The sequence below is a fragment of the Lynx rufus genome, unplaced genomic scaffold (assembly GCF_022079265.1).
Source record: "Lynx rufus isolate CCGP_SWC_20201006 ecotype Redwood Valley unplaced genomic scaffold, mLynRuf1.p SCAF_5, whole genome shotgun sequence".
Taxonomy (NCBI): Eukaryota; Metazoa; Chordata; class Mammalia; order Carnivora; family Felidae; genus Lynx; species Lynx rufus.
Window position 1 is genome coordinate 41,412,866 of NW_025814867.1, and position 72,089 is coordinate 41,484,954.

The window sequence follows — 72,089 nt, forward strand, 5'->3', positions numbered from 1 at the left end:
TTTGTTTTCCACTTACAGAGTCCCCCTTAACATTTTTTGTATAGCAAGTTTAGTGGTCATGAATTCCTTTATCTTTTGTTTGTCTTAATGCCCTTCTACTCTGAATGATAGCCTTGCTGGATAGAATATTCTTGGCTTGCTATTCTTGGCAGATTTTTCCCTTTCAGCCCTTTGAATATTTCCTGCCACTCTCTTCTGGCCTACAAAGTTTCCCTTGAAAAAATTAACTGATAGCCTTATGGGGTTTCCTTTATGTAGCTTTCTTCCTTTCTCTTGCAACTTAAAAAAATTTTTTTTATTAAAAATTGTTTTTAATGCTTATTTATTTTTGAGACAGAGAGAGGATGTGATGGGGGAGAGGCAGAGAGACAGACACAGAATCTGAAGCAGGCTCCAGACTCAGAGCTGTCAGCTCAGAGCCTGACGTGGGGATCAAACCCTCAAGCCATGAGATCGTGACCTGAGCTGAAGTCGGATGCTCAACCGACTGAGCCACTCAGGCACCCCTAAAATTCTTTTTTTTAATCAATATTTTTTTTTGCCATTTTAATTACTATGTGTCTTTGTGTGGACCTCCTTGGGTTAAATTTGTTGGGGGATCTCTGTTTCCCTCTCCAGATTCAGGTTTTTCAGTTATTATTTCATCAAATATATTTTCTGCCCCCATTTCTCTCTCCTCTTCTTCTGTGATTCCTATAATGTGAATGTTATTATGTTTGATAGAATTACTGAATTCTCTACATCAGTTCTCATTATGCAGTATTTGCTTGTCTCTCACCTGTTCAGCTTATTTTCCATTACTCTATCCCTCAAGTCACTGATACATTCCTCTGCTTCCTATAGCATACTATTTATTCCATCTGTTGTTTTTTTAATACCAATTATTGAGTTCTTCATCTCTGATATGTTGTTTTTATCTCTTTGTCAAGGTCTCACTGATGTCCTCCAACTTTTTCTGAAGTCATGATTATTGCTTTAAATTCTCTATCAGGTGTATTGCTTATTTCTCTGTTTCACTTAGATCTCCTGCTGTGATTTTGTCTTGTTATTTCATGGGGGACATATTTCTCTGTCTCCTCGTTTTTTCTGCCTCTCTGGGTCTATTTCTATGTGTTAGGAAAGTCAGCTCCATCTTCTCCTCTAGAATGTAAGGCTTTATAAAGAACAGTTTCTATAAGGCTCTGCAGTACAGTGTCCCCTGGCACTTCAGGGAAGTCTCCTATGTGTGTTGTTTTCATCCCCCATCCACCAATGATGAATTAGTTAATAAATAATTATACATATAATACATAATATAATGTATAATACATGTAACATATAATACATAAACATATACAAGTATTTATTAACTAATCCACTGTGTGTATATGTGTGTAAAAGGGAATTTTTTTTCTTAAAACTATATAGATTGATAGTTATTTAGATGAAGGACAGGGGACAGGGACAGAGGATAGGGAAAGACAATGGGAAATATCTAGAATATAGTTGGTAGAGGAAAAGCAAGTTACTTTGCAAAAGTATGTTGAACTATGGTTCATTTTTATAAAAAATAGTAATTACATATATATTATGTAAGATATTCTTAAATTTAAAAACCTGGGTGACTCAGTTGGTTAAGTGTCTGACTTCGGCTTAGGTCATGATATCATGGCTTGTGAGTTGGAGCCCCAGAATTGGGCTCACTGATATTGGCATGGAGATGGCTTTGGATCCTTTGTCACCCTTGATCTTTGCCCCTCCCCCACTCATTCTTTCTCCCTCGAAAGAAAGTTTAAAAACAAAATAAGTAAAAGCCATTATTCAGATTTTCCTCATAAGAGAAAATTTGTGACATTTCTTTAAGTTATAGAACAAAAAAATTAAGGATAAAATTAAGAAAAATTAAGACTTTCTTTTCCTTTGTGACTACTCCCAATCTTTTCTTTTTGATTGTGTTCAAAATGAGTCCATCTTTTATGCATATCTGTTTCAATTTTTCATTGATTTATTTGTCATAAGGCTCAACCTGTAAACATGTATCCAGTTTCCTGGGATCAATGACACTACCCAATATATTAAATTCCAGGCTGTCAATATTCCCCTTCACATAATTCAATAGTAGTCTGATCTGAGATGACGTTGCTGATGTGAGCACTGGATATAAGAAAGAGAGAAATATCTTTCTGTCAAAATACTAAATAGGGCAAAACTTATACTCTGAAATAACTTTATATCTAATTTATCATTAATGTACATTATAATCTTTTTTTTTTACTTGTTTATTTTCCATCCACATAATGCAGTCAGAAGAGAAATTAGGAAATGAAGTTCATCGCTTACTGGATTAGTTTTGAGGTGATTATGGAACATCGAAGTGAAAAATATTGATAGGTATCTGTTAGGAGAGAGCTCTAGTTCAAAGGTGTAAGTGTGGGAACTGCAGAGGCTTAGGAAGATGACGTAGTAGAAGGACTGGACTGTAAGTTCACCTTGTCCCACGTTTATAACTAGATATCACTCACATCTGAGTAACTAAACCAGAGAGTGATCTGAAGACTGGCAGAACAGCCTCCACGACTGAATGTAGAGAAGAAGCTGCCTCAAAGCGAGGTTAGGAAGGGCAGAAACGGTGTCTGGGGGCTGCCCACAGGAGGTGGGGAGCTGCAGTTGGTCATGAAGACAGGAAAGCACGGGGAGCCCACATGGGGGAAATGAATCCTCATAACATCTAGCCTTGAAAACCAGTGGGGCTAAATTCTGTGAGATTGTGTCATCAGCCGGACTTGGAGCCTGGAGCTGTAAAAGTCAGCTGACTTACCACTGGGCGAGTGGGAAGGCAAATGCTAGTGGGAATCATTTGGGCAGTCTAAGTCCTTAGACAGTCTAGGGAGAGGCAACACAGAAGGGTGAGTAGCTTACACAACAGGAGGAGGGTCTGTTTATCCTGACTTCAGAACAGTCAGGGAATTGTCCAGGTGCAAAGGGGCTGGCAGGTGGCATTTTCCTCTCCCACCCCCAGCATAAACATAGGGCCACCTTCAGGAGGGAGTGCTAGAAGGACACTTGCTACCCGACCGGCTAGGAGTGTGCCCCACCCAGGAGTTCTCCTGAGGACTTGCCCACTCCAAGCCTACTGGCCTTTGGCCCTGGGCTCAGTCCACGTTTTGTTAACTATACCTGCATCCCTTGCACGCACCACACTTCAAGGAATCTAGCCTAGGACCAGTGGCTCAGTGCCAATTTTGCTAACGCCACCATCCCACTCAGAAGCTCTCCTGCAGTCAGTCTCCCTCACAGACAGCTTACCTAGGTCTCACTAACCTCACAGAGAGCACGCACAGCCCACAACAGGCCGAGAGACCATTTGCTTTATTGTGAGCATTAAAACAATTTTGCCACTAGGACCCTGATACATATATCTTTAAAAGCAAAACAAGGTTGCTTGCTTAAGTAATGTTGCAGGATTTTTTACCTCAGTACACGAGGTTCGTTGTCTAACTGCTTTGAACAAGGAAGAGGGGTACACAAAATAAGCAGCAGGCAAAAGTTTATTAGCATATAAGGCCAGAAAGGAAGAATGGTATGAAGGATGTCTTCATAGAGAGGGGGCATTCGAAAGGGAAAGCTCACAGCTATAGGCAAGGGTCCTTGTTTTAGAAGGTTCTGGTTGTTCCCCCCCCTTCCCTTCCCCTGTGTTCCTTCCCGTCCTACCCTTATTGGCTAGATAGCTCTAGGTGCTGGGCTGTCCATTCCTGACTGGCTCGATTTCATTGTATGAGGGGTGGTCTATGGCCATAGCATTTCTTGTGGGTCATACGTTCTATGGTCTACAACTTATTTTTAGTTAGGTCTTTTGTTGAATTCCTGAGGGAAACCTGAGAGGGAGTAGGTGGTGTCTGTTACATTCCTAACAGGAACTTTAAGCCTGAGGGGGTTTGCTGTGGTCAGGCACTCACAGCATTGGTGGAAAATCTGTGTTCTTCCCCCACCAATGGACCTCAGGTCCTAACCCTTTCCTCTCTGCCTACTGAATCTTATCTTTTCCTATCATAGTAATGTCTACACTTAAAATTTTTTATACTTAATGCCAAATATTTTCCTTCTGATTAATGTCAATTTACTCTTCCATCAAGAGTGTATAAAAAGTGTTGCTTTCTTGAGCCTTTGATAACAATATATAATTCAAACTTTTGAATCATCTGTTATCTGACCCATTTCCTTATAGAAAAAATGGAACAGTTTTATTTTTACTAGCCATTAATATTTCCTTAAAACTTTTTTTTTAATGTTTATTTATTTTTGAGACAGAGAAACACAGAGCCTGAGTAAGGGACAGGCAGAGAGAGAGGGAGACACAGAATCTGAGGCAGGCTCCAGGCTCTGAGCTGTCAGCACAGAGCCCGACGTGGGGCTCGAACTCACAGACTGTGAGATCATGACCCGAGCTGAAGTCGGATGCTCAACCGACTGAGCCACCCAGGTGCCCCTATGTCTTGTTGCAACTTTTTTCTTTCATCTTAGTTCATGTTGTGTTTTGCATAACAGAAAGTTTTTAATATTCTAGAATTTTATAATTTTATTTTTATATAGAAATCTCTGTAAGTGATCTTAAATTATACTTTAATTTTTTTACATGATTATATCAGCAGTCTTTTTAGGTTTATGTTATAGTCTACCTGAATACTCGTGGCTTAAGCTTTAAATGATTTTTTAAGCAGGTTATTTATCTCACTTAAGAATTTTGGAGATAGATTGTTCAGGATAGGTATAAAATCTCCATCATGTCATCAAAGACCCATAATCTTTCTCTTATTTGAGTTGTCATTCTTATGAGTATTGATTTGCGGACCCATTAAGATCACTGCTATATTTTCAGGCATCACATCATGTTCCATGGAGAAAGAAGTGGGCAGAAAAATAGAGCCAGCTTTTCTGCCCTTTTAAACAGAAAAGTTAATGCTTTACTGGAAGCCCTAATAGACTTCTGGTTATGTTTCATTGACAAGGTCTGAATTACAAAGGGACCTCTGGATACAAAGAAGCTGAAAAAATATATACTTTTCAAAAAGACCTAGGTCTATTCTGCATTCTGGCTGTCATGCTTTTAAGTATGTATCTAAAAACATTTGCTATTACTTTCATGATTGCATACCTGTGCTTCTGCTATAGAAAAAAAATTAACTTTTGCCCTCCTCTCTCCTATCTTTTCACACACATCCCACAGATAATTATTTTTGATTTTATAAAGTGATCAAAATTCTGTATACTTCTGCAAAGTAATTTGCTTTTTCTTCACCTATTGTAATACAGATATTTTCTATTCTATCTGTCCATATATCTATATATCCTACCATTCATCAGACTTAAAATTCAATTTTAAGAAAAGAGAATTCTATTCTTTGTGCGAACAATAATCTATTAATTCACCACTGTTGAGCACTTTATATATCTATTAATAGTCTTTTAATGTAAAATCTAGTATGGTAAAGAGATCTATGGACCTGAAGTAAAAGAAAGTCATTTAATTTTTCTACTTCTCATTTTCTTTTCTTTTTCTTTATTTTTAAATGTTTTTATTTATTTTTGAGAGAGAGAGAGAGAGAGAGAGAGCTCAAGCGGGGGGAGGGGTAGAGAGAGAGGGAGACACAGAATCCGAAGCAGGCTCCAGGCTCTGAGCTGTCAGCACAGAGCCCGACGTGGGGCTTGAACTCGTGAACTATGAGATCATGACCTGAGCCGACGTCGGATGCTTAACCAACTGAGCCACCCACGTGCCCCCTCATTTTCTATGATGTAGCAGGATCCTCACACCAAAAGCCATGACACCAAGGCTTTTTTTTCCAGGAAGCAACTTTATCTATGCGGACATGGGCTCAAATGTTTTGTACCTGAAAAACTGAGCCCCAAATGCTGGGTGGTGTAGGCTTTTACACATTTTTTACTTCTTTGTCTCCTTTATGTGGGTAATGTATAGACATACAGTCTGATTGGGTGGTCTCATGTTATAGGGTCATGAGGGATGTCACCTAGCACATAGCCAAGTTGCCTTCCCTTATCTCGAAGTCTTTTCTCAACACATTCCTTAGGGAGGGGACTCTACCACAATAATTTTAATACAAGGAAGTTGTACCCAGTCATCTCCAAAGTTATGCACAATTAAAGCCGCTTTCTCGTGAGGCCCAGCCAGCTCTGGTCATTTGTATGTGTGGAATTGCTTTGAAATACTCTAAAGAATTCTACCAATATATAGGTGATAATACTACCCTTATTGTGATTTTGCAATCACTCAGTACATTGAAAACATGAGTTTAAGACAGTAGACCAGGGACCTGGCCAGGGATCCCAGAGAAACATGGCTCGACTGCAAAGGGTTCAGACTAGTGGGAGGTTTATGTAAGTAAACCGTAGCCAGATTACTGAAAGCTTTGAATGCCACATTTGGATTTTGGACATAAAAATAAAGTTTATGCTGTTGTGTCAGCATTTAATATAAAGTTGTTTGTAACACTGGTTGCATATTCATACTACTGGGAAGATTTTTAATAAAGAATATGTGACCCAGAAGACGTGCCTATGAATTTTGGTCATATTGGTTTGGAATGAGCCCTGGGCATTGGTATTTTAAAAGCCTCTTCACACTGATGTTTTAAAAAATGTGATTTGTACATTCAGACTGGATTGAAAATCACCCTTACAGGATAAGGTTGATTTCTCTATATTTTACACTGCATTTTCCCCACTTCTGCTCCCCTTCCTCCCACCCTTCTGGATTGAATATTCGTTATGAGTTTTTTGTTCCTATCACTTTATTATCTTAAAAGCCTTTTTAAAAAAGGCTGGTGCATCCTTGATCAGACTTACTCACCCTTGCTTGATGATCCTGGAATCACCAAAGCTTGAAGAGATTTGACTCCGTGTATGGGCCACAGCTTTGCCTATACATTTCCTGTGAAGATGATCAAGATGCAACATACAAATGATCAAAGTGAAGAGATTGCCTGCATGATTGTAAATCATTCTAGATTTTCTGTAAGATTGTTTAGCTCTTTTTAAAAATTTTTTTAATGTGTATTAATTTTTGAAGGAGAGAGAGATACAGTGTGAGTGGGGGAGGGGCAGAGAGCGAGGGAGACCCAGAATCGGAAGTAAGCTCCAGGCTCTGAGCTGTCAGCACAGAGCCTGATGCGGGGCTGGAACTCAGGGAACTTACAACGGTGAGATCATGACCTGAGCTGAAGTTAGACGCTTAACCAACTGAGCCACCCAGGTTCCCCAAGACTGTTTAGCTCCTAAGTGAGGAATAGCAAATCAGATTTGGGAATCTACTTTCAGTTTCATGGTTGCCCTTATTTAACTATTTGATAAGAGAATGTTACTCAGTTTCCTTGGAAATACAGGAATATATGCATTCACGGAATCGATTGAAAATGTATTCAGGGGCTCCTGCGTGGCTCAGTTGGTTAAGCTTCCGACTTAGGCTCAGGTCATGATCTCACCCCTCGTGAGTTCGAGCCCCGCGTCAGGCTCTGTACTGACAGCTCAGCCTGGAGCCTGCTTCGGATTCCGTGTCTCCCTCTCCCTCTCTGCCCCTCCCCCACTCATGCTCTGTCTCTGTCTCTCAAAAAAAAAAAAAATGAATAAATGTTAAAAAAAAAAAAAAGAAAATGTCTTCCGTCTGTTCATCCAAAATAGTAATTACCAAACTTCTGTGTTGCACATAATGCATATATAAAAACAGCCTATTTCCTGTTTGATAAGAAAAATAACATCGAATGTCTCCCACCTGTATGTAAAATGTTTTACAGATTACGGAAAGAAAAAAGTGAATACTCAACAGAAATTTGTCTTTCCATGTGTCTGCTGGTATAGCTAAGCAGAGCCGATAATGTGAACTGCTGCTGCCATCTGCAGCGTGGAAGGCTTATTAAAAGCATGTTACCTCTGTGTATATGAAGAGGGAGTGTGGGGCAAGCTGAGGGCAAAATACAAGCTAGCACCACTCCCCCCTCCACCCCCACCCCAGGTGGGATATGTGGGATATTCCTCAGGCACTCCTGGATGCCCAAGAACAAAGGAAAGGAAAGAAAACAAATGGCTGGGGGTCTCCATCAGTTTATAACTATCTTAGTAAATTACCAGAGGAAGGCAATCTTATCACTAGCCTAATCTCCAGAAACCTATAGACTCCCATTCCCTAGAGCCCCAACATCACCCCTCCCTGGTTTTGTGGGAACAAAGGCAAGAAGGAAATGGCAGGTACAATTAAGTTTCCTTACAACCTGCAACTCATTGACAAATATTTGAGGCAGGCAGAGTAAACTGTTTCTCCAGGAAGTTCGTACTGTCTTCATGTTAATACTATGCTAGAGGGAAAAACAACTTTAGCTTGACAATTAGCAAGGCCTCAGGTATCTTTGAGTCCTCTTTAACATATCAAGTGTCCCTCTGGAGGCCTCCCTTTTGTCTTTACCTCCCCCAATTCCATAGTAAATAACCAGTCACTCTTCAAAACCCCAGGGCACAGGTTTTCCTACCTACGGGTCCTGTCCCTGTGCTTTAATAAAATCACCATTTTTGCACCAAAGAAGTCTCAAGAATTCTTTCTTGGCCGTCGGCTCCAGACCCCATGAACACATCCCCCATCACCAGAACTTCATATATAACTGGGTTTTGAACACCTTGCTTATTTAAAAGGTAAGAACTATTTAATTTCTCTATTAGTCTATGTATTTTCTACAGCTAGCTTTAAATGTATGTAGAATGTAGTATATTTTAAATTATTAAAAGCATATATGAATATGATCTGCACCAAAACGAATACTGAGATTATATTTGGTTATGCTGAAATTAATTTTGAACAAGCAATTAAATGATAGACTAAAATGGACCTTATGATTCATTGATACTAGGAAATATTTTCTAAATCATTTATGTTTACCAAAGTTTTATAAAAGTCACTAAAATACAATTTAAACGTTTTTTTCAAATAGTTTTTTTTTCAGGTTTACCCATTAGTTACTTAATCTATCATATAGATTAGTAATACAGGTATCCACAAAGATGACCCCAGACATGCACTGTCAATGGATGAAAGATTTTAAGTTGTGTATATGTTGCTTTCCTGAACAGAGATAGCACAGTGATGAAAATACTACTTACTGAGATCTTAGGGGGATGAGAAATTTTCTCTCTTAGGTTTCTGAATTCCCTATGTATTTAAAAAATTCTCCTTTTGCCATTTCTTGTCCACTCATATTCTCATCATAAAAGGTAGACAAAAAGTTAACAACACTGTGAAACTTGCAAGTTACTTAACCTTCTTGAGCATTGATTTCCCTATCTGTGCTTTTGGGTTTATAATAATCCTTTTGTTGTTGCATTGCAGTTAAATGAGAATTGTATGTGAGAAGTGTAGCACAATATCTACAACATGCTCATTAATGTTAACTTTTACATTATGAAATAAATCATTTCATCATGTTTAGTTGTGTTCAAAATAACCAAATTTTCATATTTTATTTTTTTAATTTTGAAAATTTAATATTAAAATTTTTTTTAGAGGCAGCAGGCGTGAGTTGGGGAGATAGGCAGAGAGACAGAGAGAGAGAAAGAAAGAGAGAGAATCTTAAGCAGGCTCTGTGCTCAGTAGAGCCTGAAATGGGGCTCAATCCCATCACTCTGGGATCATGACCTGAGCTGAAGTTAAGAGTTGCATGCTTGACCGATCGAGCCACCCAGGTGCCCACAAATTTTCATATTTAAAATCTCTTACATTTCTATTGTAATAGATTGTTAAAAACTTGACATTTATAATTAAATGCAAAATTCCAAGAAATGCATTTTCAATTTTTTTTATAATAATATTTGGCAAATAAGATACTGGCTCATTCAACAAAATCTAGTATGATTATCTCCTTTTCTTTAACAAAATTTTAGTTACTTCATTTTTTATCTTTTTTTTTTTTAATTTTTTTTTTCAACGTTTATTTATTTTTGGGACAGAGAGAGACAGAGCATGAACGGGGGAGGGGCAGAGAGAGAGGGAGACACAGAATTGGAAACAGGCTTTCATTTTTTATCTTTAAAATAGATCATAGATTTCTTAAATTATATAACTTAAATTTGTGATGCCTCATCGAACACCTACACAGTTGGATAAACTACAACACAGGTCACTAGATACAATGCTCACGTGTTTTTATGACAAAAAATGTTGTAGCATAAGAAATAAACAAAATCCATTTGCATTTAGAGAATTTTTATTAAAAAGGCTTTTTCTTCTTGAGATAGTTCCAAACCAAAATGTTGGAAGAAAAAAATAAAAGTTTAAATGAAGGAAAAATTGCTGAACTTGATAACTCAAAATCTCAAAATATTGTCAACAATAGTTTCTTTTCCCCATAACTTTAACAATTAAAGAGACTATGTCAGAACTGTTAAAATAAGAGTAAGTTGTGAAGTATTAATATTTTATATTATTTCCTATGTTCACATTTGGATAGCAAACAACAAATCTAAAAGAAATGTATATAAGCCTCAATGAATTAGAATTTTAGTGAACTGCTACATATGCTGCTGGGCTAGACTCCGATTCTTCAGATCATCCATCAAAACCCCTCTTTTGTAGGGAAATTTGGGTGACTTGTCTAATGAGTGTTAATTCCTTTCCTCCAGGATATTATGGATAAGGAAGGATATTAAAAAGTGTGTGTGTGTGTGTGTGTGCGCGCGTGTGTATTGTTTTCTTCAGTACCTGTTGTTTCACCCAGACTCCTTTTGAGTTCAGTCTAGTTTGTAAATAATTTTCAAAGCCATTAGAGGATGCTTTGGTCCAGTATAGACAAAATGCATCCAGGAGAAGCTATTTTTTGAATCATGATGTAGCACTACTACTGGAGGAACACCTGTGGTGCAGCTGAGGGGAGAAGGGTGGCCTCATCGCTCAGGAAGAGTCTAAATTCATTAGGTGCATCCTGAACTCATGGGGCCTCTTCATTCTTGGTGATAATTACAGTGTTTCTCACTTCTATGTCTTGTGCTGTGCTCTTGGCTTGGCATTTTTTTTTTCCTTTTTTAAGTAGACTCCACACCCGGTGTGGGGCTCAAACTCACAACCCCGAGATCAAGAGTTACATACATGCTCCTCCCACTGAGCCAGCCAGGCAGTTTGCTCTTGGCTTGGAATGTTCTCCTAGGTGTACACTTCTGCCTTTGACCCCACCTGGCAGGGAGGACACACATACACTCATCTCATGATTTGTTATCCTCTCTCTAAGGGCTCTAATCTGTCACGCTAAATGTATTGAATGTCTCCTCTTTTTGTGCCTGGACGTACGTTCTTTAATGTTCTTTAACACTGTAGTATTGTATGGGTTATGGTGAGTGGTATGGGACTGGGGCTGGACAGAAACGGGCTTTTCCTTGAGTTCTTGATATCCCTTACATCTCTTATCCAATCAAGTGCCCAGTTTTGTTAATTCCTCTTAACATATTTAATTCCTCTTCCATACCTTATCTTGGAAGACTCTATATGATCTAGCCCTGACCACTTTTCTTACTGCAACTCATGCCTCCCTCTCTCTTGTTTATTATACCTCATTTGCACAGGCTTCCTGTGTTTCTCAAGCTTGCCAGCAGGCTCTTGAGTTGGAGAGTCAGGTGAGCCTGGAACTCACTTTTCCATCAACTACGAACTCTGTTTTTCCATATATTCTAATGAATTGCTGCTGCCTTTTCCCCTTTCTCTGCTCAAATGCAAAGGAACAGCAGCTCCATTTTTCTCGATTTATTTATTCTCAAGTACTTTTCTTCATGAAAAGAAAAATGATTGTTCATCATAGCAATGGGTAACAATCAAAACCAGTATTAAACTTGTTTAATCAGTGATTGATTACAAAAGTGCACACATGTATGAAAGAAATTCAGTAACATTCCCTGCAATCTACTTTTGAAAAATCAGTAATCAGCCGTAGCTTTACTCCAGTGAACATTTCTGACAGTCAGCCAGTCAGAAACCGTCTTACTTTGGTAAGTTAGTTTCCATAGCTAAAGTCAACACTCTAGCTTCTACACTTCTCACTTTTCCAAAAACCCTGTGCAAGCTTTCTCCTTTGCTTATAAACTATGTCTTACAAACTCAGCTCTCCCTTGCCTGAGTAAGCAATAAATTCAACTTATTGTTTTAGATATTGAGGGATGGACTCTTGATCAGTATTTATGATCACCTATGATAACGTGATATTTTTTGTTACCTGTTGGTTAATGTCCATCTGTATTAAAATACAAGTTCCAAGAGGGCAAGCACCCTGTTGCTTTGTTCACTGCTGGAACATCATACTAACAGAGATGCCTTGTACATAATACCAATGTCCTAAATATTTGGTGAATGTATCTTTAGAGTAGGAATTGTTGCCACTTAGCATAATGTCTCCACTGCCTAATATAGTGCCTAGTACATAGAAGGAATTCCAGAAGATACTAGTTAAATAAATTAATGAATAAACTCATGGACAGTACATGTTTTAGAATATTTTTTAGACATGTCCTTGAAGTGAACCAATATGATTATTTAGATCTCTGTGTGTCCATATAGGTCTTTTGTACTCATCTCTCTCTTCAGAAATATACTAGATGAAAAGATGCCCACTTGCCTCTTTGACATCTTCTTCTGGAAAACTTAAAGGAATTATAAAATCAGTATGTTTGAAACTGAACCCATGCTCTTTATCCCTAAACCAGATCGTCCTCTAATTTTCTATCAGTACATTTACTGATAGGCTGGGAATTCCCTTTCTCCCTCAAATCTTGATTTTCAGTCCAGCATCAAGTAATGGTGATTTTATTCCTTAATGGATCTCGAATCTGCTCACTTCTCTTCCTTTGCATGAGTGCCACATGTCCAAGCTACCATTAACTGCACCTAAGCTACTAATTGGTCAATGAACATCCTTTCCTATACTCTTACCAATCTAAACTTTAATTAGTTAACTCTCTTCTTATGAACTTTTATCAGATGCTTTGCTGATGAGACAAAGTCTAGAATCTTTAACATGGCCATAGGCCCTATTCATCCCATCTCATACCATATTCCACCTCATGTCTGAACTCTAGTCACTGGCCTTCTTTATGTCACATGAGATTGTCATGTCTTCATCCTCCCCCATCACAGAGCTCAGCCAAACACATTCCTCCTTCTGCTCCATTTATTGTTCATATATTAAATCTACAATTACTCCCTCACAACCTGACCAAGTCAAATACCTCTGCCGAACTTGTCACCTTGTCCATCTCCTAAAAACACTTGTAGTTAAAATCTAACCTTTATGTGTGTTGTTATTGGATTAATAAGGATCTCTTGGAACTCTAAGCTCCACCAAAGTGGGGGATACAGTATTTTTGGCATACTGGAGAGAGCCAATAAATATTTATTAACTTAAGGAAAGAATGAATGAATAAATGGGAGGCATTTGAATTTGGTCAAATCTTTCCTAGTACATCTCAGAATAAACAGGGCTGGAGCCTGTGTTCTGAGAGTGTAGTGGGGCCAAGAAGAGTCAGTAAACCAGAAAACTGTAATGTACAGGGGATCTTACTCATTCTAGAGCTATATGCTTTTTACTGAATATTTTACTGAAAAGTGAGAGTCTCGCTCACCTCTCGTGGACTCCTGTTTGGTGGGAAAGAAAAAAGAAAAGTAGATCACAGAAGACATGTAAAGATTAATTTCACCTGTAGTAAGGAAGAGGAGAAAGGATGGATCTTAATTTGTTGTAGTGTGCAATTCAGGAGCAAAGTACTACAGGTTTTTGTTTAATATAGCCAACTTTAAAATAAGTGCTGTATTCTAAGAAGGAGTTTTATCTTTTGGGAGTGTCCATTAGAAGTAGGTGTTTTACCAGTCAGAGCGGCGAAAATTAACCACTTAGGAAATGTAGAGAACCCTCTTGCACTGTTGGTGGGAATGCAAACTGGTGCAGCCACTCTGGAAAACAGTGTGGAGTTTCCTTAGAAAATTAAAAATAGAACTATCCTATGACCCAGCAATAGCACTACTAGGAATTTATCCAAAGGATACAGCAGTGTTGATTCATAGGGGCACATGTTTATAGCATGTTAAAGCTCAAGGTTTATAGCAGCGCTTTCAACAACAGCCAAATTATGGAAAGAGCCTAAATGTCCATCCACTGATGAATGGATAAAGAAGATGTGGTTTATACATACAATGGAATACTACTTGGCAATGAGAAAGAATGAAATCTGGCCATTTGCAGCAATGTGGATGGAACTGGAAGGTATTATGCTAAGTGAAATAAGTCAGTCAGAGAAAGACAGATATCAATGTTTTCACTCATATGTGGAACTTGAGAAACTTAACAGAAGACTTTGGGGGAAGGGAAGGGGAAAAAATAGTTACAAACTGAGGGAGAGAGGCAAACCATAGAGAATCTTAAATACAGAAAACAAACTGAGGGTTGATGGGGGATGAGGGAGAGGGAAATGGCTAATGGGCATTGAGGAGGGTACTTGTTGGGATGAGCTCTGGGTGTTGTATGTAAGTGATGAATCATGGGAATCTACCCCCAAAACCTAGAGCACACTGTATACACTGTATGTTAGCCAACTTAACAATAAATTAGATTAAAAAAAAGAGCAAATATAATGCACAGCCACCGGCCCATAAAAAAAAAGTAGGTGTTTTAAACTTTTTACTAGTTTTAGGGTTCATTTAAATAATTTTTTAAATCCAAATGTTGGTCATATTAAAATGTAGTATTTTTAAGTAGTATTTTTCTCCCATTTTTCCCACCATGAGAATCTCAAATGCTGCTGTTGTGACACCAAGTTAGAAAGTATTCCACTTTAGAAATCAAAAGTACAAGAAATACAAGAAGAAAATATGAAGCAGGTACACCTTGAGGGAGGAAATTTGGGACATGGAGCAGAACGGGGAGAGGAAAAGATAGAATCACAGGCAGTCTTCCACATACTGCCTCATATTCCTGTGTTTTTACTTCCTTTTGTTCCTCGACCAGGAATTCATAGGAAGCACATGTCTAATATGTGATAAGCCCTCAGAAAATGCTAACAACTTTTCTACATTTTATTAGTTAATAAGCATCTGCTTTAAAAATGCCACTTCCTGGGGCTCCTGGGTATCTCTGTCAGTTAAGCGTCTGACTTCAGTTCAGGTCATGATCTCACAGTTCCTGAGTTCAGGCCCCACGTAGAGCTCTGTGCTAACAGCTCAGCCTGGAGCCTGCTTCAGATTTTGTGTCTACCCTGCTCTCTCTGCCCCTTCCCTGCTCGCACCCTGTCACTCAAAAAATAAATAATAAAAAAAAATTAAAATGCCACTTCCTTTAGCTGGTTATGAATGACTGACCATAAGTCACACACACGTCAGTTAGAATAGACAAAGGGGAAAAGGAGGAAACACTGAGTTCCCCCTAACTGTCACCGTAGCTCTGCAAAGTGGCAAATGGGAAAGTGAGAAGGTTCAGAAAGACTACAGGACAGATGTGAAGATACATAGCTACCACACAGCAGAGCTAGACTGAAGACAATGTCTCACACACAGGACTGTTGTTTGCTTCTGTGACTGTACTGTTCCCAACATGCAGATCACACCCATTACACTGAAAGAATGGATGGGGCCACTGGGAGAAAGATTGGGTGTGATGTGGAAGCACGGTTCTATTTTTGGTGGTCAATGCTTAAACTATTCTGCCCCACTAATCCATTTTTTATGGTTTGCTGAGGCATGCCAACAGAGAGGGCACTCAAAAAGGTGATTCTTTTCCTTTTCATCTTAATACAACCTAGAACCCTTACCCCAGAACCTAGCACTAAATTGCTATTTGTGGGCTATCTTGGGAATTTAACTAACACATACAACAGTATTTCTAGATGATAGATTCTTAATCCCAAGTAATTAACTTAGTTACAGATGCTTGGAACATAGTTCCTCTACCAAGTAGAGGATTGCTTGGAGTTGGTCTAAACACCTTTGTCAGTAGTTAAAAATTTGGGTAGTATTTGTATAATTCTAAAGTATTTGTATAATTTGGGTAGTCTTTGTATAATTTCAGATGGCTACATGGTGCTTTGCTTAAAACAAGCTTGTTTCCTCATTTTGAAAAGGGAGGAACTCTCGTCATTCCTAAAAAAAGATTCTAAAAGCTTCTTGTGTGGGCTTTGGGAAAGAGTGGGTAACTAGATGTAGTTACCTAGAGGACTCCGAAATGTTAAAATAGAAGGCATTAATTAATTGAATTAACTGTGTGCCCTGACTTCTGCATTTGCCTCATGTATTAAGGTTTTATTTATTTATTTATTTTTCTTTGCTTATTTTTAAGTAAGTCCTGGAATTGTGCTTTTTTTTCAGAGCCCTGGATTCCTTTTCTGACTGAACTTTCACTGTAATAGATAAATTTCCTGCTCTACACTACTGCTTTTACTAACTTAGAAGTCTGTCTATATGCTTGTTTAAATCTCTGGTGTGGGTATGTGTTTACACCATGCTTTGGTTTGTAAATTTTAGCTTCCTTCTGGAAATATTAGCTTCTTACCACTAGAACAAATTGATTTCATCTATCTTCCTCCTCATCTTTAAACATATTATTTATCCAGCTTTTAGCCTTTCTGATATAAGGTAAAAATATCTCACTACAATAAGGTTAATAAACAAAGTCAAAAGACTACTTAATGAAAAAATATTTTGGAAAGCCAGTCCTTTTGATTAGTAACCAGCCTTAGTACCAGAAAAACTTCAAAGTGCTCTCTAAACATTGAATTTTCATCAGTGATGCTGCAAGCCTTAGTTCTCATCTTTCATGCTTACCCATGCAACAACTTCAAAAGGATTAAAAAGAAAGAATGACAATCTCTCAAAGCAACCCTGCTCTCAGTCCAGTAAGGCCAGTAATCTTTTCTTTAGCTAACATGCATTTACAACCAGATAATTGCTTCATTACATTATGCTTTAATAAATGTAATAATTAACATTTGTTACAAAAAAAGCAAATATTGCAAACCATTGAGAAATGAAATCCAGAGCCCAAGGGATTTCTAGAAGAAAATGAAAAAGAGTTAGACAGCGTCAAATATAGACATCTTCAAAGGGAAAGAGATCATTTAAACTTTACTTACTGAAACATGTTCTTGCATACTTGATCGTTTTTGTCCTCTCGCTTGTTACAATCCAGCTAGTGAATGTTCAAAGAACATAAAATCCTACAAATAAATAAACTGAGTATGAGTGAATTTACAAAAAGGTGACAATTGAGATCAGGAGTCTCACAGGTAAGCTTTGATTATATAAAGCAATTATGTTTCCCAGTGGTGTTTTAGCAACATGAGATTCATCAGTAAGAGGAAAGTCAAAACGTTTTAAGCTTCATGACACTTACATGTCTAGTTTTCAGAGTACAAGTTACTTGGAAATCTTATTGGAATCAGCAGGGTATCATCAGTCAAAATCTTAGGTGATCAAGACAGTGCAGACTTCGACTGCAGGACGTTCTCTGTCAGTGCGGGATGTTGTAATAGACACTGACCTTTGAACAAGTATTAGATACATCCTCATGGACTGTGTGGTTAGCAAGCAGGTAGTCATCTGAGGAAGTACTGAAAACTATACCAGAGGGAACTCAGAAATGGTAATTAGGTCTGTGGGTTGTGGAGTGGTAGCCTCAAACCAGAGAAGACCGAAAATTAGATAGTACTTGCGAATTTTGCTGTTTGGATCAGGGAGTTCTCATACCAGCTACTTTCTGATGGTCTCTCTCTCAACACAAGGTAATGAAATGGACACAGTATTTAAAAATTAAAAACATGGGATGCCTGGGTGGCTCAGTTGGTTAAGCATCCGACTTCAGCTCAGGTCATGATCTCATAGTTCGTGAGTTTGAGCCCCACATCTGGCTCTGTGCTGACAGCTCAGAGCCTAGAGCCTGGTTCAGATTCTAGTCTCCTTCTCTCTTTGCCCCTCCCCTGCTTGCACTCTGTCTCTTTCACTCTCTCAAAAATAAATAAAAATATTTTTAAAAATGTTAAAAATTAAAAACACAATTCTTCCTGTCCAATTATATGTAGAAGTAAGTAATTTATCTTGTATCTATGTAATTATCTAATACATGGCAGAAATTGTTTTAAAAGCTATATTGGCTAAAAAAAAGTGCAAATGTTTTATATTATGGTAAAAAGAAAAAGAAAGAACCAGATGGGGCCATTAGATATTCTCAGTAAGTAGGTTTTTCCCTGAGACAATGGAGTTAAAAAGTTATCTTTTCAGATGATTGGGGTGTCATCTGGATCAGAGCTTCTCCAATTCGTAGCGCATAGTGAATTGTTGACAGTACATTTTACTGTTTGTCTGTTAAATGATATAAGTGGGTAGGGCAGATTAAAGATGATCTGGTTTTTATTTTTTAAATGTGCACTTTTTTTTAAATTTTTTTTCAACGTTTTTTATTTATTTTTGGGACAGAGAGAGACAGAGCATGAATGGGGGAGGGGCAGAGAGAGAGGGAGACACAGAATTGGAAACAGGCTCCAGGCTCCGAGCCATCAGCTCAGAGCCCGACGCGGGGCTCGAACTCACGGAGCGCGAGATCGTGACCTGGCTGAAGTCGGACGCTCAACCGACTGCGCCACCCAGGCGCCCCTAAATGTGCATTTTTATTTTGAAAGAGAGAAAGAGCATGAGCAGGGGAGGGGCAGAGACAGAAGACAGAGAATCCCAAGGAGACTCCACGTCGTCAGCACAGAGCCTGATGCAGGGCTTGAACTCAGGAATCGTGAGATCATGACCTGAGCTGAAATCAGGAGTCAGATGCTTAACTGACTGAGCCACCCAGGCACCCTAAAATGATCTTTTTTTTAATATAAACATTAAGTGTGGAGCTTAATCAGAAAGGCCAAATTAAGGTTTTGGGGAAAGGGTGTGTATGTGTGTGTCTTCCGTGTGTGTCTTTGGAAAAAACTGAGTAGATAGAGCCATTTTTCCCCCACAGCAGCCCATATTAAAATATCCATAAGATTTAGGATCCTAAAACCCTGAAGGACAACAAAATATGAAATGAAGAATGTAGGTTTATTTTAAAATTCCATGGGTTTTTGTGAGAGCATTGACAATGGTAAGCAGTGAGGGAGATATCAGAGGAAAAATTGGGACAGGAGATGGGCAACCATCTGGCGTAGGTGTTACTTGACTTCTGTTTTCTATCACCAATCTCCACACCAGGAAGAAAATATTTTTGATAAAATTATAAGTTGGAAAGAAAGGACAAAGATGTAATACCTTTGTAATAATGGAAGCTGATAAATATTAACCCCTCCCTCTGAATTCATGTATCCATGTTCATGTTCGAAGGGAAGAAAACTACTTTTCACATTCTGAGTGTCACTTAGTTCATTGTTAAACAATGAAACGGTCCTGAACTTTACCCAGGATCAATAATGTGATATTTACATATTTTTTCAGTGAAAATGAAAATGAGCCAAAAATCTAAATTGAAATGGAAAGAGAATGGGTAACTAAGTTTTTGAAGAAATGCTGAGTAGCACATGACAGGGCACTGCTTCTTGTTTTTTTTTTTCATCTTTTTAATGTTTATTTATTTTTGGGAGAGAAAGAACATGAGCAGACAAGGGGCAGAGACAGGGAGATAGAGAATCCGAAGCAGGCTCCACGCTCTGAGCTGTCAGCACAGAGCCCTACGTGGGGCTCGAACTCAGGAACAGCAAGATCATGACCTGAGCCAAAGTTGGAAGTTTAACCAACTGAGCCACCCAGGTGCCCCGACAGGGCACCAATTCTTGACAAAGACCGTGTATGAGGGTCAGCGGAGAAAGGCTGTCTATTAGAAATGCAGGCTCCTAAATTCTGACTTCTGAAGAGTTGGTCCCAACCTAGCCTTCTATGCATAAACCTCTGTGGGATAAATGTGGTGCTGTGTAAAATGAGATTGGCTCTGTAGTGATTAATGAGGAAAGGGTGAGAAATAAATCACTCCTATGCTTTTAAGACCATACTTACAGGGGCGCCTGGGTGGCTCAGTTGGTCGAGTGTCAGACTCTTGATTTTGGCTCAGGTCATGATCCCAGGGTTGTGGGATCGAGTCCTGTGTTGGGCTCTGCACTGAGCATGGAGCCTGCTTAAGATTCTCTCTCTGTCTCTCTCTCTCTCTCTCTCTGCCCTTCTCCCTTGCTTGTACACACTGTCTCTGTCTAAAATAAAAAATAAATTAAAAAAAGACCATACTTACAAAGAGAAAACAAGCACCAATCATTGCTGCTTTGACTGTCACATCTAGATCTGCGGGAACATGAATTCCGAAGTTGTCAGCATTGGTAAAGACATCATTTACAAATCCTGACCAGTACTTTGAAATCTTCCCAATTGTAAGTTTTTCATTAATGGTCTTCACCTTTGAAAAGAAAATAAGAGATGTTAAACCTGAAGGTGAAATGGATGGCTTTACATATCTTAGTATGTTTGCTTCGAGAGAGATGCGAATTATTTTATTAGTCATCTGTAAATGACAGTTCCATGTCATTCATTCTGTTATATAAGCATAAGTTTGGAGATTTAACTTTCCAGTTTACTCTTCAGGAATTTTGCCTTTTTGACAGTTTTTTGATTCATCATAATTCCTTTATTTTTTCTTGCTTTTCGTATGCAGATTGAGAAAATAATAGCAATAAATAATTAAGGCCAGGCTACCACAAGATGGCAGCAGGTACATAGTCTCAATTACATGGTCTAACCTTGAAGGTAATTCCATTACCTGAAGTCTAGATTTTAAACCTGAATTCTTCAATAACAACAACAACAACAACAAAAGGAAGAAAAAGAAAAAGAAAATATTTTTGAGAAATATTGGAGAAACAATTTTTAGAAGAAATTCATTTCTAAGTACAAATTGTAAACTTTAAATTTTTATTGTTAAGAATATAGAATTACTAACATATTTAAACATTATCAGCCATTGCTTAATCTCATTTTTATATTATACTCCAAAATTTACTAGGTCTTTCCTTTATAACTAAACCTAAGTCCTATTTTCACTTAAAAAAAAAATCCTCTGGGCAAATGTAGCACAGGAAATTCAGATTAATTTGACATCAAAAATCTATAGTCCTTCACAGCTAGAAGAAATGTACAGTTAAACTTTATCAACTATTCATTTGCTTGCCCCGTTTCTCATTCAAAGGCTGAAAGGATTCAATATAAATTGTTACTTTATGTATAGTGGGAAAAGATAGAAATAGAGAAGGTTACTTAGGACATCGATATACCTTTACTAAAACTTTTTATTTCTCAATCATAGGACATATTTTTGTCTTTTAGTCTTAGGAAAGCATGCCAAGTCTTTTTGGAGTGGGGTAGAGTTACAACAGTTCGCTTTGTAAAATTTCCATCACATTTTCGGTAAATAGTGTTCGCTAAAGTTCCTCAAACTGAATGTCCCAGGTGGGCTATATATGAATGTATGAATGAAGGAAGGGATGAATAATAAATAGACACTTTAAATGAGCTCTCCTTTGCCTAAAAGATATTTACAGGAATAGTAGTTAACATAGTTCTTATAGTTACAATTGAATGTACAACTACCTATTGTTTTTTAACATTGAGTTAAAATGTTAAACATTTAACTGTTTATGTTTATGTAAGTGTAGATTGTTTTGTAAAATGAACTTAGCAAGTCTTATGATCATAGCTTTTAAATTAGTGATGTTTTCTCAAATGTGGATCTTGAGAAACTTAACAGTAGACCATGGGGGAAGAGTAGGGGGAAAAAGTTACACAGAGGGAGGGAGGCAAATCATAAAAGACTCTTAAATACACACTGAGGGTTGATGGGAGGTGGGGGAGAGGGGAAAGTGGGTGATGGGCATTGAGGAAGGCACTTGTTGGAATGAGCACTGGATGTTGTATGGAAGCCAATTTGACAAAAAATTATATTAAAAAAATAAATTAGTGATTTTTAATGGAGTGTACTTCTTAGATGAGATCTGAAGTAGGATATGTTACCACCAGAGCTAGAGGAAAAGATGATCTAATTTAAGGTGATTCTAAGCTAATATATATTTACTTTATACCATGGGTGCTGTAATTCCACATAAATCAAAAAAGTTTTAGTGTGTTCTTTATTTTTATTTTATTATTATTTTTAAGTTTATTTATTTATTTTTGAGAGAAAGAGACAGTACGAGCTGAGGAAGGGCAGAGAGAGAGAGGGGCTCAAACTCGGGAACTGTGAGATTCTGACCTGATTCTTAACCAACTGAGCCCCCCAGGTGCTCCTTAGTATGCTTTAAAAACAAAAACAAAAAACCTTGAACTTAGTATATCTGAAATTATGAGTTCTTACTGGCACTCACAATATGGGCTTATTACGTTATTTCACAAATATATTATTTTCTACATTTATTTCAGAGATATCCCATGACTTGAATATTTTAACATTGAATTCTGTTGCAAACCATGAGGACCTAAGTGAAAACCTCCTTCACTATGTCAACCGTACCTCAAAATCCACATCGCCAAAACAGCCACATGTTGCACAAGGACCAACAATTTTCAAAATATCTTCTTTGTTTGCATTTTGGATTGTGAATTTAGGCAGAAAGGGGTCCCACTTCTGTGCAACATAACCAACTATAGTACCAGGAGGGGCTTGGATTTCTAACTGCAAGAAGAGATAATAATAAAATAAGATTTTCCTACAGTTATTGTATTTTAATTTTACAAGTCGCTTTCCTTCTTTTTTTTTTTTTTTTTAATTTTTTTTTTCAACGTTTATTTATTTTTGGGACAGAGAGAGACAGAGCATGAACGGGGGAGGGGCAGAGAGAGAGGGAGACACAGAATCGGAAACAGGCTCCAGGCTCTGAGCCATCAGCCCAGAGCCCGAGACGCGGGGCTCGAACTCACGGAGCGCGAGATCGTGACCTGGCTGAAGTCGGACGCTTAACCGACTGCGCCACCCAGGCGCCCCTCGCTTTCCTTCTAAACAGTAACTTTTATGAAATTATTTTTGTATTCTACAAAGTATTCTAAATATCTGCTTCTAAGGAAGCACGGCAGTGGATTTTTTTCATATTTTATAGAAACAAAGATATTCACTAGACAGGTATTTGCTTGGCATTCCTCACTAAAAATTCATGTCTTTCTTTGATCTTACTTCCCTGAAGAGAACCTCTCCCAGAACGGTCTTCTGACCCTAGGACACTGTCTTCTTTGGCATTTTGTTCCGGGTGTGGCGGTTGGCCAGGCACTGTTTCCTGTGTCTTCCACTGCCTCTAATGTGTTGCCACAACACACATCTATTTGTAACCCTCACTTACCAGTTGTTAACTATTCATGATTGTTCGCCCTTCAGGCTGTCAGCTTCCAGCTTCTCTGGGTTCAATTAAAAACAAATGCTTCTTGTGAAGTTACAGTTTTACACACCAATTTGATTGCTGTTTCACTTTTTCCAAAGTGTGAGAGACTTGTAATTGCATTTTTAGGCTTTACTTTAGTGCTGTACCCCATTACTTTCATTTCCTTAATTTCCTTACTTTTCATCATGTTGTATTTCAACATGTTTATATGGTCAAACCAAGTCAGACAAAGTTGTGAAATAAGTCAGAGGTGGGTGAAAATAGTGACAATTGTTTGCTTTTAAATCCAATCCACTCCTTATAATCTGTTTTCCTTTTGTCTTTTTTTTTATTATTTATTAAGTTCATAGTCATACGTGTGTATCTGTAGTGCTCTTGGATCAACAAAGGTGGTTTCAATAAGAGTGCCTAGAATTACAGGGATTCGACTTGTCAAATCGCTAAATTGTACACCTGAAAAAAATGTAACATTGTATGTCAACTACACTTAAATTAAAAACAAACAAAAAAAAACACTGAAAAGGCAGAATTATATAGATTTGTTCTGGGATCACTTTCAAAATAATTGGCTTGATTCTGAGCAAATCTTTAAAAAATTGTTAAGCGGTATCAGATACATCTTATTTTTAATTTATGTGACATTGGACTACTATGAAATAAAACATCAATTATCAGAAACATTCATCAGAAACATCAGAAACATTCAAATGGATATATTATATTATACTGACTATACCATCTTAAAGCATATTAGATCTTAAATATCCTTAGTAGGAGGATGAAAATTCTTGGACACCAAATGAGTACCTTAGCCACTTTATCACTTAGTCAAGTAATTGCCTATAACAATTGGAGGATTAGCTTCAATATATATTCCAGAAACTCCCCTACTTAACCCCAATTCATATTAATATTTTTTTTTCATCTTGCTAAGTAGAGTACTTATACATAGGTGCACAGTAGAGAAACTTGGGCTTGAATAAGTATATCTGGATCAAGCCCCATTCCTGATATTTCCTGGATGTGTGATCGTAGGTAAGTTAACTCCACTCTCTAAGCCCTAGTTACCTCAATTGCTAAATATGGAGAGTAAAATCTATTCTTTCTAGCTCATAGAGATGTTATGATATCAAAGACATTAGAATAAGTAAAGGTTCCTTATCAACTTAACTGCATTATGTCAGTGAAAGTTATTATAGATCTACTAGATAATGATGAAAATCTATTACATATTAAAATAAAATAATGAAATGATTCCCTTCAGAACAATAGCATAGTCTTGCCAAGGTTTAAAGTTTGTCATAAATGGTTGAATGGAATGTGAGATTCTGTACTAAAACTGATACCTAACCAAGAGAACACCTTGGAAGATTTTAGTATTACTTAGTACTTCCCGAACTTTGCTCCAGTTAGAGAAGACAAAGGGTAGATTTACTTAATGGTGGAACTCATAGGTATTCCAGTTATGTGGTTAACACAGAGATTCAGGAGGATGTGTCCCATTTACATGATGCATGAGCTGTCTGCCAATTAACAAAACGAAAGCCGCTACAGTTTTTGGTTGGGAAAAAAACAAAAACAAAAGAAAACAAAAAACTAGTGAATCACCATCCTTAAGCTGTTTGGATCCTAAAGGAGCAACTGATAGGGGAATTGCCTTATAGCTCCAGATGAATGCCATTTGTTAAATAAATAATTGCCAACCTTTTCAAACGTAGAAAAATAAAAGTACACCCAGAGCCAATGACTAACCTCTTGCAGGTAGCAAGGGCACCAGCAGCTATTACACCTCAAGGGCCTGTTTACTGTAATCACCTCCCGACCTGAGTTATCCATGACCTTCAGAGTGCAAGCTCGAAGTGTGGAACAGAAAGTACGATTGAAGCAGATGCTTTCTTCCACTGCAAAGTAAATTCTTTGTCCCAAACTGTTTTTAATCTCATATTTGTTGGAGGTCTCAGTGCCAAGTATCACTAAGGAAGCAAAAAAACCAAAAAACCAAAAAAAACAATCATCAAAACAGTGCTATTGCCTAGTATCAAATCTTTCAATAAGTAAAAGGGGTAGTGTTATTAAAAGAAAACAGTAGCTAATTATTAAGTATGGGGTATCTTCTTCACCCAAATCTACTTCCATGCTGTAAAATTTGAGGACTTAGCTATGGAAATCAAAGTAAACTCAGAGCAAAGCTGTGTGATGATTACATTTTGATTCCAGATATAGGACCTACTGGGCACATGTAGTTCCACATTTCAACTAAGGAAGCAAGGCTGTAAAGAATGGAATCCTCAAATAATTCTAACACTGCTGTGGAATTTACGGGATGACTCACAGCATAGTAATGATTTTGTTTAAAATCTATTTGACAGTGTATCTATGGCCGCGGGCTATCCTGCTACCTATATATTACGATTTTGACATATTTTAGATGTTAAGGACAAAAAATAATTAATTGGAATTGAGTCAGTCATCGAAAATCTATGTACTGTTGAATAACATGCCATTTGATGAATCACCGGTGAAATGATAAAACATCAAATTTTGTTTGATGGGTTTTTGTTATTTACTCACTTACCATTTTCAAGTTTTTATTTAAATTCCAATTAGTTAACATATAGTGTAATATTAGTTTCAAGAGTAGAATGGGTTTTTGTTATTTAGTCTCAAACTTGATTTCCATTTATGAAATTATTAAGTAAATATAAATTATTACCAAACATGGAAATGATAAAATCTTTTATTTTAAGATAAAAATTGTTAGATTCCTGATAAAATATTATCAAAGACTCGGAGAGTTCATGCTTTTAGGTGTACCTATATCAGACTAACAATTTACTTCAAATGTTTATTTTAAAAGACCTACTGATCTTTTTTTAAACAAATTTAATGTTTATTAATTTTTGAGAGACTGAGAGGGGGAGGAGCAGAGACAGAGGAAGACACAGAATCTGAAACAGACTCCAGGCAACAAGCTGTCAGTACAGAGCCTGACCCGGGGCTCCAACTCACAAACTGTGACATCATGAAGTTGGAAGCTTAACCAACTGAGCCACCCAGGCACCCTGACCTACTGATCTTTTTGATCTACCTTTATCCTCAATTTAACATTATTGTTTAGAAGATATTTAAATATAACAAAATTTCTGAAGCCTAAAATATTTTTAACCGTTTTAATAAGTATAGAATATAATATACTTACTTCCAAGAAGCTCCACCTGCTGGTGTATAATTATCAGGTCTAACTGTTAAAGAATGACATAAAGGAAATAAAAGGTATTACATCACACTTTGAAAACCTTTGGAGATATTACTATTAACTTGCTTATCACATGACATTCATTAATTTCCATGTTCTTTACTGGGGAAATGGTTGAAAACAGCTCACATTTTATAATGAAAAAGAAGATACATTTTTTAATTCAAGTAAAAATTTTTAAAAAAATACAAGAACCCTGAAAATTCCAAGGCAGAAATGCCAAGAATCAGAATAAGAACTGTGGTTAACTCTGTGTTCTCCTGTGATAAAGTGATAATAGAGTAACTCTTGGAAACAATACTCAGAGAAGATTTTAAAACAGTCTCTGAACAATGATGTCTAAAAGGTTTCAAAACTCATTTTTTTAAAGGAAATGAAACAAAACATCAATGACCCCCGAACGCCTGGCCTTTACTCTCCACCCTGCCTAACTTCTCTTTCACTCTCAACTCATTCCTCATAGCGATAAAATGTCTTTGTTAAAGCTGAGAGAGGTTATTTTATAAATTATTCTCACTCACACCTTCCTTTGGATTAGAAAACACGAACAAATCCTGCTGATGCCAACAAAATACCCACTTAAGCAGAATAAGTTATGCCACTAACAGCTAATATAAGGAAAGTTGCTTTATGTAATTAAAAATGAAGTTAACTTACAGAGATAAAATAGCCACAGATAGTTGAGAATGACTATATTAAAAAGTATACAATGCAGATTTTTAAAGGAAATATTCAAATATGTTGTGAGAATGAATTTTCACTAAGGTAGACTTGTGAACCCTGAAGACCATTGTCTTTTCTAACACTTTCTTTTCTATTTCACCTCTAAATTATCTTCACTTTATTTTCCCTTCACATTAATAAACTCACTGGTAATGCTTGAGCTGAAATAGTCATTAGTAACATCGGGTATTGATTGGGCATCACAAGTCCGGAAAATTTGACGTTACATTATTTCCTTCATTCTCCTTGTATATCCTGAGGTACAGGCAAAACTAAATATCCTCTATTTAAATTTTATTATTGGTAAAAGAGTGCATGGGTCCTCTTTTTTAAGGTTCACAAAAAATCTTTTCCATAAACAATTTATGATTTAAGATATTATAAAACCTATTTTCAGAATTATGGCAATTTTTAAATATTAGAATCAGTCTTTCATAGTGTACTATTGTTAGTTCTGTTCTCTTCTTTTGAGAAAAATGGAGGGTTGAAAGAAAAGTCACAAAGGATATCCACAGTTATTTAGCGGTGGATCCATTAGAGGTAAGTTAGGGATAAAGAAAATTATGGGGGCAAGACTAAGATTTGAATTTAGGAACTTTAATGTTGGTGCCATGGATCAAGTTTTAGTCTTGAAATTTAGAGACTATCAATTGAGATCCATTCCACATTGGAAAGGTAAATTGTACCTCTCTGCTTTCTAATAGTAGCAGTTGTTTATTTAATGGCTACCGTGAGGTAGTCCTTGTGGTAGATATTTTGACATAGTGTATGATGTAATCCTCACAAAAACTTAGAGACATAGGCATCATTACATTTATCTTGTGAAGAAGCAATCCCAGAGAGATTAAGCAGTTTGCCCAGGATCACAGAGCTTGTAAATGGTTGGGCTAGGACTTGAACCTAGATTGATTGTACTGCCACCAGTTTTGACATGCTTTCTACTCTGTTGTATTGGCATCACTAAACAAGTGTTAGGAACTGGGATAAACAATTAAGTGATACTGTGGAACTTCTGAATACCTTTCCTTCCTATTTTCTCTACCCTTACACTCACCCCAGCCTCTGTAATAACATTTGATTTGATCTATCTCTGTGGGCAATACCCCTGGATTTGAGGGTCTTGTTTTGTTCTTGCAGTTTCCTTCAAGTAGTGCTAGGCCACTTACACACTGTGCTCCAAATGAGCCCTTACCACTCTTTGCTATTATTTGATGGACCAGGAATCTTGGAAACTTTAAACAGATTGCATCACGTATTTAGGTGTCAGGGCCAGTAAAGCACTCAAGTAGGAAAGCCATAGGATAGAAATCGAATGACAGACTTGCATATATAGCTTAAGAATAAATTCTTATGTATAACTTATCAGGTTTACAAGTATTCCATTTAGTATACATACTTCCAAATAAATAGGATCTATACATGTGTCTTTGTAGACTTAACTCACTACTCTTACCTATAGGTGACTAAATTATAATAATTATCCTTTGACACTAATAGTATAAAATGATATTACCTATTAGAACGTGTTAATCCAGAGAGATAATCTATTTGTTTTATATTTAGGTTTAACTCTACATGAGCAACATAAATGCATACACATACATCCATACATGTATACACATGTGTACATGTGTATATATGCATTATATATTTACATACATACCTGAAAATTTATTTTCAAACTGTTAATGGAAAAAAGATTTTCATTAGTCATTGGATGGACTTGATTAAAGAATAGATGTGTTTTTAAATTTTTACTGTGATTTTTTTTAAATTTAGAAGGATTTTGTGTATTTTCCTGTTTATTGAAGAATGTACTATTTTCAAATGTTCATGATTTTATTCAATTCTTACAGTTCTCAGATAAAATTTAACACACAAAAATTCATTTTATATATATCTCTTGCAGACTTGTGGTATAAAACATTTAAAATGCTCATTTACCCTGTTTAAGCACACTGCTTTAAAGCGAGTAAGTGTTCTTTTAGTGTAAAGTGAATAACTTATATTTCCCTTTGAAGTAAGATATTTGCCAATTTGTGGCATATTTTTATTTTCTGACATAGATCACCAAAGGTATAGGTATGGAAAATCGACTTCATTTTAGAACTGAAGCCAATGGGCTCATATCTCTATTTATGGAATGTAAAAAAAAATGTATTCATGTCAAGCATCTGGCTCCGGGTGTGTCATCATTCATGGATGGAAGAAGAATATGTGATGACCATATGTGATCATCAAACCTCAGCCCTCTGGCACTGGTATATCACTTTTATACTTGGCAAAACCTTGTCTGACAACATTCCCAAACAGCTTGCAGCAGTTAATCAACTCTAGTCAGCTATTACAGCTGATCCTTTCTGCAGATGGAAGATGGTAGGTTAGCTTTTCCAGCTCTTTTCCACATCTCCCTGAGCTCTCCAGTCTCTGTAGTACATTTGTCTGCCAGTGGGTTTCTGGAGAAGGCATCTGCAATTATAAACATTTTCCCAGGAACATATGCTGCATGCAGCTTAAACCCTATCAGGCATAACAGAAATCTCTTGTACCTTAAGGGAATTAACACAGAGATTTGATTTTGATAAAGGAGATAGACTTTATGGTTTGAAAGAATGCCAAACAAGCTGAAAATTGCAGCAGATGTGCTGACATCTCAATATCAGTGTATTTCCGATCTTCTGTGGGATAAAGTACAAAAGCAACAATAATATATAAAAGTATAATTGTCCTTTGTGTGCCACATAATTCAGAGGATGGTATTTCTTGATTGATTTATTATAGGGCTTTAATCACCGCTTACCCTCCAATGACTATATCTAATAGTAATATGATCTTGTAAGCACACCGGCCTAAAGATGCAACAGTATCAAAGACAATGATGTTAACTTGGTAACTTGCTTTCCCTTGGATTTATAGTCATCTTTTGAGATTCAGTTGAGGACCCTGAATTCTTAGATCATTATGGAAGTCTCTCCTGAGTACTTAGATCCTTAACAGCTTTCTCTGCTCTATGCACCTGTACACATTACAACTGTGTGCTTATATGGCTTTAGTACATCACCTTGCACTTCTTGTCAACACTTCTTGCATGCCAATTAGGTTACAGAGTGTTTGGGTGAGAGGGACTAGGTTTTATGCTTTTTACATGTCTCGATTATAGCAAGTACTCAATAAATATTCTTTAATTAAATAGCTGTAGGTGACTAGACGTGTTAGGCAATTCCTTGAAGATACATTTGCTTATACCTTGAGCAATGAGCAGAAGGAGGATAAATGTGCTAAACAGCTCCATCAAAAATGTTTAGTGTCATCACTCTGCCAAATAAATAAGAAAAATAGAAGTGGAAATAAAAGAGAATGAATTTCTTTCCAAATAATAGAAACAATTTTTTTCCATAATTTCATGATTTATAATGCTTTTCTCACTTCAACACGTCATTTGTTGAAGTCCTTCAACCTTGGTTGATGATGAGGGAGCATAAGGCAAGCTGAGAGCAAAGTACAAGCTAGCACCCCCACTCCCCTGTGGAATATGTGTGATACTCCTCGGACACTCCTGGCTGCCCAAGAACAAAGGAAAGGGCTTTAAGTGCTTGCCGTGGTGATGTGAGAAACCAAGGCAAATGAAAAATTAAATTCCCTTACTGCCTACAGCCCATTGGCAAGTCCTTGAAACCGGCAGAGTGACCTAGGAGCTCAGCTGCCTCGATGATGACACTTTGCTGGGGGCAAAAGGGAATCTTGACTTAACATTATCCTGCCCCCCCCCATCCTGTAAATCTACTTTAACATCTAAAAATCCCTTTGGAAACTTCCTTTGTCTCAGCTTCCCCAAGATGTATGCTGGCAATCATATTCCAAGCTTATGGCCCCCTGATATACGCCTGAAGGGTCTCATGACTGAGGTTTTACTAAATGGTAATAAACGGTGTTTTCCCAATAGGGGCCTGGAAACCTGGCTTCCAAAATTCCTTAGTGATTTACTCTATCCCTAACCCCCTCCCAACTGGAAGGTATATAATTAGTTACCCATCACAACCCCAGTGCAGCTCTTTCTGCCCATGGGTCCTGTCCCCGTGCTTTAATAAGATCGCTTTTTTGCACCAAAGAAGTCTTCAAGAATTCTTTCTTGGCCGTCAGCTCCGAACCCCCATCACCCCAAAACCCCATCAGTTGAAAAGCAAGAAACCAAGTTGGTATTCATTTTAAGGGGCAAACATGTGTAGAAATAGAAAAAACACCTGGCTTAAATATTCTAGCCCAGGAGGAAGACCGCCTGGCCGAGGGAGAGCTGGCTGCCACACTTGGTTCTCTGGGTGGGGATATGAGAGGTGAAAGCTGCGGTCAGGGGCTGGAGCTCCAGGAAGAAAGCCAGGCAGACCTCTACTTCTTTGGTTCTGTGCATCTGCAAGAGAATGAAAATCTCAGCCCATATTTAAATTTAGGCCATTTCTTTCATTTTTCTCATAGTATCTGTGACTTCTGAATTCAGAGGACCAATGATCTCCTGCCTCCTCTACTGCCTTTCCTGCATTTTCCCTATTCACCGTTGCCGTAACTTACCCCCTAAACCAGAGGAAAAGGAGTGCAGAAGATTGCTAGTAGGGGTTGTGAGAAAAATGGTGGATAATTTGGGCAAAATAAATGATTTCCATATATATATATATATTTAATGTTTACTTATTTTTGAGACAGAGAGAGACATAGCATGAACGGGGGAGGGTCAGAGAGAGAGGAAGACACAGAATCTGAAGCAGACTACAGGCTCCAAGCTGTCAGCACAGAGCCCGAGGCGCCTCGAACTCAAGGACCGTGAGATCGTGACCTGAGCCGAAATAGGACACTTAACAGACTGAGGCACCCAGGCGCCCCTAAAAATATATTTTTTGGAGGCACATGAAACGTCTGCTCAAAGAGCTGCAAAATTATAAACTCCAAAGTGAAACGGTAAAAGGAACTAGATATTCTCTACTCCTAAAAGGATAAACTTAGACATAAGTTTTGAATCATAATTCTGAGTTTCAAGGCATAGTCTCCCTTCCCTAAATATTATGAGGGTACCTTGTAATTGCTGAGGCTGTTTTATCGCTTTTTATCAATCCTACTGCTATTGCAAAGTTTGCTTCAGGTGCTTATTCTTTCCGCTGTACCAGAACCACGTGGAGGGCTTGTTCAAACACAAATTCCTGGCCCCCTTTCTGGAGTTTCTGATTTCAGGAGTTGGGGGTGGGGCTGAGGCTTGAATTTGCATTTCTATTTCCAGATGAACTAATGCTGCCCCCTGACCATATACTTTGAGAACTAGTGGTTTAATTCTATATACTATGAGAACACACAAATCTAATTGATGAGCTTAAGGGTAGTATAATATCTAATGGAGCTTTGGTTTCTCAGTACTTTGTAATAAAGCACCCCAAAATTTTTGATAGTGTGAATGCCTTTGTAAGCTTACCCGGTATTACAAAAGATAAAATACGGAATTCTTTAATGTTTGGCTTTGATTTTTTTAGACAATCACCTGTTTTCTATATTATTGCCAGGTGAAAATGTTACTATTTCACTTATCTGTTAGCTTCAAATTTAGAGATTTGCTGCATTAGTCAGGAGCCTGTGTATTATTATGTATAAGCCCTAATGCATGAAAAAGTCTTCTTTTTAAAAAAATATAAATTACAGCTTTTCTAGTATCATTTTTCCTTTTTCTCTTCACATGACTGCCATTTATATTACTCCCTAATTAGATACCATTTTTTTTCCAAAGATTATCATAGTTTTTACTCCTCATCTTTACGAATCCATAAATTATTGGAGTTCTCACACCTGCATTCATTTAGTCCGACAACACTATGCTGTCTTAGATTGAACATAGGTGTGGATCAAGATTCATGATAGTTATTTTCAAAAATTAGAGGGACCATTATGAAAACAAATTATTGTCACTATTCTAAAGACATATGAATGGGAAGGACAAAGGAAAATTGTTCTGGTTTACTGTAAGGAAGAAATTTATAACAGCTGCACGCAGATTTGGATAAGTACCCTCACTATACATATACTAAAGTTGGAGTGACATCTATATAATTCTCAGATTAGAAAGACCTTCCTTCAGCACTGATACCAAATTCATGCAAGTTGTATGTATGTGGGGGTATAGTTTTCAGAATCCTTTAAGTTTCTAAAAAATAAATTTGAAGAAAGGACTAAGTTTCCTTTGGAGAAAGTAAGTTCTCCACTATTAAGAGAACTCAAGTATAGCGTGAATGAGTTCTTGGAGAGGGATTAAAAACAAACAAACAAAAACTGGTGAAGGAACATGGACATCCAGTGGATGGTCCTTTAAACATTTACATAAACTTTGTAGTAATGATAGGCTCATTAAGGTTGTGTATACATGTGGTGTTAATGTTAATGTAACTGTTAATGAGGAACAGTTGCCAGGTGATTCATGTATTTATTTAACCTTCAGGTTGGAAGAATGGATCAAGATAGGTATTTAAGTTTGTACATTGAGAATTTGGACATTTAGAATTTGGGCATGTTTAGGGTTAGGATCATGTGGAAACAAACTTGTCATTTGGCCTCATTAAACTAGAGGTCCATACCAATGATATATAGCAGTTTGCTTCCCACGGGATTCAACCTGAACTTCTCCCCTCTGGGCATACAAAAAACATACAGGCAAAAGTATTCCTTTTGCTCTTGAGAAGGTGGTGTAAGTGGGACCTCAAGCAGTAAAGTGGGAGGAACACCGTGTAACACCATGTCAGATTTGGGAGAGGAGAGAATGGCCAATCAATAGCAACCGGAAATAGTAACACGGAACAAACAATCCTTTCTTGGGTTTAGCGCCAAAAGCACTGTTGTCATTGGCTTTCAGAGAAAAGTAGAGGCAAAACTGTGATGTGGGGAAAACTAGTTCGTAATGATAAAATTGCAGAGAGAAGTTCAACCTGGATGTGGAGGTGTAGGACTATGGCTAGAAAGGGAACTTTATGAAGTGCCAGAAATGTTCTATATCCTAATTTTGTTGGTGGTTACAAGTGCTCTTTAGTTAAAAAATCATGAACCTGGGGCACCTGGGTGGCTCAGTCGGGTGAGCTTCTGACTCTGGATCTCAGCTCAGGTCTTGATCTCGAAGTCGGGAGTTTAACCCATAAGACTCCATACATAAGGCTCTACTACTTAATAGTGGAGAACTTTTAAGTACATAAAAAAATAATGTACTTCAGTTTGGTGCTCTTTATGCACATATGTAAGGATCAATTTTTTAAGTGTGTTTAATGTTTACTTATTTTTGAGAGAGAGAGAGGGAGAGCCAGGGATGGGGCAGAGAGAGAAGGAAACAGAAGATGTGAGTGCTGATCCATGCTGTCAGCGCAAAGCCCGATGCAGGGCTCGAACTCACAAACCGTGAGATCATGACCTGAGCCAAAGTGGGACGTTTAACCGATTGAGCCACCCAGGCGTTCCTGTCTACCAAAATGTTTTAAGTAAAGAAGGATGATAATCTGTCTTGCCCTCTCAAACCAGATTTCTGATTCAAAAGGAAGCTTCCTTTTCATTTCTTTTAAATAGAATAGAGTCTCTGACAGATGTTTTGCCCACTTCATGTGCTATTTGAAATAGGTTGCAGGAGTATTGGGTTTCCATCTGAAAATCTGCCTCTAAGTTTAGTGGTGAGTCTTTATCATTACTGAACATCCCTGCTTTTTTGGTAGATTAATCATATTTTGATCTTACTATTGCTTTCCAGTCACAAGTTTCTTCAAAGTCTCAGACCACCAGATAAAGAAGGAACTCCTTTGAATTTCTATCTGGCTTTGAATTTCTATCTACTCTTTTAAAAATGTATAACTAGCTTATAAATATTTCACGTACTCTGCAACTCTTTACCTTACAGGCTACTGTTGTTGCTGTAACTCTTATAAAGTGATGAAGTGTTTTGGATTAAGTGTTTGTGTCAGTCTTCGGTGAAAGAAAAGACTTGTCAAGATTTTTTTTTTAGTTCGTCTTCAAGTATAAAAATGAGGCACACATATTAAAATTCATGATTTTGTTGTTTCATGTCTATATTTTACAATTTGTTTGAGCTTTCCTTGTGATACTCAGGGACTGGTGTACATTAAATGTTGAAGAAAAATGAAAAGATTATCTCCTCTGTTCCATATTAAATAGCATCCAAAAGTGTATTTTGGTGAAGAAAGCAAATAAGCAATACATGTTTCTTTGAATGCTTCATTAATTTAATTTCGGATATTTTAAATTGGTGTACTCTCTTATCCTATTTGTGATTAGGTTAAAAGGTTTCTGCCAATTATACTAATTTAGCTTCATGCTAAAACTTTTTATTATAGGCTAGAGTTTAATGGTTTGTTCTGATAATGGAATGAAAACACATCATAATTTCAATTTTTATATAACTTCACAAGTGTTTTCAGTGAGACTGAAACTCATTACTTACAACAAATCCCTCTCTCTTGTCTTTTGAGAAGGTATTTAAAGTAAAACAGCACTTATGATATTTATGCACTTTTAGGAACTTGAGAAAATTCCCAGCTCCCCCTACAAAATCCTTAATTAATCTGCTTATTTAAATCAGTTATTTTCTGTTTGCTTTTTTATATATAACTTACTATCAAAGAAGTTTTGAAAGATTTTTGCTCAGAAATGATTACTTTTAGTCCATTAAATTTATTAGAATTTACCACTACACATATTGAATTCTTTAAAATAAATGGGTATATCACACATTTTAAACAGCAAATAGGAAATTTAAAAATATTGAACTGTACTTTAACACTTCTTAACTTCTGTGTGAAAAGTTTTCTTCAAATCCCTTTAAACTTGGAATATCAGCCTGTCTTTGTGTTTGGCATTAAATACTGCCCTTCTGAATTCTGCTATGCAGCTTTTCTTATTAATTCACTATGTTTATATTCATGATAACTAAAACATTGTTTATATCTTAACTTTTACATTCAATCAGGTAGTTTTTATTATTTTTTTTATTTTTAATGGAACATGCTCCTTGAAGTTAAAAATTCCAGTGTTCAAAAGGGATAAGTGACAGGTTTTAAAGTATCAATCTCACTGATTGTAACATCCCTGCAACTGCATATTTTTAGTCATAAATAAGGAAAAATTATTAACTGGCTGTATTTACTCTTACCTTTACAGGCCATGAGGATGTCTGAGTCACTTCTTCAAAGGCAGCCAGGTTAAAAGAAAGGCTTTTCCTGTTGCAGCAAGAAGAAAAAACACAGCATGCATAAAACTTCAGAAGGTGTCTGTCTACTTCACGTCAGCTTACAAATAACAGAGAAAGGGAGTGTCTTAGTTTCCAGAGTGATGTATTGAATCACTTCGGACAACAGGGGGAGACGAAGATATCACCAAAGGCAAACACTACTCAGAAACCATCATATCTCTTGGTGGCTGAAGGAACAATTTAAACAGTAAAAACCGTAAAGGAAGACTCATTTTAAGAGTCTTGTTTTCAAGACTCTTTCAAGTTTCTTTCCTTTTTTTTTAAATTTCTTGGAATATATACCTTTGCATTCACTATTATGTCAGAAACATTCTATGTTTCTAGTTTCTAGAAATCGTCTGTGCCAGAGTTTATGATTCATTTTTCTATCCTGTGTTAACTTCCTAAGAGTTCTAAACATAATATTTCATATTTTGGAAATGTTTGAACTTCAATATTATTTTTCTCTTGGGATTTTTTTCACACTCTCTCCCCCCAAAAGCAAATAAGCAGGAAGTAGATTATTCCTTACTATTTATGTAATAAATAAATCTGTATTTTCATTTCTAATTGAATTTGACGAATCAGAGGTATTTGAAAATGCAAGCCCTCAATAACCTTGCAAAGTTAATGGGAACACACAGGTGATATTTAACAGTATTGCATACTGAGGGGGAAAAGAAAGCACTGTAACCTTGCATAGACAGCTCATCTTTCTAAATGCAGGTGACCAAGTGACCATGGAGATTTTGCTCCCCAAGCTAAATCCCCTGGATGGCATGAATTGCAAAGGTTGAACTTGCAAGATATACTGCATTATAAGTAACACTGTCTACTTCTAAAAATAGTTAAGTGGCCTGATAAACCATAGCCTGTGATGAGAAATTATAAAGTCATTCTCACAGGTTGTTGGCAGCCAAAAGTTTATGTTCTTATTTGACAAAGAGATATTTCTTTTTATTATTGTTGTTGTTTTGAAGTATTTGGGGTTGAAGAGCTGCTGTTATCTGACCTGTCATTTTGCAGAAGAGGTGAAAAAAGATGATTAGTATCTTAACGAAATTATATATTTCCTAGATTTCTTACTGCTTGTCCTGGTCATTTGAAAGAAAAACTTCATTCCAAAGAAACTAAGTTGTTATTAACACTAGCAAACCTGGTAACTTTAAATTATGGTCGTAATTGACCAGTTAATTTTGACTTGCTACAGAGCACCAAGTTTGAAATAAAAATCTAAGCCAATTAAACATATATTGTGGCTGTATAAGGCCATCCATCCATGTTATTTGGATATGGCCGTATGACTGAGGAAGGCTTTCAGTCATTTAACCTGCAAGGGAGAACTTCCAGGCCACCTAACTTGGTGTGGTGTAGGAAGTGCCCGTTTCTTTCTCTCTCTGTCCTGCTGGGGACAGCATCCATATTGCTCTTTCTTTGCAAAGGCCCAGCAGATACCAACCTGAGGTTTCCCCTTCTCTCCATTCCTTTCTATTTCCCAGCTCTTCTAGAAGAGAGGCTCACAAACCCTTCTGATGGACCTTTCGGACGTTGAAGTGTCCTATTACCAAGTGCTTGTCCTGCCAGGTAGTGTTGCCCCAAGGGCGGGCCTGGCCACCTCTCCCGCTGCAGTTGCTGCGGTCATTCAACTCCACCTGCATGGTGCCCTCAATTCCCTTCTCCTCACACCTGCTGCCTCCACAGAAACACCAGGACCGCCCTGCCCTTCAGCACGGCGCTCAGAACCCTCACTCTGACCTCTCTGCTTTGTGCTCTGAAGCCCTTGACTGTTTCAAGCAGCATCAATACCAATTTCCCTTTGCCATCAGGCTGCAGTTTTCTCATTGGCTGGCTTGATTCCACGAAATATAGCCAATACAAGGTGGGCGTGTCTAACAGACATAAACCAGGGGATAGCAGTGCAAAAAAGGAGACTTAAAAATGAATTCTCAGGAAACAAGACAACGGGTCTGCCCCTTTGCAGGAAACTGCCCTCTCCCGAGCCTTGCTCTGCTGCTCTGCTCCTTGGGCATGCTCATTTTCTGAGGATGTTCTGCCTTGCCTGTCCTTGTCCCTTCTAAAAGAAGGGTCTCTATTTCCACCCCCAACTTCAGCCTTAGCCAAGAGGAAATGGAAAAAAATTGCATCATAATTTCACTGCAATCACCCCCCCTACTCATGGCCTTTCTGCTGGACACATTGCAGCTGTTCTGAAGAGCTGTTTATTCAACATTACGTAATTGTTTAGAACTTTCCCCATTATTTAATCACTTCATGGTTAGACACTTGACTCAAATTTTCATGTCTGAAAAGGCTCACCAAAGCAGTCTGCCTCAGTATGAAGGAAGAAGCTGCACATTATTTAAATCCATAGAGTGACAGATAAGCTCCCTGCTATGACAAAAACTGCATTATGCTTCAGACCGCCTCCTTTGAGGAAAGGATGGCGAATGGAGTAAGGTGTAAGCCTACAGGCCTGAGGCAGGACCAAAGACCAAGGAAGGGAAGAGCCAGTTGTAGGAATATTTCATGATTATGTTTGTTTTATTATAAAATTATGGGTTCTTAAAAATTAAATATATACATATACAAACATACATATGTGCATATATAATTGAATATATATACATACATAAATACATATATATATGGAATGAGAAGGAATTATTTTGTTTTCCTGATTTATATTGAGGTATAGTTCCAAAGCACATTTTATTTAGTTGAAACTATGTCTTCTAAAATTCATGACAATGCAGGGCTCCTGGCTCAGTCGGTTAAACATCTGACTTTGGTTCAGGTCATGATCTCACAGTTCATGGGTTTGAGCCCCGTGTCAGGCTCTGTGCTGACAGCTCAGAGCCTGGAGCCTGCTTGGATTCTGTGTCTCCCTCTCTCTCTGCCTCTTCCCTGCTCACTGAGTCACTTCTTCAAAGGCAGCTCATGCTCATGCTCTCTTTGTCTCTCTCTCTCTAAAATGAGTAAACATTAAAAAAATTAAAGAAAAATAAAATGCATTATGATGCATAAAGTTACACTTGTTTTTAGCCACTGCCTGTTACTACATTTAATGGATGTTGTCTTTCCGTGGTAATTTAGATTGTTTCCAGTATATAAGGCAGTATGATTTTTATGCCCATGCGTAGCAGTCTTTTGAAGGTGGTGTACATCCAGAAATGAAAATGCTGGCTATGGAGTATGAAGATCCTCATTTTTGCTAAGTATTATTGCAGGATGTACTAAGTACTAGTAAATATTAAGAAATTACTAAGTATCACTGGAGATCATCGGAGACTTGATCTCAAATGTGTTTGTATCAATTTACATTCTCAACAGTGATGGGTAAGTATTCCTATTCCACATATCCCTTTCAACACTGGCATGGTCAGTAGGGTGTGGAATTAACTAGGGACTTCCAAATATTGATTTATAAGAAGGCAACATCCAGTCTTCTTTACACTATACCTAAGTAATGTAAACGTTTTGTGTCTTTATGTTTTCAGCTATTCCTATCATACTGTATCATATAAGCATCATTAATAGCAAATTTTATGAATAACTGGCCATTAAAGTAATTGCTGTAGGTGGGGAATGGTTTGTAAGTGGACCATGATTTAGTGATAAAATAGCTTCTTTCATTCAGTGAGTCTTGTGGCATAATCAGTTAAAATGTGAATCCACTTTTAGCAACTGTGCAGCACGAGAGGCATGCATTTCTATGCATAAATCTTATCCCTCGATTTGTAAGTCCCCATACTGAAACTTGTTGTGGAACAAGACAAGGTGTGTATAAATAAATTAATAAAGAAAATAAACAAATATGTGGTGAAATAGCATTATTATAATCTTTTTCCAGAGTTATTTGATTTATAACCTCACTATTAAATATGAAATATACAATCTCTTAATGTAAACTTGGATGTTTCTTTCCTGGAAATGCACACCTCCTATTTCATTAGTCACTTACGTACACTTTGCAGACCTATCAAAGTGCGTATCTCTACTAACTTATTCAAATCTGTCCTTTTGAGACAAGGCTTTATTCATTCATTCACTAAACATGTATTCACTTTTTACCATGTGCATACCATTATAGAGTATACTCAGATGTAATGATATGGCCCCCACTCTGGGGGATACTCTAGTGAAGTATCATAATATAGGATTGTAATATTCTTTTTATTTTTTAAAACTAAGAGTAAGTTTACAACCTCCTGAAAATACAATGCTGTAACTCATCCTGTATTTGAAGAGCAAAGCTAACTGGAATCAGTAATGCATCATTCAAAAGATCAATTCTTCATTTCACACATACATGTCTGATTTTCCTTACCTCTGTTCTTATCAGACAGGAAAATAATAATAATTATTAAGATTTTTTTCCTTAAAGAATGAAAGGATAGTAAACTGGATTATGCTTCTTAGCTGTTAATAAAAGATGGATGTCTTACCCCCTCTGCATACTTAAAAAGATATCGATCCAAAGGATAAGAAAAAAAGGAAAAGAATTTGGATACAGAGAAGAATCTGTAAAACTAAGAGAAAGCCGGTTCTAGAGCGAATCTAGAGGGAGGGTCCCCATTCACCAAGATGGCATGGAAAGGACTCTAATAATTTAAAGTCTGGTGCATAGACTCCATGGGACAAAAGGTATCCCATAATCAGACTGTAAAGCCTAAGGAAGAAGCAATAGTTTAGTTTGTGTATAGAAGTTCTTTTTAAATTTTCAGCCTTATGCATTTTCTTTACATAGGACTACGTAGAACCGAATGGAGTTTTTTGAAGTATTCTGTCTTCATTGTGTTTTGTCTTCTGGCATTTGCCTGATCTGTTATGTATATTGCAACTTTGAAGAGTTCGTAATTGTACTTTCCTTTAAAGAGTCTAAAAGTAGAGGGAATATTCTGAGAGGTTCTGGCTCATTCCAGGGTATATTACTAGAAAAAGAAATGGAAATTATAAGCAGAAGATGTGGACAGACATCTGACATATCAACAACTGTTTATTTATATGTCCTTCAGGTGGTATGTTTATGTGTGTATCAGAGAGAGAGAGAGGAAGATATATAGAGAAAAATAGAGAGAGAGAGAGAGCGAGCGACTGAAGCTACTAACTAGATTGAGAAGGAGAATTAAGATGTCAAAAATCTTCAGAGACTTCAATGCTCCCCACCAAGAACTGCTTTACCATTTTGACAACCTCTTTATTTCTACCATTATTTTACATATACTTACCTTGTGCCTTGGTGCTTTGCCTGGCTCGGTGTGGTCACTGTGTCCTCCCAACATTTGCCTGCATGTGAGACATCATCAAAATCCTGCACCAAGCCCTTCGGTCGCTGCTGCTGACAGCCCAGCAGTGCTCTGCATACAACCGCCTTCATTGGCAGCAGCCGTATCACGCACGGCCGGTGCAGCTGCGATTCAGGGCCAGCTAGAGTACACCAATTGTTTCCCGCAGCACATCTTTGCATTTCCAGCATTGAAAATAAGCCTCTGCGAGCTTGGAACCCCCAAGAGCCCAGTTCCCAAGAGCCTGAGATAACGGTTACAACAAATCTACATTAAACATATAGGCAAAGTGCATTAATGTATGCTTAATAGTGCATGTTTAGTGTTTTCTTGCGCTGCTGTTTATAGACTGGATCAGCCAGGAAACGTTACCACATTTAAATGCATGCTTTGCTCAGCGGTGGCTAAAAGAGTGGGAGGTGTCCTATATGCCGCGGAGAATGTGGTTTCACTGAACGGGAGCGGAGAGCGAAGGTCTGCTCTCGCGATTTGTGTATGTTCTTTTCGGTGGTGGTGGTCGTGGCGTCCAGTGCGGGTCCCGCCTCGTTGGGCGTATTCGTGAAATAACTGAAAGAATGACGGATCGACGTAACCAGCAGCCCTGTTTCTCGTTCGGACCTTCTTCCTTTCCTTATTTCGTCTACAAGCAAGTGCATGAATTGTGACACATGGACAAGAATTAGGATCATGCTCCTGACTTCAAATCATAGTCAGTTGTGATTTGAATGAAATTTATACACAAATGCTACTGTGTTTTGGGCATATCTAGGAATGGCTGTGTTTGCCTAAAGTGAAGTGTATTTATGTTTGCCTAGTTGTATTTTTTCCTTTTGAAGTCTCCCTAGCTGTGTTTTTCTCAAGTTACTAAGTATATTTTCTGCAACAGAAGTGTATTTTGTCGATAGAAATGACTTTTGAGCCACATGTGTAATTCAAACTTTTCTAGAAGCTGCGTTACAATAGACAAAGAAACAGGTGAAGTTAATTTACTCTTGATCTTAGCCAAAAGGCCGAGAAGCGATTGAATTTAATTTAAATAACATTTTATTTAACCAGCTCTTTCAAACATATAATTTCAACATGTGGCACTCACCAATTTTCAAGGGCTCAGTATCCACATGTGGCTAGTGACTACTGTATTGGATATGGAAATCCCTGTGTATTTATCCAGCGAAAGACTTGGCTGGTGACAGATCAAAGGTGGCTTATTAATCTTATGTGTTTGTTTAAATAAGCATGTGCTTTAAAATAATTTTGAACTTCAATTTTTAATTTATATGAAAGCTACTCTATAAAAGTAGACATTGATACGAAAACAAGTGGAAATTATACTGAAAAAAATAAATATAAAATAAAAGGATATCTTCTTTCCCTCACCAGTTTGTTCCTCCAAAATCATAACTATGAACGCTCGTGTGTGTATTTTCAGGTAAAAAAATATGCTTATAATCTGGGAATATTTTTGTATTTAGAAGACGACAATATATTTAGAATTTCTACCCGTATGAAATCTTACACGAACAGACCTGTCCCGTGCTCAATGGTAAACAGAAAAATTAAATGAGATAGCCTTACATCCTTCTTAGAATGGCAAAAATTGAAAGGACTGACAATACCAAGTGTTGTGAGACAGGTAGCAAGGTTAGCTCTTTTATGCTGCTAGTGAGTGCGTGTTTTGCTACAATATGTTGAAAACAGTTCGGCATTATTTAGCAGGTTTGAAGAGACACATACTCAATGCCGTAGCGATTCCATTTCTAGGTACATACCCTAAAGAAATATTTGCACATCTATACCATAAGAAATATGCAAGAATATTCCTAGAGGCATCCATCATTATCACCCCCAATTAGGCAAACGATGCAAACTGGCACCTGTACTGCAGAGGGCAAGGAAAGAGGTAGATCACTCCAAACTGGGCGGTGGTAGTTGTAATAAGCAATGAAATTTACTTACAAGGCTTGTCTTGGGCTCCTGCAAGACAACCTCTGCACCTTCCTGCCAGATTCTTAGGTTTATATAGAGGCCTTAAGTGGGTTTAGTCATGTACTACATCCAGATGGTCTTAACATCTTTCTCTCTCAAGGCCACAGGCTTGAGGAGCCTCTGTCAGGGACTAGCTTGAGGGTTACCCAGAGATTATGTCCTCTTGACCTCCTTTAACACAACCAAAAAGTTCATTCACAAAAAATTTGTGGTGAATAGTGTGTATATATATATATATATATATATATGTATGTATATATGTATATATATATATGTATATATGTATATATATATATGTGTGTGTGTGTGTGTATATAGTATGCATATATATATGTGTGTGTGTGTGTATATACATAGTATGCATATATATATATATATCTATATATAGTATGCATATATAGTGAATAGTATGCACATATATGTCAAGAGCCAGACAACTAACTGAGCCACCCAGGCACCCTAAGTCACATATAAATGATGAAATACTACACAAAACTCAAAGTGAATAAACTACAGCTGCATGCATGTAATATTGGTCTTTCTTTCAATTATGATATTGAATGAAAGAAGCAGGTCACAGAAAAATGCTTGTATAGAGTGGTTCAATTTCTACAATGCTTGAAGTAGGCTAAACCAAAGGCATACATAGATACTAAAACTGTACTTTTAAAAAAATGCAGCAAATATCAGATGTGTAGTTACCTTTAGGAAGGAAAGAAAAATGTGTGACTAGGCAGAGACCTATGAGAGTACACATAAATGATCCCAACAATGCTGTGTCCTTTTACCTTCCTCCAGTGACCTTGTTTCCTATTCTACCTCAGCCTACCTTAAAAATTGATATATGCTTGGGGCGTGTGGGTGGCTCAGTCGGTTAAGCGTCTGACTTCAGCTCAGGTCATGATCTCCTAGTCTGTGAAATTGAATCCTGCACTGGGCTCTGTGCTGATGGCTCAGAGCCTGGAGCCTGCTTCGGATTCTGTGTCTCCCTCTCTCTGCCCTTCCCCTGCTCGTGCTCTGTCTCTGTCTCTCCTTCTCAAAATAAATAAAGATTAAAAAAATGATATATATTTTATAGGTATATCTTAGAAATTTTTGTAACCAGTAAATGCAGTCTTTCTATCGTATCAAATTCATGTATCCTGTTCTCTATTTCCTTCCTCTATTCCTGGCTCATTCTCTCTGGTCTTCCACCCAAACGAACTTTTGATGCCCCAGTACCTTCAATCCTACCCATCAATGGCCCCCTTTGATGGCCTCATTCTCTGGTTCATCCAGTCTAAATTCCATGGAGAATTGTTATCATCACACCCTTGCGTATATACATTTCTTATTTCATAGTACTTAACTGAAAAATAAAATCCTGATCAATCCAACTCTTCTGCTCTTGGCCTGCACCTACACATGTACAAAGCAAACAATACAATACTTACTAGTTTCACCTTTACACTTACGATCTCAAAATCGAGCAGCCCTCCATGCTGCCAGATTATCTTCTCATTGACTCTCGTGGATGACTATTTCACACCTTCTCTCTAAACAAACATCAGTACCTTCTATCCTATCTTTCTTTCAGCTTGTGATTTTGCATCCTACTTCACAGAAAATGGGGGCAGTCAAGATGACTTTCAAAAATTCCCACCACTGTATGCAGTCACATGCCAACAACGCACATGCACGTAGACGTGTTCCTCCATGTATTCGTGCATGATTTACCCACGCTACTCCCTTCACATATGCATCTGAGCCTCTCTTGCAAACTGCAGGACACTGAACCAGTAAGTCCCTCCTTTCTTTGATATCAAGTTTTCATTCTTCACATTAGTGTACCAGCTGCCATGATGACTTCCATATTAAACTCTTCTTGACCCACTCCTCAACCAGCGATAGCTCATTTCTTTGCTCCTTTTCATAGCAAAACTCGTCAGAAAAGATTTCTGCATTTGCAGCCTCTGATTTCTTACCTTCCGTGTTCTCCTAACCCACTCCACTCAGGCTTTTGCCTTAACCATTCTGCAGATAGTGACCTTTGTTAAGGTTAAAGATAATTTCTGTGCTCTTAAATCCATTGGTTAAGTTTTGGTACTCCTTTTGCTTGATCTACTGACGACACTTGACCCAAGTTGATCATGCCTTCCTCCTTGACACGCTTTCCTCCAGAGGCCTTTAGCTTTATCTTTTTTTTTTTTTTTTAACTGATCACTCCTTTTCAGTCTATTTTGCTGGTGATACCTCTTTTTTCAAATGTCTGTTTTGGAGCACCCCAACTCTGAATCCTTAGTCATTTTTTTCCATACATCCACTTCCTTGCTGATCTTGTCTAGTCTTAGGGCTTTAAAACTTTTATACATGTTGATTACCCCAAAATATATTTCTAGCTCAGGCTATGTTGAGCTGTCTACTTGTAAAATAACATCTCAAAATCAGGATCAAACTGAACTCCTAATCCCTCTAGGCCATGATTTGCCTATCTTTCTAGTTAAGCCAAATCTTGGGGGTCATTCTTGATTCCTCTCTCTATCACATACCTTGTATTTCATAAAGGAAATCCTTTGGCACTTGTCTTCAAAATACATCAAGAATCCAACCAGTTCTTACCAACACTGCTTCCATCTTAGTCCGGCCATGATAATCTTATGACTGGATTATTGCAGTAGTCTCATAAAGAGACTCCCTGTTTCTACCTTGTCTCCTACAGTTAATTCTTAATGCAACAGTGAGAATGAGCCTTTGAAAATGTAAGATCAGACCAGTCCTCTCCTCCAAGCTTGGAGTGAGCTAGATAGACCTTGTACCATCTGATCTCCATTGTCACGTCTGATCCTCTGCCCCTTATCCACTCTATTTTAGTCACACTGGCCTCCTTGTTATTCCTGGAGCATACCTGGGATTCTTTCACTTTAGGGTTGTGTTTGAAATATTCCCTCTATCTAGCATATTCTTCTGAAAGACATTTGCAAGTTAGTGCCCTCATGTCATTTACATTTTTGCCTAAATATCACCTTTTAAATGAAGTCTACTAATCCCCACATTTAACATTCCTATACAACCTCTCCGTTAAGAGTTTCTTTTCCCTTCTTGGCTTGAAAATTATAGATTCCGTTTCTATTCTTTAAAGCCTAACTTTACATATTGAGCATTTGTATGCACTAAAGTGTAAAGTAGTTTTCTATGACTGTGTCTTAATGATATTTGGTCTTCATTCTATATATAAAATTTTCAATGCTTTACCCTTTATCATAGCTTCACCATATCACGGGTGGCTACATTTGTCATGATGTTGTGTTTTCAAGAAGGGCTCATGGGATTATGTTTTCTGAATTCATGCATTTTTGAAAATTTCTTTCTGTTGTCTTTACACTTGCTTGACAGATTGGCTGGGTATAACATTCATGAGTTTTGCTTCATTTCCCCTTAGATCTTTATAGAGTCTGTTTCCATTGTTATTTTAATATTTATGTGGTTGTCTGAAGACAATAGGCATTTCCCACTCCCTGTATGCCTTGCTTTCCTCGCCTACATGACTGAAGAATTATTTCTTTCTCCTCACAGTTCAAGAAGTTGACTGTCACATGTTAGACCATTGTTTGTTTTGTAATGCTTCTTTGAGAAGCACAGTCTTTTGATCCAAAGATGCACATATTCTTTTATATAAGGAAATTTTCTTTAAAAAATATATATTTTTTTCTGTCCCATTAATTGTGCTCACTACTTCAGATACAAGAATTATCCTAGGTTTCTTCATTGTCACCTGCTCTGTATCTATTACCTTCTTTATGTTCTTTTTCTCTGCATTCCCACTATTATCTGAAGACTCTGTTATCTTTCCTATTATCCATTTTGCTATGTTACTTCTTTAAGTCTAGTTATTGCCTAAGTTGCCTGTTAGTTTCACATTATATCTTACTTCTGTAATGCTGTTTCTGCTCCCTCAATTTGGTCCTTAGCTCCGCGTTTTCATTTCATTAAGCTGTTTTACCATTGTAAACTTAGTAGTCAATACCTTGGATCTATGTTTTCTTTAAATTCCTCTTTGGCGAGAAGCGGTTAGAAATTTTTTCTTTATTTTCATAGCTAACATTTTCTTTAAGAGTTCATTCAAATATTTTTTAAAGCTTATTTATTTTTGAGGGAGAGAGAGAGAGTGAGAGCGTGAGCAGGGCGGAGGCAGAGACATAGGGAAACACAGAATCGGAAGTGGGCTCCAGGCTCTGAGCTGTCAACACAGAGCCCGAGGTGGGGCTTGAACTCATGAGCTGTGAGATCATGACCTGAGCTGGAGTCAGACGCTTAACCGACTGAGCCACCCAGGCTCCCTTTAAGAGTTCATTTTTTAATTTCATTTCACTTATGCCATAATTTCTCCTTATCTCTCTTTCTGCCAGTGTCTTCTTTTTTGTTCTTTCTTTTATCTCTCTCTCTTTTCCCTTTATTCCTTTTTCTTCCCTTTCAGTAGCATTTTTGCAGTGCTAACATGCTTCTCTCTTTCATTCATCTGTCAAGGCCTTCTAATTCCTTTGATGTAGGGTGGATAAATCGTCCATGATTTTCCTTTCCAACCTGATATGAAATTCAGAGCTTCAGCTTAACATCTTAGTATTTTGTAATCTATTACTTTTAGGTAGTATATCACCATGAAGGTCAAGAGGGGAATTCAACCTAGAGTCTGTGATATCTTATTTAGAAGATTTGGTCTCTGGGCTCCTTTCTCCATTTTTGTGTCAATTGCCAATTTTCTAAATTACTGTGCGTCCTCTTTCTGTTCTGTGGTAGATACCCTTGCATCCCTACAGCCCTCCTTCGCTTCCCAGAAGATAAGCCAGGTTAGTTCTCTTGCCACTTCTTCCAGCAGCCATTGCCATATGCCTCCCCACCCTAAGCAGTGGACAGAAATAATGTTGGAAACTTGCTTTGGCTCACAGATTTCCAGAATGACGAGTCTACTGTCTGTGGGCATTAGAGTTTGAGGGATTGGGGCACTGCACGGGCAAGGCAACGAAGAGACTGCTCTTCAAGTGTGTAGACCCAAGGCCTCTGGTGCTCACATTTCACTAGGCTTCACTCCCCTCTCTCAGGCCATCTGCCTTGCTTTTTAGTTCTTTGTCTTGGACGGCTTTGCCTCCTGGCTGGACACCACTCTGGAAAAGAGGATTTATTTAATTTTCCCTTTCAACATCCTTTCTGCTGGGGAAATCTACATGAAGAGTCTCAGACCTTTTTCCTGTTTCTTATGAGACTTTGACATGGGAGGGAGGAGCTAAGTATCTAGACCTTTTGTTTCCTTTTTTTCCTGCCTGCCTATGCATCTCTTCAACTTGCTCTTCATGTTGGGAGAGCATATTTTAAAATCATTTAATTCAAGGAACAGAAGATCTTAATTTTTTTTTAAGAAACTGCTTTTTCGTTTCTTTTCTTTTTTAACATTTATTTATTTATTTATTTTTTAATTTTTTTTTTTTAACATTTATTTATTTTTGAGACAGAGAGAGACAGAGCATGAACGGGGGAGGGGCAGGGAGAGAGGGAGACACAGAATCGGAAGCAGGCTCCAGGCTCTGAGCCATCAGCCCAGAGCCCGACGCGGGGCTCAAACTCACGGACCGTGAGATCGTGACCTGAGCCGAAGTCGGACGCTCAACTGACTGAGCCACCCAGGCGCCCCTAACATTTATTTTTGAAAGACAGGGAGACAGAGCGTGAGCAGGGGAGGGGCAGAGAGAGGGAGACACAGAATCCGAAGCAGGCTGCAGGCTCTGAGCTGTCAGCACAGAGCCTGACGCGGGGCTGGAACTCACAAACGGCAAGATCATGACCTGAGCCGAAGCTGGTCGCTGAACCAACTGAGCCATTTAGGCACCCCCAGAAAGAGATCTTAAAATCATGGTTTCTTAACCAGTAACTTTGGAAGTTTTTCAATTTCTGTGCTGCTTTCGATGGTAATGATTGTTATTTGGCAAGAAAAAAAGCAAATTGAAAATAAAATGATATGGCTAAGTGCATGCACCTAGTTACAGAGATATTCTCGGACTCTGTATCTCTTAGTGCCCTTATAACTATATTTCTATTATACTGTTATTTCCTGCTAAACCCCACAAAACAATACAGAGATGTCAAAAATGTTGATTTTAGTCTTTGTGTCATTCACAATTTGAGTCAGCTGGTAATTTTGTATGCTAATTTTAAAAGTTCTTTATAAACAATTTAACATATTTTGGCTAGTTAATCAGGAGCAGGGATTTTGATTTACAGTGTCCTGCTGTTATAAATTGAGATATTCTGTCCATTTTTTTTATGAAGGAGCAAAGGGATGTTTCATTAAATTTCAAAGGCCTGTCTCGTGTCTGACCATCAGTGTGCTATTATTACACTTAATGTCTTGTTCCTCATGAGGGAAATCTTTTTCTTTTTTAATCCCCTGTCACTTTCCAAATCATCGTTTTTGAGAATCTACCAATCAAAGGAAATTGTGATTCTTTGAGCCTCTCCGCTGTACTCTTTGTAACCATGGAAACCAAGCCAAACTGTTACCATGGTAACCTTCCCGAAGCCATGATTTCTCTCATTATCAGTTTTTCATGAGATTAATAAATTCATTGGAAGTTTAATATAAATAATGCTGTATTTGTGTGTAATTTATGGCTTATTTTTAATTTACTCTCATTTAAAATTTTATGTAACTGAATTTATGATTCATGATGGAAGAACAAGCACACTCAAGTGGCAATATTTTGAGCAATTGACTGAGTGTCTGAAATGAGAATTAATTTGATCTTGATGCTGAGAATCGTGGCACATATTTAGTAGCTTCAGGTTACTTTCCACCCCCTCCCTCCCCTCCCCCCCCCCACAACTTGGTTCTGCAGTATTATATGCCATTATATTATATATGCTATTTTTGGTGTTCAGTTTGTATAATCAACCTATGGATAAACACAGAGGACATAGTTGTGGATAAATAACAGAAAGTAAATTATATATACCTTGAGAACATAAAAGCAATTGTATCTTTATGTATATAATGTGTGGTGAAAGAGAGTATGATTTTATTAAGGAGCTAATTTGATATTCTTGGGAGTCGGTTGCTACTGTTTAAATTGGTAAATCAGGAATTAAAGCATAATCATATTTCAGAATAATTTGATAAATATATTCAGATATTTATAATATTTTAGAATATTTTTAGAATATCTTCTGATATGCATCCAAAGAGGGAAAAAAGTAAATTGTTAAAAAGAAAAGGGGATTGGGGCACCTGGGTGGCTAAGCGTCCGACTTCAGCCAGGTCACGATCTCACGGTCCGTGAGTTCGAGCCCCGTGTCGGGCTCTGGGCTGATGGCTCAGAGCCTGGAGCCTGTTTCCGATTCTGTGTCTCCCTCTCTCTCTGCCCCTCCCCCGTTCATGCTCTCTCTCTGTCCCAAAAATAAATAATAAACGTTGAAAAAAAAAAAAAAAGAAAAGGGGATCAAGATGGAAATTAGGATGTAAGAATCGTTATTTTAAACCCTATGTGGTTTGATGTTTATGTTTTAAACAGTAAGCATTATTTTTTTAATATAACAACTGTTTTCATTTGCTTATATCTTTCTAATCTAAATACACACATATTTTCACATAGTGGTAATCATAAGTAACATATAGATTTAAATTTTTCACTTAATATTACATCTTAAACAAGGAGCCTGGGTGGCTCAGTCGGTTAAGCATCATGATCTCATGGTTTGTCAGTTGGAGCCCCACATCAGGCTCTGTGCTGAGAGCTCAGAGCCTGATGCCTGCTTTGGATTCTGTCTCTTTCTCTGCCCCTCCCCCGCTTGCACTAATTCTCTCTGTCTCTTTCTCTCTCTCAAAAATAAATAAACATTAAAAACATTTAAAAAATGTTATATCTTAAACAAAGTCCATTTAAACAATAATTAAAAATTTTTTTAATTTATTTAAATTCAAGTTAGTTAACGTACAGCATAGTATTGTTTTCGGAAGTAGAACCCAGTGATTCATCACTTACATATAACGCCCAGTGCTCATCCCAACAAAAGCCCTCCTTCATGCCCATTCCCCCCACCCACCTCCCCTCCAGCAACCCTCAGTTTGTTCTCTGTATTTAAGAGCCTGTTATGGTTTGTCTCCCTCTCTGTTTTTATCTTATTTTTCCTTCCCTTCCTCGGTGTTCATCCGTTTTCTTTTTTAAGTTCCACAAATCAGTGATATCTTGGGATATTTGTCTTTCTCTGACTGACTTATTTTGCTTACCATAATATGCTCTAGTTCCATCCACGTTGTGGCAAATGACAAGATTTCATTCTTTTGTAGTCTTCCATTGTATACATATACCCACATCTCATCTTCTGTATCCATTCATCAGTTGATGGACATTTGGGCTCTTCCCAGAATCTGGCTATTGCTGACAGTGCTGCTATAGACACTGAGGTGCATGTGCACCTCCGAGGCAGCATTTTTTAATCCGTTGGGTAAATATCTAGTGGTGCAATTGGTGGGTCATAGGGTAATTATATTTTTAATTTTTTGAGGTACTTCCATACTGTTTTCCAGAGTGGCTGCACCAGTTTGCATTGCCAACATAAACACTAAGCACTTTAAATGAACATCAAATCAAGATTTTTGTTGTTCTGTAGTTTACAGTGGTGTTTTCGCAGTAGAAAGGAATGTTTAAGAATTTTTACTTCTCTCTAAATTGAGTACAATCATAAGCATATATTCTAGATCTTTTAGGAGGGTCCTATTCCCCATAATTACTTCATTCCAGATTGTCCTTTGTGTCCTTTATTTCTATTAGGGACAGAATATAGGGTTAGGTAATCAGTAGAACTAAGGCCTTGAGTTTGGAGCATGAACACATCAGAAGGGTTAGCACGTGCACTGACCATGTGTGATTGATGGTAGAACTCCCCGCCCCCACCTCCAGCAGTCTAAGTACCAACAGGAAACAGATGGCACCTTCAAAATAGAACAAGATGGGGGTGCCTGGGTGGCTCAGTCAGTTAAGTGCCCAACTCTTGATTTCAGTTCAGGTCATGATCTCACAGTTTGTGAGTTTGAGCCCTGCATCAGGCTCTGTGGTGATGGTGTAGAGCCTGCTGGGGATTCTCTCTCTTCCTCTCTCTTTGCCTCTCCCCTGCTCATTCTCTCTCTCTCTCTCTCTCTCTCTCTCTCTCTCTCAAAGGTAAATAAATAAACTTAAAAAAAAAGTAGAACAAGATCAGGAAGCTTATTTACAAAGACATTGTTTCTTTTTTTTTCAATGTTTTATTTCGTTTTGAGAGAGAGAGAGAGAGAGAGAGAGCAAGCTGGGGAGAGCAGAGAGAGGAGGACAGAAGATCTGAAAGTGATCCTGATGTGGGGCTTGAACTCATGAACCTTGAGATCATGACCCGAGCTGAAGTCAGAGGCTTAACCGACTGAACTGCCCAGGCACCCTCCAAAGACTTATTTCTAAATTTGTGGGTGCTGGGACCCAAGATGAATACCGCTCAGTCTACTGGTCAGCGCCCAAAGGTCAAGAAAGGGACAGGACAGGGAGATCGCTAGTCTGACCTCACTCTCCCTCACCTTCCCTTGACCTCCTCATGCCCCGCTCTTCACTTGTTAAACTCCAACAAGATGCCAGAAGACATCAAAGTTCTGTTTTGTAGAGCAATTAAGTCTGTTTCTCTGGGCAGAAAACAGAATAGGGTTAAGTGGAGATGGGCAGAGAATCATTTTTAGGAGCAAAAGGAAGATATCTGTCATGAAACTCCCATCTTGAGACCTTTTGTGATTTTGTTAGAACTGGGATTTTATTGGGGCGCCTGGGTGACTCAGTCGGTTGGGCGTCCGACTTCGGCTCAGGTCATGATCTCACGGTCTGTGAGTTTGAGCCCCGCGTTGGGCTCTGTGCTGACAGCTTGGAGCCTGGAGCCTGTTTCAGATTCTGTGTCTCCCTCTCTGTCTGCCCCTCCACCGTTCATGCTTTCTCTCTCTCTCTCTCTCTCTCTCTCTCTCTCTCTGTCTGTCTCAGAAATAAATAGACATTAAAAAAAAAAGAACTGGGATATTATTCTTGTCTGACAGAACAATTGCTGTAATTAATATACAACCTGCCCCGTCTGTAACAGGAGTGGCCTCCTCTTAGGTATGGCAACATTGTACATTGTACCGCCTGCAAAGCCATGAGTTGCTGCCTTATGTTTGGGTAAACCTTTAGAATGAGGAACCTGACCGGACTCTATGCATGGTGTCTTTTATTTATAATGTCATAATAATAAAAAGAGCTACTATGAATTCAAATTTCATTGCATCACCAGGGTCATATAGATGGAGTCCAGAAAGCGGGAGCTGCAGGTCCCCAAGATCCACCATCAGAGAATTCTTTTAAATACCATTTTTTTTACAAGACCTTATTCAGAATATTTATACCCCTAGTTGGGGAAACACAACAAATGAATTTTACTGTAGAAACAATGACCTTAGAGATCTCTTCTTGAAAAAAAAAAAAATTGGCCGGTTTCCTGGGTGGCTCAGTAGGTTAAGTGTCTGACTCTTGCTCAGCTCAGGTCATGATCTCATGGTTCGTGAGTTTGAGCCCCGCATCGGGCTCTGCGCTGACAGCTCAGAGCCTGCTTGGGATTCTCTCTCTCCTCTCTCCCTTACCCTCCCCTCCCAATAAATAAACATTCAAAGAAATAAATAAATAAAAAGCAAATATTTGGGGCATCAGTAGAGTCCTGTTTCACTTGAGAAAGGGAATACTTGAAAGAAGAAAAAGGGAAGGAATAAAATTCATGTGTCCTTAACATCTTTTGCATCAGACGCTATGGGAGAGAATTAAATATATATATTTAATTTAGGTTAATCACAGCAAATTGATAATGCAGGTAATTTTTCCTTTATTTTATTTATTGAAAAAATTTTTTTAATGTTTATTTATTTTTGCAATACAGAGAGAGACGGAGTGCAAACAGGGGCGGGGGCAGAGAGAGGGAGACACAGAATCCGAAGCGGCCTCCAGGCTCTGAGCTGTCAGCACAGAGGCCCACGCAGGCTCAAACTCACAAACTGCAAGATCATGACCTGAGCTGAAGTCAGACGCTTAACCAACTGAACCACCCAGGTGCCCCCAATTTTTCCTTTATTTTAAAACTGCTGTGTATGTTTTCTACAAAATTTGGTTCCAATCATGTTCTTTGATTGCTATTCAGTTCAAGGCGATGATGAGGTACAAAATAACTGAAGTTAGGAGTGGAAAGGAAGGTGAGAAGGTAACAGACTAGATGAGAGAATTTCAAAATGTGTGTTGGGAACTCTTCATGTTCCAGGAGCAGTCCTCTGGGGCTTCTGAGGTGTGAGGGGCAGAGCAGGATTTGGGGGTCTGAGTGAGGTTGGGTCGGGAGATTTTAATCTCCTTTTCTTTCAAACAGAGAAATTTGATTTGAACTGCTTCCAAAATTTTCTTTAAAAAAACCGGTCTAGAAATTCTAAAAACTGCATGATCAGCTTCTTAATATTCTCTCAAAATCGCCTCTAACATGTCAGTGGCATAAAGCTTTCAGACTATATTAGTTAAGTAGAAATGAGGCAATAATCAGCTTGCTATTCACATAAAAAGCAGTATTGCTTATTTTGCTCCACAAACAAAGGTTCATTAACTCATTTTCAGCCAGACACTTCATTAAACAAACATGTGATCAGCCACAAGCAGTTCTTTCAGAGAGAGAAAGTGAGACACCCTGAGTAGAATGTGACCTCCCAGGGTAAAGATTCTTTTCACTTTCCTTCTTAAAACCTGGCATTTGTCTACTCTTTTGAGGCTCTCTTTTTGATTGCTTTCTTACATTTATCACGGGAACAATTTTAAGGAACTTACTGAATTAATAAGCAACGATAATCTGTCCAGTTATTGTATGAGTTCTGCGTTTTGATGGCAGTGCTGGGTCCAGAAGGGAAAAAATAATTTGAAGCACATTTTTCTCATATGACCGTCTTTATTACATGTGTTTTTAATTGAAATATAATTGGCATGTAACATCGTATTAGCTTAAAATGTAAAAAGTGTTGATTTAGTACAATTATAGATTGCAGTATGATTACCACCATAGCTTTAAGGTAACATGTCTACGACATCACACAATCGTTTCTTTTTTTGTGGTGGGGACCATTACGATCTAATCTCGTAGCAACTTTGAAGATAATAATACAGTGTTGTTGACTGTATTCACCATGCAGTACATTAGCTCTCCAGGACCTGCTTATCTACCCGTTCCACATTTGCACCTTAACATCTGTTCAATTGTCTCACCCCCTAGCCTTTGGTAACTATCATTCCACTTTCTGTGTTTGTGAGTTCAACTTTTTTAGCTTCCACATGGAAGTGAAATCATGCAGTATTTGTCTTCCTCTAATTTATTCCACTTAACGTAATGGCCTCAAGGTCCATCCAGCTTGTCCCAAATAGCAGGCTTTTCAATTTTCTTTCTTGTTTATAAATAAAATTGGTTTACCAAAGCAGGAGACCCTAGGGACTCTCACAGAAGCCTACCATGTTCCTTTTGTTAGGTGCCAGAGGAAAGGAGACAGTCTCCTACTAGTTTAAGCAAAGGAGGAAAAAGCTACATTTGAAAGTTTTTAGTTTTAAACATTGTTATGTTTAGCAAAAAAAACCCCAAAAAATGAAAAAAAAAAAAGGAGGGGGGATTATACAAGTTTTCACCTAATTTATTCTTTGGCTGATTTAATTCATTTAATTCATTTGCATATATTAGCATACAAGAGAACTCATGGAATAAAACCAATTATTTAAGTTGAAGCAAACAAATAATGGTGAGAAAGGAATGTGGAAATTGTAGTAGAATTTAACTATGAGTACTAGTGTATAAGGAACTTGAGGTAAAGGCTTATATATCATTCGTGTTTAATTTTTCCCTTCATATTGTATATTCTTTATAACCAGGAAGAATCAGAGATATTACACTGGCTTTTCTAAGTTGTTCTTCAGAAGGCTAATTAAAGTAAAAAAAAAAAAAAAGAAAGAAACGATAATGTTCAGAGTTGTAAGGGGTCTCTCGGGTTTAAGTACTTCATTCCTTACCCTAAGGCACATTTTACAAGTAATTTGGACAGATAAACCTAGAGAAAAGGTGATTCCACAAACCATTTCTGGTAATTCATTGTAATGTTTAATTGACCTCCCCTTACTGGCAAAAAGTTCTTAAATTCATATGAAATGCTTTGTGCAGGAACTTAAATATCACATGAAAGAAAATCTGAAGCAGTGATTCTCTCATTTGTGTCCAGTCAATTACAACCAGAGACTTTGTTTTCTTTATTTGAATAGAAACTTCCTGAAATATATCAATACTTGCCTTCTCCACTTCCTCCCCCACCCATAACCGCCATTCTCTTCTTAGACAAGGGCAATCTGGCTTCTGCTTCCTAATTCAAAGGTCTGTCCCTTCTCTGCAATAACTGTTTCCAAGGTAACACATGTCCTTGAAATTCTTACTCATTTGACCTCTCTTGGCACTTGACTGGGATGAAAACTCCCTTTTTCGGAAACACTTTCCTTCTTTGACTTACTTGACATTATTTCCTCCTGGTTTTGCTTTTACATTTCCGCGAGTTTTCTATTTTACCTAACTTTTAATTTTGTGTTACCTATGTCCCATCCTTCGTCCTCTCCTTTTTTTTTCCCCCCTCACCCTATACTCTCTCTGAACAATCTTATTCATGTGTTGGTTTTCCAGTCTATCAAATCCATATTAGTTCATACCTCTCTTCTGGTCTTTAGGTTTGTGTAACAAATTTTATAAAAGCATAGTGATTCCTCAAAGAGCTCTGATGTTCCATAAATTATACACATACACCATTACCACACCTCAATGATATATCAGATTTTCGACACAAAATCTCTATTATATGCTTTTCTATTCATCTCTTAAGGGCTACTGTGCCATCTTGTCCTTCCTCATCATGGCTTATACCACGGTGTGTTGTTTCCTCATGTATATTTCTCCCACACAGTGTCAAAAGGACAGAGACTCCTTCTATGCTGTTTATGTCTCTTTCTAACTTAATATGGATTTGTTGACTTACATGAATGAATTTTCCATATACCCACTTAAGTATATAAATTTGATGTAAAAAGAAAATTCTTATTTGCTTTCCAGAGTTTCATTTCTGTACTTGTGTAATTATTTTTCTAGCAGGCCAAGAACATTCTGTTTATTCTTTTGTCAACCTTACAAATAAAATAGTCACTTACTTTACTAGTAAAAGTTGTTTACTTAGAACAGCAGTAGAATTGCAATTTGGGACAAGCAAGCTATGCCAAACCATAGTCAAGTTCAAAGAAACAAAGGCAAGGACAGTTTTTATTAGGTCTTAGGAGGAAATGGTGAGAGATGTTTTGAAAGAAAATTCCCTGGAGAAGAACAAGAGTTTGAGGTTGTGGAGGTTGCTCATGGCTGCAAGCAGTGGTTAAGGTGTTGCTGAATGCCTTGTTGCTGGGGCTGGGAGAGATCTTTCTTCTTAAAAGCATGAGATAAAATTACTGTGTGGAAAGTGTCCTTCCTTGTGAAGATAAGAATTATCTTCCTTCTTGCTGCTGGTTAATGTAGGCTGCAACTAGTGGCTTGTGCATGAGAACACCCCCTTCAGGGCTTCTCGGGTCCATTATTCATGAGGTTTCCTTTACCTATTTTCTCACTTCCCAATATGCATTTGATATTTATGAATGAAATAGAAAGACTCATGTAAAATCCAGGTGACTTTAAGTGAATATATGGCCTCTGGGACCAAAAAAAATATTTATAGAAATATAGCCTCAGATATTAAAGAACTACCAACTTAAGTAAGCATCTAGAATTTAGTTTCTTGTACCATTCCAGCTAGGTTATGAAAGAAGTCACAATTTTGACACTTAAAAAATTCTTACCATGTATTTTTATTGGGCTGTTTTTGTAATGAAAAACAAAGCTTGTTTATTGATATTAGCGTTTGTATTACAGTGACAAATTTTGATAATAATTTCTAAGATCCTTTACTTGTATTAGGGCAATGGTATTCTGTAAAGTCTTTGACTTTGTATACAAATGTTGGTATGTGTACATAATTTAATTATATGGGGTAGGCTCTGTAGCTTTTATCAGAGTCTCAGAGGGGTCTGTTTTTCCCAAGATGTTAAGAACTACAATGACATACTCTTTGTTCTATATTACATCTGGAAATTATTAGTAAGAAAGAAGAATTTTTCAGAGAAATTGTCAAATGAATACCTTAAGCCAAAAAAAGAATATCTTTTTAGTTTTGAAATTTACACTACACAGAAATGCAAGCTCTCTTGATGCTGACCCTACAAGGGCATTTCTATTTGTATCTGAATAGATTCATTTCCAAAATTGGAGAGTAGCCCATGTTCCATTACCATGTAGCCCACAACATGCATGAGATTGCTAATTAGGGTGCAAATCGTGGTGGTATTTCTGGTGACCTGGACATGTGTTCAATAGAAACAGAAATGAGCCCCTCAACTCATTTCACATAGGCCAGAAAACATCTGCCAGATGGTTATAGCTTTCAGTAACTATTAAACTCGATCACATTTGAACAAATGACTTAGATATATAGTGTTTGAAAGCTTATTCTGAAATTTCTAACATATCCATGGAGATTAGTCTTAATGAAAAACTACATTAATCTACCTCATGCATTGTGATTAGCCTACAATGGATAATTCCCTCTCACTTTTGCCAAAGTCAGCCTAAAAATGCCTTTATCCACTTTTATATAATGTTAACAAAACATCTGGGAGATTTATTGAGATAAGGGTATCTATTAGGACATCAAAATTAATTTCGATTCCCTGAGGTATCTTATTTTAATTAACAAAAACCATGATCCTGTTCTATTAATTAGCATGCTAAAGGAATAAGTTTGAGATAAATTTAATTCTAGGAAAGCATTTATCTTCTAAAATAAACAAAAGAGCATTAACCATCTCAATCTAATTTGTTTTATACTTTTAATAACAGTCTTGAAATTCCATCCAGAAGAATAATATAACTAATATTCATTATTTTTAATTTAAAGCTTCATTTTTGTGTGCATATTTCTTATAAGCCTCATTATTAGTGGTACCATAGTTCTAACATCGTATCTTTTAAAGATTATGAATGTGAGCACAAGTTCATTTAGTATATTATATTATTAAACTTTCGGTTGAGTGTAAACCTCATATTTATCTCCCTCCCAGTGTTTTTTTTCCACTGACTTATGAAAGTATCTGAGCATGCCAAGATACAACCAGGAAGCAATTCACATAGAATTTGTAAATAAATCCCTGTTATTTGTTCTGCCCAAACATATAACTCCTGTATAATCATGTATTTTACCCTAGACTGCTATTATTGATATATCCTTATATTTTAAATACAGCCAAAACATTTTAGGCAAAATTAAATTAACAGATCAGATTAATAGTGCATCTGATACCATTTTCAGATTACTACTATAATGGAACATGTTGAACAATTTCAAATAACTTTGTCTTATGTCAAGCCACCGATGATGGCTTCAGATGGTATAAGAATATGGGAACGGGATTGTAAAACCCTAAATGGCATCCTTCTGAAACTCCTCATAGAACTTTTTCACTTACATATCCATTTTGTTGCAAACAGGCTTGTATTTGAAGGCATCATAGAACTGTTCTCAAATAGAACACTGGAGAATGAGTATATTCAATTAATATCAAAATACAAGAAAAAACAGCATTTTGTATACAGTTGGTGTTTTTCAACTTTTCATACTTCTAACTGAAACTATAAAGAGGCAGACAACGAATATTTTAGGCTTTGTGGGACAAGAAGCAAAATTGAGAATATCATGGAAGTTGGGATAGAGCAAGTGATAAAACATGATTACACAGATCTTGTTGATGACATTTGACACATAATAATTGAAGACAATTTTTGATAATACAAGTCTACTAATGAGAAGAATGGAGTTCTTCAGAAATAATATTTCACTTAATTGGGATTCTAATTAGTGTTTCCTATCATAAAAATTAATTACAAGTGTTTATCTGTCAATGCTGATCCATAATGAGATTTTATGTATTTCGTCTTTGAAAATGTTTTTTCACAGAGATAGTTCTTCCAGATACTGACATTAGTGCATGAGCATATGGAAGGCACTTAGTGAATCCTCTTAGAGTCTTCTCTACGTGTTTGCCTCTTAGCATGTCACTGCATTTCAGACTATTTGCTTCCAATTGAGGGCTGGGGGGAAGCTCCTCACTTACACAATTAAATGAACTTTGAGATATAGAAATTTCCTTTGAACTTGGAACTCTTGGAACTTAGTTTGAGCTGGAAATGTTTATCTCGTAATAAAGGTATTCATTTTCATCTTAACTTCTGGCAGTCTAAGAAGCGTATAAAGCAGCTTGACGTTACTTACGATTCAAACAATATTTGTTGTCATCAAAATGACTTTCCTGCAGTATAAATACTGTTTTTTGCATATAAGTACTGTTGTTAGTACTTATAATTTTGCCTTGTAATTTTAGGTCAAATTAATGAAGAAATATTATCAAGTCTGTAGCAAAAGTTATTTGCAACTCCATTCAGCATGCAAAAGTAGTGGTTGAGGGGCACCTGGGTAGTTTAGTTGGTTAGGCATCAGATTTTGGCTCAGGTCATGATCTCATGGTTTGTGAGTTCGAGCCCCATGTCGGGCTCTCTGATGTCAGTGAGGAGCTGGCTTCAGTTCCTCTGTCCCCCCACTCTCTGCCCCTCCCCTGCTCATGTTCTCTCAAAAATAAATAAACATTTTTTTTAAAAAAAGGTAGTGGTAGAAGGTTGTTCTTGGTCAGAAAAGTTTTGATCTTAGCTCTAAGCTCAAGAAAATCACAGTAAGATATCACTGCCACTCTATATAATTGCCATGTGGTAGAGCTAGTTGGGTAGTCACCTTCTCTTTTTGACACACATTCACAGAATCAATGGTGACCACATCCATGGAAGCCATTGGAGATCACTGTTGATACTACTGGTAGTGCCTTACCTAATATAAAGTCTTTTATTCTCTACCTACTTCTTAACAATGTTACTGTGTTAGTTTGGGTCCTCTAAGGGGCAGACAACCAGGTGGGATTAGATGTGCAAGAAATGTAGTGGAGAACACATCTGAAAGGCACAGAGAGGAAGGGGCTGGAGAAGGTGGGGAGAGCCTTCAGATTCTAATGCAGTTCTGACTTCTATCATTGAGAAAAGGAGGGAAGGGGAGTTTTGCCCTGCAGTTTGAAGAAAGTTTCAGCTAGCCAATCAGGACTTCTTGAGCCAAAGTCATCCATTAGAGGAGTTTCTTCTGTGTTCCATCTTGGTCTAGAAGCATCCCACCACAGTCTACCACTTGTTTCACACAGATTTCTTTCTTCATACTTATTTGGGGGAGAATCTCCCCCATGGGTCCTATGGGTCTTCCTGAGGGGAAACTTGAAAGAGCGAAATTTTTGTGATGACCTACAGCCCCAGGCACTGCAGTTGACCTCAGGGTGCAACTGGACCTCACTCACCCCTTTTCTCCTACACAATCCATTCTAAATCTCCCTGCCCTCCCCTATCACCTTAGCATGTTTTGATTACTTATCAGGTGGCGGATCACACCACATCCACCCTCATCCTGAGGGTCTGAATGCTTAATGACCATACTTTCCTTAGAACTGAGTTGCTACGGATATCTGGTCAATGGGCCAAGGGAGTACCGGGAACCAGTACCAACTGGAAAATGTGGGTTCCATGTGTTCCTCCCTCCCTCATTGTGTAAAAGCAGTCCTACCTTCTCCTGCCATTAAGAGCTACTGACTCCTGTTAGTATGGTAGCTTCCCTTCTTGTCTGCTAGTCATCTACTCATAAGGGGTCGTGGTGGACAAGGCGCCTTGGTGGCAGCTGCAGCGTATGATATAATGGTATTCTTGCCAATTCCCTTGGTAAGAATATATTAGTTTTTGAGTTTCGGGACTTCCACTCCTGCACAGCTCAGTTGTGGGAATGGAAAGTACAAAATTCCCATTGGATCACTGGAAGTAATGGTCCATAGGATCGCTCTTGCTTCTGCCTTTTGGTACTTGAGTTTGTTTTTACTATTGGAAACACAATGCCATGTTGAGATCTCTAATTTAATGCATATAATATGCAAAAGGATGGGATTCCATTTTCTCAAGAGAATTACCTCTAAACTGGTGCTGAAACTAAACCTTTAAACCTGTTTCAGCATTCTTTGAGTTTGGCTGCTTTTAAATGGTTTGGTATGTGATACAATTATTGGATTCCATGGTAATGGGTTCATTCCCATACCTCTTTACTGCAAAGGAGGTCCCTTGGTCCGATGTCATGTCATATGAAATCCATAAATCTCAAGATAGTGGTGCTAACGGAAACATTCAGTTAAGAATGGCAAACCCATACCCAGAACAGGTACCTATCTCTCTGAGAGGCATGGACTGCTGGCCTTTCGAGCATGGAAGAACCAATGTAGTCAACATGCCTCAAGTGGTCCATCGGTCTCTTCACGTAGTAGAGTCATATTGTTGTCAAGAACTGTGAAGAATCTGAGATTTTACTCTACTTGCAAGATAAGTTAGTGTGCCATAGTTTCATAGACATGAAACTCTTGGATCAGAGACAATGGACACTTTAATACATACAGCAATGGGCTGCCTGGGTGGCTCAGTCAGTTAAGCATCTGACTTAGACTCAGGTCATTATCTCACAGCTTGTGGGTTCGAGCCCCATGTCGGGCTCTGTGCTGACAGCTCAGAGCCTGGAGCCTGCTTTGGATTCTGTGTCTCCCTCTCTGTCTCTGCCCTTCCCCCGCTCACACTCTGTCTCTCTCTCCCCCAAAAAATAAACATTAAAAAAAAATTAATACGTACAACAATAACGGTAGTCCGAGTATTAACATTTTTGTGTTGGCTTTCCCAGTCCTAATTCCAAAAGGGCTTTGAAAGAAGAATACACACACAGTGAGTTGAACTACGGGATAGGAATTTCAACATTAGGGAGCTCAAATATTTTATAATGAGAAGCAAATGATAGATATATCACAGTTATTTTAAGGATAAAATATGATTATTAAGAACTTTTTGTGCGGCACCTGGGTGACTCCGTCGGTTGGACATCCTAGTCTTGATTTCGGCTCAGGTCATGATCTCATGGTGTGTGGGTTTGAGGCTTGTCTTGAGCTCCGTGGCGACAGTGCAGAGCCTGTTTGGGATTCTCCCTCCCTTCATTTCTCTCTGCCTCTCTTGTGCTCTCTCTCTCTCTTTCTCAAAATAAATTAATTAATTAAAAAAGTTTTTTTGTACAGTGACTTAACACAGCACCCAGAATATGATTAGGGCTCAAAATAGATAACCTATTATCATTAGTAGTAGTAGTTTAAAGGTTTACTTCATATACCAAGAATCCCTGTAAGATTTATAATTTGTAGTTGGAATATTAAAACGTAGGTACATTTGTTAGAGAAAGTGAACTTACACATTGTGAACCAAAAGAGAGAGAGAGAGAGCGCGAGCGCCTGAGTTTTTGTCTACAAACAGTACATATTTTCTTTTAAAATATGTTAGAGCTTTTATGAAGTTCAGTATTTGGTAATTGATGGTAAATCTGGCTTTTGCTAAGAGAACTTATATCGATAATTTTACTTTGGATGCTGCAATGTAATCCATACAATTGCACACTGAGGATGACTAGATAAGTCTATAAAGAAGCACTTCTGAGGAAACAAGCAGTATTACTGTGGAATTACATCAGTTATAATTGCATTATTTGTTCTAGTGGGTAGTGTCATCAGAGAGCAAATGACATGGTTTTGAAACAGCTTTACAGATTCTGAAGAAGTGAAATGGCCTTCAGGATGCTCATTGACCACAAAACTGTTTCAGATCTCGGCCTTTGCATACATATAGAAATTCCTCGGCATTTTTCTTAATTTATAATCGACATGGGATATTTTAATATACTCTAAATATGTTAAATAAATATAAGCCCTGGGACCAGGCAATATAATGTCAAAGTTTTATTCTTAGAAGCCTATTTCAAAGTATCTTGCAAAATTTAGTGCCATATCAATCTGCTTTCCTAGGATATTATCTCAAATTGTAGGCTTGGGTAAACAAAGGCCATACTTCATAAATAGAAATGATTTTCCTAACAGAGAACTGCTTTTGCAACTCATGCAATAGTCATCTTAATGGGCCCTTCTTCTTCAATTCACACAGTCTTAGATAAAACAAAACTCATTTCGTGCCAGTTCTCTGCTTGAAAGTTTTCAATGGCTTATGGACACCCTTAGAATAAAGTACAAATTTATTACAAAGGTCTTCAAAGCCTTACAAGTTCTGTTTCTTGCCAGAGTATACTCTAAATGATTTGTAATGGAAAAATATAGTGACCAAAAATAATCAAATGCCTATCAATCAGGAATTGGTATATCCACACCAAGGAGCACTATGGAGCTGTAGAATCCCTGTGTCTTTCTCTTTTTTTCTCTCTCTCTATGTGTATATGTGTGTATTATTTATGTATGTATCATGTATATTACATATCACGTATATCACATAAATGTATGTGTATATCTATAAATCTACCTACTGACCACCTATCTAATCAGGATGTAGCAGGGCAGAAGGGATAAGATGGCAACCAGACTTCACTGAATATACTTTGTTCTATAGATTTGACTTTTCTACCTCTTATATATTTCAATAACTATAAAGCTAACTTAAATTTAAAAAATTCAGTCCCTAAAAGTCAAACTCAAAATGCAATAAATGAATCTGTGTATTTGTTGGTAGCACAACCACAGAGAGAATTGAAAGGTCATTCTTCCCTGATGATTTAGACTTTCCTTTAGCTTCTATATCCTAGAATGGTTCAAACTTTTCTATTGGATCCTTTTGAAATCAATTCATGTCCCACCATCTGGGGATTTCCCTGGGTGAGTGTGGCCTAGGGGAACACCAATGTGCTTGTTCACACTCATAATTCCTATGTCCAGATGACTCCTGCTTAATTTCTTACATTCACTGATCTCTAGTTGAGAGTTTGAAGACATGAACTCCAGATCAAGTTCTCCAAGTGGTTGGGTTGAATCCCTCCCACTTGTTTTGAGGTGGGTAGGAAACACATTTCTCCCCTCCTCAGAGGACTGGGACATTTCATGGCCCCCTGGCCATTCTCTCCAAAAATCTATTCTCTCCCAGTCTTCCTTTAATATTCTCACTACCTCTTATATATCCTCGTACGAGTGATGGGCTAAGTTGTCTGGCTGTTTTGGGGACACCACTCAGCAAGTTCAGCATAATTTCTCTGATCCCTATTTTAAACACAGGTAGAATTGTCCTCTTTTCTTCTCAGCTTTGGATCTCCAACTGAAAGTAAAAGTTTAGGTAATATAGGTGTAATTGTTAAATGGCTCTGGACAAATTTTTACAATAGTCACCACAGACTAGACCACAGAATTCGATAAAGCATGAGACTGCTAGCTTTGGATTTTTCAGTACCTTTAAGAATAAATACCTAATAGAATACTTAATACTGCTTGGCTGATAAAGACATAGTTTATTTTTGCGAAGTATCAGTGACAGATAAATTTAAGTTTTATCAGGAAGACACAAAGAATTTACTTGCTACTTGTGACGTTCCCATGCAGCCTAGAGTCAAGAGAATAGGAAGAGATGGAGAACGCCTGATCCTGAATTTAATCATTATGCAAAATAAATAATGTCTATAATCTATCTAAACAAGTCAAGAAATAGGTGTAAAAACATGAAAATTAAAGATACAAATAAATTACCAAAAAGAAAAAAAGGAGGTAAAAAACTGAAGTTGTTTCTCACTGGGGATTAAGAAATGGAAATAGAAAATAGACACTTCTCCAAAGAAGACATCCAGATGGCCAACCGACACATGAAAAAATGCTCAACATCTCTCATCTTCAGGGAAATACAAAAAAAACCACAAAGAGATACCACCTCACACCTGTCAGAATGGCTACCATTAACAACATAGGCAACCACAGATGTTGGCGAGGATGCGGAGAAAGAGGATCTCTTTTGCACTGCTGGTGGGAATGCAAACTGGGGCAGCCACTCTGGAAAAAGTATGGAGGTTCCTCAAAGAATTAAAAATAGAATGACCTACAACCCAGCAATTGCACTACTAGGTATTTATCCAAGGGATACAGGTGTGCTCTTTTAAAGGGGCACATGCACCCCAATGGTTATAGCAGCACTATCAACAATAGCCAAAGTATGGAAAGAGCCCAAATGTCCATTGATGGATGAATGGATTAAGAAGAGGTGGTATATATATACAATGGAGTATTACTTGGCAATCAAAAAGAATGAAATCTTGCCATTTGCAAGTACATGGATGGAACTAGAGGGTATTATGCTTAGCGAAATTAGTCAGAGAAAGACAAATGTCATATGACTTCACTCATGTGACTTTAAGACAAAAAACAAATGAACATAAGAGAAGGGAAGCAAAAATAATATAAAGGCAGGGAGTGGGACAAAACATCAGAGACTCTTAAATATGGAGAACATCCAGTGGATTACTGGAGGGATTGTGGGAGGGGGGATGGGGTAAATGGGTAAACGGCATTAGAAATCTACTCCTGAAATCACTGTTGCACTATATGGTAACTAACTTGGATGTAAATTAAAACAGTAAATTAAAAGAATAAATAAATAAAGAGAAAAAAAAGAAATGGAAATAGGAGAGTTCTTTGATAATACAGAGAAGAAAGTGAGGAATTTGGTGGTGTAGGTGTCCTCCTTTCTCTCAAATAATCTGTATAGTTTCTTTTTCCTGTTTTGAAGTGTTAAACGTTAGCATCATCTTACTCTTAAATTTACATAATGAAATAAACTTAAAACAATTGGGAAAAATAAATTAGTCTATGAATCTGCTCTAAGTATAATTATGATTATATAATAAGTAAATACTTGAGTTAGAAATTCTAGTAAACTATTTATGAGCAAATATATGAAGAAATAGCAATGGAGGAATAAAAAGGAGTTAAAAGTGTGACTGGTGCTCGTTATGTGCCAATGTCTGAACTAGCTGGACCTCAAACACTATATATGCCCTGAAAAATTCATTTTTACCCCAAGTAGACTCCTTATTATCTTCATGTATCCTCTTAATGACTAACCTTGTTTGATACAATTTAGAATGATCCACGATTAAGTTTAACTAGAAAGGATAATTAAACATCTAAATCATTGGAAAAGCACTTGTATACAAATAAATACATACATATGTCTAGAGTAGAATTAAACATATTTGTTACTTTGAAAGTTGAATATTTCCTTCATGTCCACACATCAAATCAGGTGCATGTTTTTGTTTTTTTGTTTTTTGTTTTTTTCGATTTCTACATTATAAAATCATATGCTTAGGAGTTGCTTTGAAAGCAACTTTTTATTAAGAGGAAAAAGGGGAGTCCTTCTCTAAACAAAAACATACCGAAAGATATTGACTCAGAATTGACGACATGGTAGATAGTGGTTAATTTAAGCTAGGCGGTGTATTTATTTAATGGGGGAGTTGAAATTGATCAGCTTCCCAACATCTGTGCATCCCTCACACTCAGTGTAGCTGATATACAGTTTATTGAATAGACTAAATTCAAGACTAGAGGTTTGAGAGGTCCAAGGCAATCATGAAAATGCAGCTTCTCTTGTCAGTGTTCAGGAACCCAGGCATAAGCCAGCCAGTGCATCGCATTCCCTTGGTGACAGTGATTAGGAACAGACATGTAACCGAAGTGGCCCAGTGAGTTCAATACAATGGAATTTTGTTGTGCTGTTAGGGAAAGGGTGTTCTTTCTCTTGAGCTGGTCATGGACAAGGAAACATTTGGCTTTGATTGGTAATGGTAACCATCTTAAAACCACAAGGTTAGAAGCTGCCTTAGGTTGCAGCCGTTGATGGTAGAATGGAGAGACCAAAAGACAAGTTGGTTCTTGATGATATAATAGAACAGATAGACCACTCAACCCCAGACTGCTTGTTATGTAGACCCGTACATATCCTTTTTGTTTGGGCCATTATAAATTGATTTTTGGGATCTGTAATTAGGGTCAAAGTTGGTTCTTGAATATGAAAGAGCTGACACAGAACATTTAGTTAATGTTGTTTGCTTGTTCCTTTCTTTCTGCTTTTTCATATAATACATTGAAAAGAATATAAATACTCATAATTTAAAAAATAAGGGGGAATTTTCATAACGGAGCCGCCTAGTGGTTAGAAGCATGTGTTATAGAGACAAAAATTATTTCGGATTTTGACATTTCACAGCAATTTTATGAAATAACATTTAAGATGCAAGTGAGAATTTTATTTTTATAAGATATAAATAAGATACAAATTGTAATTATTTGGAAATACATGTATAATAGTAGTAAATAATGAAAATATTAATGTTTATATGTGTGTGCTTCTCAATGCCAAATGAGTAAAATTCCCTGTACAATTTTTATGATTCTTTCCCTATATTCTCCCTTCAACAGATCAGCCGTGTAAAAACTTAACCTTAGCTTCTTTCCATGTTCTTTGTCCTGCATGTAGATTAAGGTTATTGATATTCCTACAGATCCCTGATCTATGGAACAATGCTATCTTAGCATCCTAAAATTCTTGGTTGCCTACGAATTAAAAGAAAATTACTAAAAACACAAATTTTCTTCATGAAATAAGTTTCTTTTTAGGAATAGTTTGCAACATCAGAGGTTACTAGAAAATACATTATTTCACAAATATATATAATGGTCCTCTATTATGCTTGAATCACTGTACCATATTTGCTCCGTCAGTTTTCCTGGGCGTACAGATTTTAGGATCTCGAGCACAATTAGGCGCAGAGCACAGAAATTTTTTATAAATAATTCAGCATTTCTCCTTTTGTCTTTGCTCTGTAATTTCAACTATTTATGTGTGTGTATATATATTACAAATATATATTTATGTATGTATATTTGACTGTGATGTTCATAGTAGCCTAAGTTACTTGTTATGTGGCAAATCATAACCATTTCATGTCTAATGATTTCCTTGAAATGCATTACTACCCTCCTCTCTAACCATTATTAACGTGTCATGCAAATTGTAATTTAGTCTTAATTATATACTTATCTTTTACATTCATTATTTCCACTTCATGTTTGAGTGATAAAATATATGTTTTTAAAAAATGTTTATTTATTTATTTTTGAGAGAAAAAAGGAGAGAAGGGGAGAAGGAGAATTCTGAGCAGACTCTGCTGTGAGTGCAGAGCCTGAGGTGGGGCTCGAACTCATGAACTGTGACATCATGACCTGAGCCCAGATCAAGAGCTGGACGCTTAACTGACTGAGCCCTCCAGGTGCCCCTAAAACATATATGTTTTTAGAGTTAAAATGTTGCTGTTGTTTAATTTTTAAAATGTGGTGGTTGGATTGCTCTTCTAATAGAAATGTTGATTTTGTAAAAAGACATTGCTATTTTTTTTTTTTTTTTTGCCTTTCTAATGACTCAGTACCCATCTTTGAGAGGATTAGGTCCCTACTTATGCTCTGACCACAGAATACAGGAATGTTAGTTAATTTCTAAGAGTTTTGTATCTTTGACCTGTTTATATGTTAATGCATTATCATCTTACAGATCAGTGCATGAACAACTAGTATATACGTTAGGGCCCTTCAGAATATGGGTTGACTTCCATTGCATATAAAGTTAAGTATGTGACTTGAAAGTATCTCTTTAGTAGAAAGTATATCGCTTGCTTTTATCTTTATCACAGTATTTAATCAAATACTACCTCTTAGTTCTTTTGAATGTTATGGACCTAATCCTTTAATTGTCAATAGTATCATAGACAATTGAAGATTCTCTTGGAAACCACTTTGGGCCCAGCTGTCAGGAGAACTGGAATGTCTTATTTCCCCACTCTAGGTGTTTCCACTAAAACATAATCAAATTCCCTCCAACCCTAGGGCTATTTGCAGTTTGGATGCCAAGAACAGCTGTGGAGTCCAGAAGGCTTCTGTATGATTCTCCCACCAGAGAGGGGTTTTGGGGAGTAGTTGAGCAGGGATATAGATTTGGAATGGATTAAGGAGATAGCGCTGCTCTAAAATAGTCTTCAATAATACATACCTGTTCTGGGGGCGGGGGAGGGGGGAGATCAACAAATCCTTCATACATTGAAATTTAAATTTAATAGAATATTTTGAAAGGTTGAAATAAAATATTCATTTCATGTAAACTGGATTATATGTGGGAATTGACAGACTCAGCTGCAAAATAAAATTAGTATGTCCATACTGAAATGGAGATAGTGGGTAGGATTTTAGATGATATTTCCTCTACGATAGAGGAAGCAAAGTAGTACTGTAGAAGTAATAAAGTGCCGTGGAGGAAGTGGGCCTTTATTTTACTCCCTATTTTGAGCAGTTTCTCTAAATCTGGGGGATTTCCATTGTCAAATTCTGGCTTATTTGCATTTATATGGTGAAATGTTGCCATCATGTGGCCAGTCCATCTATCACATCTTTCTCTTTCCTCTGGGTTAGACTGTACTTCTGGCTCTTTTTATATGATGTATTTGTTTGTGTTTGAGTATTAGGGGTTAGCTATAGTGTCTGTTAGGGTCATTATTACAATGAAATGACAAATATTTATGCATATTGATTTAAAATAGACATTAAAATAAGTTTACTGCTATTCTCACACAATGGGATTTTAATCTGTATCTTCTGAAGCTCTTAGAATTCCCCCTTTTATGGGCAGTTATTCAATTTATGGATCTTAAACTGTTTGAAATTGCTCTCTTAAGAGTCCAGGTGACTTTTTATTTATTCATGTTTGCAGTTGCTCTGAATGTCACCACGAGTTACCAAAATATCCATTTATTTGGATATAATTTGGGAACCGTTTCTAATGCATACCCCATTTTAAACAATAGGGGGCATTATGATGTCATGTTTTTGGTTTTCTCTATCAAGGCAAATATTTTGTTTCATAGGAAAAACCCTGGATTTTCTTCCTAATAAGAATACTTCTCTAAATTCAGAAACGTATTTGTTTGATATTGACAGAGCTGGCAATGAATATGAACCTCATTATCTATCCTTCGAGGACCTAATTTCAAAAGAGAAAATACTATACCAATTTATCA

The 72,089-nt window shown here is 37.4% G+C and overlaps 1 protein-coding gene across 1 annotated transcript; it reads right to left on the reverse strand.

Moving 5' to 3' along the window:
* Positions 1–17,139: 17,139 nt before the first annotated feature.
* On the reverse strand, positions 17,140–36,531 carry PLSCR5 (phospholipid scramblase family member 5). The gene is made up of 7 exons (XM_047100212.1): positions 36,519–36,531; positions 31,591–31,754; positions 26,570–26,612; positions 25,123–25,343; positions 22,512–22,673; positions 20,247–20,408; positions 17,140–17,211 (listed from the first exon to the last, which is right to left on the reverse strand). The coding sequence occupies exons 1-7, from the start codon at positions 36,529–36,531 to the stop codon at positions 17,173–17,175; spliced, it is 804 nt and encodes a 267-aa protein (XP_046956168.1). The 3' UTR covers positions 17,140–17,172.
* Positions 36,532–72,089: the final 35,558 nt, after the last annotated feature.

Coding starts and splice junctions, on each gene's coding strand:
- PLSCR5 (XM_047100212.1), bottom strand. Junction 26,613..31,590: donor GGCTAGAATATTTAAGCCAG/GTGTTTTTTCTA, acceptor ATTCTTTAACAG/TTAGACCTGATAATTATACA. Junction 20,409..22,511: donor TTGGCGATGTGGATTTTGAG/GTACGGTTGACA, acceptor TTCTTTTCAAAG/GTGAAGACCATTAATGAAAA.